At 41.7% G+C, this 72,089-nt stretch overlaps 2 protein-coding genes across 2 annotated transcripts in view; both read left to right on the forward strand.

Moving 5' to 3' along the window:
• The first annotated feature begins 8,779 nt into the window (after positions 1–8,779).
• On the forward strand, positions 8,780–56,713 carry map2k5 (mitogen-activated protein kinase kinase 5). The gene is made up of 22 exons (XM_034529391.1): positions 8,780–9,213; positions 9,303–9,351; positions 10,171–10,238; positions 14,524–14,593; positions 15,367–15,407; positions 16,936–17,003; positions 17,125–17,173; positions 18,867–18,931; positions 26,079–26,118; positions 26,275–26,343; positions 26,499–26,580; positions 27,502–27,563; positions 29,161–29,209; positions 29,302–29,375; positions 30,525–30,575; positions 30,696–30,767; positions 32,015–32,044; positions 35,991–36,017; positions 36,372–36,404; positions 42,535–42,596; positions 43,665–43,710; positions 54,733–56,713. The coding sequence occupies exons 1-22, from the start codon at positions 9,082–9,084 to the stop codon at positions 54,832–54,834; spliced, it is 1,341 nt and encodes a 446-aa protein (XP_034385282.1). The 5' UTR covers positions 8,780–9,081; the 3' UTR covers positions 54,835–56,713.
• An 8,836-nt stretch (positions 56,714–65,549) lies between these two features.
• The window catches only part of skor1a (SKI family transcriptional corepressor 1a), an 8,044-nt gene continuing 1,504 nt past the window's right edge, over positions 65,550–72,089 (forward strand). Inside the window, exons 1-7 of the mRNA XM_034529384.1 lie at positions 65,550–67,307; positions 67,858–67,948; positions 68,064–68,135; positions 68,298–68,360; positions 69,493–69,567; positions 69,719–69,793; positions 70,393–70,458. Coding sequence (XP_034385275.1) covers positions 65,550–67,307; positions 67,858–67,948; positions 68,064–68,135; positions 68,298–68,360; positions 69,493–69,567; positions 69,719–69,793; positions 70,393–70,458 — 2,200 coding nt within the window. The remainder of the gene's footprint in view (positions 67,308–67,857; positions 67,949–68,063; positions 68,136–68,297; positions 68,361–69,492; positions 69,568–69,718; positions 69,794–70,392; positions 70,459–72,089) is intronic.

Consider the following 72,089-nt stretch of genomic DNA (forward strand, 5'->3'; position numbering starts at 1 on the left):
ACACACATACACACCAACACACAAACAAACACACACACGCACACACACACGGGTCCAGTGCTCTGTGGGGAGCAGTTAGGATGCAGGGCAGGGCTGCATGTAGGAGGGGAGAGAAGTGGTCGTAAGATGTCAAATAAACTGTCATCTCTTATTGTGCCAATGAAGTAATTCCCTTTTAAAGGCTTGACCTTTCACCCCGGAGGAGCTCGGCCAATTGCACAGAGCAGTGGAGGAGACGTGGGGCGATAACAACTGAAGGGGGGGGGAGACTGCTGCTGGTGGACTCGACCTGGACCGGTTAAACCACGTCACCATGTAAAGGATGTGTCCGAAATCAATCATAAATAACCCCATACTTTCAGAACCAAGTGTTTAGCTCGGTGCCAGTATTCAAGCGATATTACAATTTCTGATTATTCAAATCAAACATTTGTCTGAGTGTTAAATAATATATTATCCACTCTGTTTAATTCTCTAGATGAAGGTCCTACTAAACCCCATCTCCCTTTTTTCATTTCTTTAACTGCGCTTCAGTCACAGCATTAGCAGTTCCTTATTCCACCACTAGGGGGTAGTGTTATATGGACAGACTTGAGGACAACTCCATGAGACGCTCTGACTTCCTGCCTCAGCTTTGATCAAATACGTTTTTGGCAAATACATTCACAACTTCCGGGATGGTTTTACCGCACTACGCTTCAACCACGATGTAATGACACTTAATCGTGAGAAAAATTGATGGTTGTTTGTTTGACATGTACACACACACACTCACTCACTCACACACACACGCACACACACGCACACACACACACAGAGTGTTTGACAGGCTGAGCTCTCCCTGCACCTGCTGTGGTTCTGAGGTGGTCAACTTATGACCTGTAATTACTTTGCTACCTTGCTCACACATCTCACCGGAGCAGGTTGGTTTCGGACACTTCAATTACCTCACTTCAATACCTCTGTTGCTCTCACATGGCCGGCAAAATCATAATGATAGCCCAGGGAATGGACTGATACAAATTGTAGTACATGTGCCACAGGAATAGTCGCCAATAGAAGAACAAGATAGATTAAACCTAATGTTTGACATGATTTGCATGTATCAAAACAGGCATTATTTGTCTGGGAAATAAAACCTTAAACTCTCGCGCATCCTCATAGACTTGTACATCGTGTACCTTTTCAATGTCTAAAACAAGCTAAGCTTGAGAAAACAGCACAGCGAGGCCAACGATAATGCCCAGCACATATTCTTTGAAAAAAAAAAGGGTCTGCATCAATTTGCATTCAAACTTGTTGTAAAATAGAGGCGAGCAAAATATCCATCTATTGGGGCATATTTGAAGGTCGTGTCCAGGTCGCATATGTTTGCCCTTGCATAGCTCTGTCACATTGTGGTGTAACGGAGCCCCAGCTGCAGGATTGCAGTTTTTAATGAAAAAGTGGGGGCCTTGTTATATCCCACAATGAAGCCATGTGGAGACCCACACACACACACACACACACGCACACACACACACACACTGAGTCGTGGCTGATAAAGCACCCATGTGTTTCTCTGTGAAAAGCAAATGTGTGACGTTTAGTTGATAATCTGTGTTAGATATTCAATGTCTCACAACTTCCATCAAATATTTTAGGAAACATTTCCAGTTATTAAGTGCCCAGGCAAATGCAACTTAATATTATTCATATTTTTGGAGATAGTGTAAAACAGGCAGCCAGACATTTTCACAGTTCTTTTGGGGTTTATTGTGGACTTCAAGGCCAGGCTTGTTCCAAAAAAATGTCTAATTTTCTTTCCCAAGTAATGATGGGAAGAAAATGATGTCTCTTTTTTTCTCTTCTCATTTGTAACGATAGTTTTGTATCAGTCAGCCTTCAGCAAAGTGATTATTACCTTCATACTATTTGTTAACTGATTTGGGGATTTAATTAGGTATGTTTAATACAATAAACGTAAAAAAAAGATCCTTTTAAAAAAGAAAAACCCCTCAGAATAAACAATTTTTTATTTTAGTTGGACATTTATAGAAGTTTGTCCACGGCAAACAGAATCAGCTAGAAAATGCCTCTAAGTGGCACTTAAAAAACTTCTTGTTGTAAAAATTGCACCTGCTCTTGTTGCCTTTTTTATTGTTTGTCATTAAAGTGACACATTGATCCCAATAATTTACAACAACTTATTGATAAATGGGATGAGGGAACTGATTATTTAGGAGCTGGTTGACATGACATGTGGTGAGATAGAAACGCTCACCTCCACGCCCCCACTCTTCACAGATACAAGTGTAACCGTTGTGTACTCTCTTGTTTTTTTGTTTTTTTTAATAATTGATTATACGCTTGAATCTGTACTCTTGTCTCCAACCAGCAGTTTGTTACCCTGCTGGACTCACACACCTGGACCTCATCACAACAGAGAGATTGCATATGCGTCTCAGAGCCAGCTGCAGTGGCGTGAGCATTTATAAATTGTTCTATTGGTACTTTTACTTTGCTTAACGATCTGAAAACTTCCTTTCATTAGAATTATTAAACCAATCAGTAATTTCAAGCTTTCTTGGTATTCTAGAATATAAAAGTGCCAGTGCAGTTTTTTATGTTTCATTTTGTATCATATTGTTTATTATTTAATTGGCTTTTAGTGTTCCAGTTTCCTAATAACACTTTTAGGACAATTTACTCGACAAACGGTATTTTAAATCGTGTCGCACATAACATGTTTTTAATCTGCCGTTTACATGTGTGTAAGGGCTTTTTAATAAATATGACATCCTGTAAGAATCTGTGTTTGGTCCGCCCAGAGACGTGCATCACTTCATGCTGACAGGATTGCTTAAATACACTCCTTCGGTGGGAATTGGAACCATAAAAACGGATAAAGATTTAGGTGTGTTGGCAGTCAGGAGAATCTCATCTGACAGGTAGGACCAACACACACCGACCCCACCACAACTTTCCTCTGACTTCCCGCAGTATCAGGTAAGTTGGCGGCCATACATTTGACCAAAGGGGTGCTAATGGCCTACTTCATTAACCACAACCTCAATAATTTGCCATCCACTCCTTATACTGAACACAATCGCATAATCATGTTCAATTTCATAGATCCTAAAATGAAGTATGGGGAGGTCAGAGGTCAGGTTTGTTACCACGGTTTCCTTGTAGCTGCTAGAAAGCGTCTATTTGATGGACTGCAGAATGATGGATGGATGCTTTGGGGGGGGGGGGGTAACTGGAATTCAAACAACTTTCAAAGGATGTACAGTTTATAGGGGGTTAAGAAATCAAATAATGAACCCTCTTTGTGTGTCGTAATCCAAGTTTTTCTGTTCTTTGTTCACGTTTCTGATCCAGCCGTCTTTACCTTTTAGTGCACGTGTGTGTAGCCCACCGGCTAGCTCATCTCCACTGCTCTGCACGGCGCTTACACGCCATTACTGCTGGTTACGCCGCCCCGACTGATGGCATTTTCCTGGGAGCGCAGTGGCCAGTCTCCGGTTCCCCCTCAGGTTAAAACTGCGAGCTCTATTAGCGTTGTTTGTGGTGTTCGTGCTGTTAGCCCCGTTAGCTCAGAGCCAGCGGCTCAGTCGTCGCCATGTTGAGAACCATGTGGAGGCAATCCCTCAATTATACATATGCTCTAATTTATAATGTAGCACTTTCTATGAAAACACTTCAATAATATACAATTCATTTTATATTTAAATCCCATTTTGAAGATAAATGATAACAAAGTTTATCCACTGTGCTTTTGTGGGTGCAATGTCTAATGTCTGCAAATTTAGTTCTAATGAAGTGCAGCGTAAAAATTCCCTATTTAAAACACGGGTTCATAGATATAGGTATATGATATAGGCACAGAAAGAAATATATTTTGTATCAAATGTTTAAATTAATTTCCTCCTTTCATTATATCATTTCTTTTCTTATTACTTTCACTGTTCCGTTCATTGTGACGGGCTTTATGTGACATGTGAGCACTGACCATGATGAGTTCTTTCACACACCAAAGGTCAGAGGCATCACTTACAGAAAGAGGAGGACCCCCCCCCCCAAACACTCACTAAGTCATTTACCTCATTCCCTATCAATTATTGAAATGCAGTTGTCAGTTGAAAAGCCAGCCAGACTTTCCGTTGATCTGTTTGATGAATATTTCAGCTGACAAACAGGCTACCTGACACTCTGCACCAAAGCAATGTGTGGTTGGCCACAGTCATGCACGTCTGGATGCACATGTATATACAGTTACGGTGTTGTTGTTGTTACTATTCTCTTCCAAATGTTTATTTATTATTTATTTACATGGATTTCCCCATTGAGTACTATACAATGTATAATATAGTGTAACACTTCTCTAGATTTTGAATGCAGGGCTTTTATATTTACTGTGTTTTCACACAGCTGTATATACAAAACTTATTTAGGTATGTATTCATGAACATTAGAATGTAAAACAAAAGAAAACAAGAAGGTTTGTTTAGTTCAACGCTCTATACGTCCCACATCCAGCAATGGGTCCGTCAGCCCCGAAGGATCAAATGTCTGCACGAGGCAAAAAAAAAAAACATAAGTTTAAATCCAATATTTCCACAGACTTACCATACATGACAGTAAAGAAGAATAGCAGAGTAGAACTACACAGTCTGTGGTATTGGATTTAAAAGTTGGCTTCGCCCCGGGCAAACATTTTACCATCCCATGGATAAAGCAGACATCTGTGAGATCGGGAAGAAAAAAAAAACACCTTAGGAAGAAGACGCCACCCACTGCTGGAAAAAGTCAAATTGGCAACATTGGCCAAATTGGCAAAATTTGCAAAAACAAAGTGAAACAATTTATGTCTCTAAGCTTTTTTAAATTTATTTTACTGTATCATGTGAAAAGCAACACCATCTATTCACATCTTGCATTCAATAAAGTCACTTGACCACGGTATGAAAGAGGAGCCCACAGAGCTCTGGTGAACCGGTGATGTGTTATTTATGTCGCGCTCAGTTCAAAAGCAGCCTCTATGGAGAAGACACACCCCATAAATTTTCCAATGGCCCCTATGAGCAGGTCAGGAAGGCACCAATATTTCCTCTTTATTGGAAACAACAGAAACAACACGCAGCCATAAAAGGGAGCTCAGAGGTGAACCTGAAACACGGGGAAAGGCAGTGAAAGCTGCTCCGAGAGCTGAGAGGCGTAGCCACACACTCCGTTCCTTCCTGCTTTGTCCATATATTGGTGCATTTCCTAAGTCTCACACCGGTGACTCGCAAACTCCCCCATGCTTCCTCACAGGTCAATTTGGAGATGAACTTTAAAAGGGAGGTGTAACAAATGGTCGCGGCCTCTCAGGCAATTCATATCGGCTGAAGTGCCATAACCCTCTACATATCCTGACCTCAATTTAGAGTCTGCGTGTCGAAGGCCCATCTGAGGGAGATGGTATCGATCTGAGCAGGGACTCTGGCAGCGTCAATAAACAACAGGCTTCAGGCTTCAAGGCTGAGGAGACACATCTCTATTTCAGCCGGAGGGTTCGCATCTGGATACCCGAGTTGGGACGTGGCCCTGGACAGATGGTGGGACGCCATTTTTCTCGCAGGTCCAGCCTCCTTTGTGAGAGCAAACCTAGTGATAACTTCCGTACTGTTGGTTATATCAAGGTAAATAAGGCCTTAAAACCACCACACACACATTATTACTTTGAATAATCACCATTAATGTTGAAGGACATGGTAAATAGAAAGCTACCAAGTAACAGTCGATATCTGTGAGAAGGATCGATGCTTAACCAGCAGCAGACAAATAGTATTTCAAGACCTTCTATATCAGCATTACAGTGCAGGAGGACAGTTCTGACTTTGGCTCATTAATCAATAAACACAACAAGCCAACCAATACATTTGACATAGACTAATGAAACAATAATCATCATTAGATGAGGAGGAAGAGGAGGAGGAGGAGGAAGAAGCCAACACAGGCTGCATTTGCACACTTTGTTGCACACACAAAAACAGCCAAATCGGAAATTAAAACCATGGTGAATAAGTAATGGGCAATGTAGCTGGACAATTTAGTTGCTGTCTTCTTTACTTGCTTTTCCCTTTTTGCTGAGAAAGTTAAATATGTGTGCCTCATACATTCAGAGTCAAACTGAGCTCACTTTGCGCTAAGCAGCTTGTCAATAGCGAGAAAAGAGGCACCGGGTAAGAGAGGAGGTCTGATAAAATGGCTTTTAATTACCAGACAGTGAATGCCGGCCTTCCTTTTCCACTTTCTCCTCACAGCTAAGTCAGGAGTTTGATTTCTGATAATGTGGATTGCTGACTGGGCTTCGTCCTAGTTGCCCCTAAAGCAGAAGGACCTAATGTCAAGTCCGATGAGAGTGTGTTTGACAAAGTGCCACATAGATCCTCTGCTTTTTCATCAGAGTGCAGTGCTGGTGGAGGCACTAATCAGAACGCTTGATAGCCCGGCTTTGTTTGGCCTTTTACTCTCCTGTAACAATTAAGGCACGGTAATAATTTCACGGCATTACATGGAAATCAATGAGTCTTTAACCCTGGCGGTCGGTACAGGTGTAAGACATTAGATAAGTGCAGGTCGATGCAATGGCCTTGTAACCTTTGTGTGTGTGCACGTGTGTTTGTTTGACAGTTGATAATAGACCGACCAGTAGATAGATATTATATAGATAGATAGATAGACAGATAGACAGATAGATAGCTGGATAGATAGTTAGTGGTGGAATGTACATTTACTCAAGTACTGCACTTACGTACAGTTTTGAGGTATTGTTCTTTACTTGACTATTTCCATTTAATGCTACTTTTGTACAACTACAACTACAAATATTGTAGTTTTTAATCTACTACATTAATCAATAATAGTTCCTTTTAGGGTTAAGAAAAGGTAATCCATTTCTATAATTCTATAAGCTCTAAAATGAATGATTCTGCACCTCTCACTTTTGATACTTTTAGAATATTTTGCTGATAATATTCCTGAACTGCACTTTTACTTCAGTAAAATTTTAAACGGTGGCTTTTACTTGTAATCGAGTATTTTTTCGTCAGTAACAACCGAAAAGGAGGTTCAGCCGTTCCAGCAGTGGAGACTTTTGTGTTACAGCGGCCAGTGAAACCCAACCTACTGCAATGGCTGCCACAGCACATCTCATTGATAATGTCCAGGCAGACCTGAGCCACGGGGACACGGAACAAGCTTTAACAAGTTCTCATCACTACAGAGAAACTGTTGGGTATCAGCTCTGTGAGCACAGCACTGTAAATTAACAGGAAAAGAGACTTCGTTGTGCACAAGGATCAATGTCTTGTTCTTGGAACTGCAATCAGAGCTTTAGGATGAGCGGGCAGGGAGACTGATGGGGATCCTCAATCATAAGGCCGTAATCAACAACGGTTTTAAGTGCCCCTTTGTTTTACATTCAATTATACACTAATGACTCATGCGTAGTGGAAACATTTAAATACTAATGCTGTGTTAATGTAGAGTGAAAGGGGAAGAAACCTCTTTGAATACGTGAGGGCACACTCTGTACACCTCCTGTTTAAAATGAGTTCAGCTGAGCTGTGTATGTCAATATGGTCGAGGAGCCTTGTCGATTTCACTTCTGTGAGAGCGAGGACCATTTATTCAATCTTCAAATATCTGAACTTTTACAATACTGATCTACGGTCAATTACGGAAAGAATATTCACCCATTATATACCGACCCATTACGCCCCCTGAACGATATTGAACCCTTGGAATTGCACTCGATCAGATTGGATCTCACATCAAAGCAGTCCAAGGTGACAATCATCATTTCAATTCAGTATAAAAGACTGAATTGCACATGCTCATAATACAGTGGCTGCCTTTGTCTACTTTTCTTTGCAAAGTTTTTTAGTCTCAGTCTTCTTATAGTCCAAATCACATTAATAACTAGGGTGACTTCTTAGTTTAGTCAGAAGTCAATAATGACAACAGAAAAAAATCCCATTATTATTATCCAATACCTTTTTTCAATACATTTACAAACTTTGAAATGTACTCATATTTTAAGCATATTTGTTATTGGGCAAAAAAGGTAATGCATAAAAAAATACATGGTATCTTAGAACTGCAGTTGCTAATCAGGCCCTCACGCATATGATTGTAAATGTCGTCTTTTGTTGCGCAAGCAGACGTACACACTGTCATTTAGATAAAAGAGTGCTTTGACATTTTATGCAAGCTGCTGGATTTTAATGCAGACTAGTTCTGCTGGTCAAGTAGGAACAACATTTGTTGTTGATAGTGTTGTTGTTGTTGTTTTGAGTGGTCAGTAATAAAATATGTGTAGTACTAAAGGATATTCTATTTCAGTAAAAGTAACAAAACCCTAATGTAAAAATACTTTTCTGGTAAAAGTTTTTGCAAAAGTAGATGTGCTTATTAACATCAAAATATACTTAAATTGCCAAAGGTAAAAGTGCTCATTATGCAAAATGGCTTATTTCCGAATATGTTATATCTGCCAAAGTAATAAATGACGTCAAAAGAATATAGTGGAGTAACAAGTGTGTGGAGTACAAGTATAAAGTAGCACAACATGGAAATACTTCTTCAAAACTGTATTTAACTGAAGTACTTGAGTTAATGTACTTAGTTACTTTCCACTACTGGAGATACCTTTTTTTACACCAGGCCTGTTACTCGACTATAGAAGTAGCAGCGTTTTGAGTGGCTACGCGGGTGGAAGTCCTTTATTTTGAAATTCCCTGAGCGGATGTTGATTCGGAAACGCTGTTGGAGAGCGGTGGAGTTTTCCTCAAAACTAGCTTAATGGCTAAATATCTCTGACAACACAGCGTACAACTTTGGCCTCAGGTTCTGATCAAATAATATATGTACAGTTAGAGGTAAACCTCGCATCCGGTTATGACGTTAAATCTGCGCATCACTTGAGGAAAGTGTCGCCGAACTGAGCAGGATGCGAGCGCGTGTGTCGTCAGCGTAACACACTGCAGGAAATTAGCTTGTTAGCTTAAACAGCTAGTCAAGTGTTAGTATGCGGCTCGAGTTTCCCTCTTTATGCTCGTACTCGATGTAAATAACCTCTGCGCAATGGACACCGGGGCAATAGTGATCCGGATAAAGACGCCGGCAGGGGACATGGACTCGGCCGTTGACTGTCCATCGCTTCTGAACTTCAATGACTTGCTGGTGAGTCTCCCAAACATGCCAGGCAGCTGAGTTTTGTTATTGTTCCTGTTTTATAATATTCACTCTGCGGACATTTTTTTTTTTTCCAGGTCGCAATCAGAGATGTCATGCCTGAAGCCACGGTCACAGCCTTTGAATGTAAGTGCTCATACTTGTATTACTTTTACTTCTGAAACAGGGACTCAACCACCACAATCTCAATGTGTACAGTCATGTGACCCCTGTTGTGTTTCTAGTTGGTAACAATATGTTGACCAACAAAACATTCATCCTATAATTTACTAACTTGCATACTGTTACTGACAACTCCCCCTGTTGCTGTGTGGCCCATTCATTATCACTCCCTTAATTCTGCAATTATTGTATCCTTTTGCATTCATGACACTCGAAAGGTTGCAAACATTTTGCTTCTTTTTCTTTCTTTATTTGGTCCTCAAAGTGCACAGTTTCAAAATGAGTGACTTAAAATGACTTAGGTTTACAGTTTTTATATGGAATGAGTTACATTATAATATAATATTATATATTGTATTTGCTTTAGCACATGTACAGATGGCTTAACAAGTGACCCGACAAGCCAAAGAAATAGAAAAAGAGAAAAGCAATAACAATAACAATTTGAGATGAATGTACGACAGACAAAGAAATGATAATGATGTAATTAAATTAAATTTCAGAATAACACTTAAAATAAATACCGGTTCATACATATATTATATATATTGAAAGCATGTAAGCCAGGGAAAGACCATTAAGTGCTTTAAAACAAGTACAAATAATTAAAATAAATACATAAACTGACAAACAACCAACGTTAGGACTTTGAATCAATCCAGATTTATATAAAAAATAAGTTTTTAGTTTTTGTTATCTTTGATATTGAAAGCTGTTTTTTCTTGTATTTTTTTGGTCTGAATTTTTGCAATCCAAATTTTATGATGCTTTTCTGTTTTTCAGATGAAGACGAGGTGGGGGACAGAATCACTGTAAGAAGTGATGAAGAACTCAAAGCCATGTTGTCATATGTAAGTATATACAATAATTAGTCTTTTTTTTCTTCATGCAAATTGCGTAATAGATTTCTTTGCCTGTATTTTTATGTTTTCAAGGTTATTTCTTCTGATGACAACCGTACACATTAAGCTGTTCATGTCTACAATGTGACGTCCACGGTTTGTCTGAACATCTGAAATCTCTGTCGACGTTTTTTTCCGTACAGCTTGTTCAGTCCAGAGTGTTTTATGTTGTACAGGTTGTAAACCACAATGAGGAAAATGTGTGATTTTGGGGTAAACAAATAAAATATACTTGACTGATTGTTACCAGGACATTGTTTCAGATGTCTTGTAAGTTTTGAGTGCTCTGTGCAGCATGACGAAAGAGCCACTTACCTCCTTTTTCATTGGACAGACATCTCAAATTGTCATCTTAAGTGTTTCCTGTTTACCCCTCTAACTGGCATGAACATGGCTTACGGCATATATATAAAAAACTTCGATGTTACCTATGTTTTTGGTGCAGTAGCAAATTTCCAAAGTACAGTATGCCGTCCATGGTCACTAAAAACATGGTGAATGTTTCAGCGTTGTCAGATTTATCTATCAGATGGTGTATTTAAGGAAAGCGCTTGCTGTAATGTGAAGAAAGAGGCACAATTGATCTGGAAAACAAAAACATCTAAAAAGACAGAGGTGCTGATGACTTGATAGGATTGACAAATTGTGACTTCTTGGTTCCACTTCTACACTGACTTTATATTTCTCTGCAACTAAGCAACTTAAAAAGACTCGGATAGCCTCAACCAGTGAGGTCTTTAACCTCCAGTTATTTTTCAGCAACACAGATGCACACATGTCCACTCCCCCATTCAGCTCCTCCACCTAGTGTTGTACATTTTCATATTCCACCATACTTACTGTTCACGCCACGGACAGTAAGAGTAATGGCGTGTAATGGGTTTCTCTACGAGGTACACTGAAAGCTAAATGAACTGTCAATTTTTATTATTTATTATTCAGTACTTAAAGTTTTGCCTCATTAAAGAGCGAGGCCCCCTGGGCTGCAGAATTGTTCAAAATCTACTTTCATCTGTGGATGTCTTTTACCCCCCATCAGCTCACAATGATGCTGCTGGAGCCACGGGCACAATTTACACTCCTTGTTTTTTGTCCATTTCTATCGTGCATTCACTTGTGGTTGCTTTTTAATCATTAAGTAGCGTAGGGTAGCGGGGTGATTAAGCAAAAAGAGACAGCTGTGCGTTGTAAAACAGAGATGGGGGGGGGGGGGGAGTATTGACCTCATCTTTATTATTCACAAATCCGGTGGACATGTTTTTTGAGCTTCTTGCAATTTTGGACTGATGTGCTCAGTTTGTCCTGTTCAATGGGAGGAGCTTACAATATTTTCACATCATTGACATACAATTAAGATTTTCGGAGTTCCCTATGTTGTTATATTACCGCCAATGTTCTGTAACCTGACCCGCGAGATGGTTTGTCACACAGAACCATCGGAGAACCGGCATGAGAAACCTTCCGGGATTGGTCCGGCTTTTTACAAAACTTTGGGATAAACCATCTGCCAATCAAGCTCTCGCCAAAGTGAGCCGAGAGTAGTGCAAAAACAATCTTTTCCATGGAGAAAAGCCCTCAGTGCCGCTCTTTGCTCTCCTTTGAATAAAGAACTGCTCTCCGGTTCTGGTGAAACTCATGACGTTGGAGCATCCGCTGTAACGTCTTCAGGAGCCGCCATCGTCGTTTTGGACAGTTTCCTCTCTGTGACCTCTCGCCAATATCGTTATTGTGACAAAATTAGATTTGTGATTTATAAGTAATTTTGTTGTAATGCAGTATGTTACATGGGTAAAGGGCATTAATAGAACAGTGAGAACAGTGTGGGAAGTTTTACAACTACATCACTTTACTGTAATGCAGCCTTTAAAACCGTGAAAAGACTAAACTTGTGCCATATTACGTTTCTACAATATCCAAAATCTAGTCCAGCCTTATATTGCTATATCAATAGTATATAATGATATACTGCCCAGTCCTAACTAAAATAACTTCAAGCTACAACTGGTAGTCAGTTCAGTTCTTTTATCAAATATTTCCTATAAAAAAACAAACACAGGCTACAATAGACATGCAGTGTTATTTCATTTTTCTTATTGTCCCAACACTAGTTTGTTCTTCATTCAGATGATGTGTCTTAACAGCATATTCATTTAAGACCCTGACCTGAAGCGCACACTGCACTGCCTCGTCTACAGATTTCAAAAGCCACAATTAATTTTTTGCCAAACAAATCCCGGTCTGTAATGGCTTTCTACTCCTTGTGGGAGAGGCAAGTGCACAAAAAGCTGCTGATCACCTGAAAAATATTGGTCTCTCTCAAATATAATTTACACTATCGGAGTACTTTAAATGTCTTGAGCAAGGGTTATGCATTTCAGCAGTCATTTGCATTTGTACTCGGAGGAGTTTTTCCCTGTGTTGTGGTTGTTTGCTGTGGTTGCCATTTGGCCTCCGTAGAGACCACAGCGGAATTATTATTTTTTTTGCCTCGGTGTTGTTAATTCCAGGTGAGCAGACAGCCATTATGTGAAATTAATAGGAATTAAGGGAAACCAGCATGTTAGGTGAAAGGTGGGATAATTCATTAGAGTCTCTCACGGTTGCCTCTTGTGTGCATGTGTTTTCTGTGTGTGAATGTTTTGGGTAATTAAATGATAAATACATAGCCACACTTTTTAAATATACTGTATCTACATGTGTTTTTTCTTATTTCAAGATCTCTGCTTTAACATTGCCCTGCAGAAAAAAAATCCTGCTCCTGGTTGCTGAGCAAAATTAATGCTCAAATTCATCACTTAATTAACATGAGTGTGCAGAGGGCATTTATTGTGAAAAGTATCCCCCATCACTGACAACATTGATTGCTACATCGGTGCTCCTGTGAGACCCACTCGTCTTCCAGGCATCTCTAATCATTGTTCGACACCTTGAAAGACAGACGCCCCTGTTCAAAGTTAAAGACTGGCCTGTGTCAGGTACTAAAAGAAGCATGTGACCTCATCCCTTCCTTGCTCAGCTCCCCCCCCTGGAGGTAGCGGCTCTAATTCCACCATTCTTACTCCCGTTTCCCCTTCGTCTGCTAATGATGATGAGGCCCACTCTCTGCTCTCGCTCTCCCACTTGTCCCTTAAGGCTGAGCGATGGTATTTGGGATCGGACACTGTTTAGTTATTGGCCAACAATGGAGAATGTCTTTTAATAACACACCTACTACAGATTAGGTGGTAATTGCAGCCTTAATCAATAAGCTAGCTGAGCGGAAAATTAAAGGTACGTGGAGCCCGATCCCACCCCACCCCACACCCCCACATCCTCAACACACACAACATGGTTTTTGGTATTAGGCCCATTGTTCAGATGTGGGCTAGTGAAAACGCTGGAGGGCGAAAGCAGAGGGCTAGGAGCGAGGAGGGATCTGACAGTGATAAATAGGCCTTTTAATAACAGCTGCGCCACTTGGGTAGCCATTCTGATCCATTCCCATCCAAGCCGGTCCCACCGTCCTCCCTCCCTCCCCCACAATGAGAGAGCACATTTACATATCGTGGTGATGACTTGGTAATTCATAGCGGACTGTAAATGAAACACAATGACCACATGTACATGTGGACCACATGGAGACGTCTTCTAAAGTGTCTAACTATGTATTCGATGACGTCTTGCTGTTCATTTTTGTTGGTTTGAAGCCTCAAAAAGAAGGGGACAAACAAAACACACACACTCACAGTTTAACAGATGGTTTGGTTAACTGAAACATCAATTATTGCATTGCCTTGGCAAGCGTGCGTGTGTGTGTGTGTGTGTGTCCGTGTGTGTGTGTGTGTGTGTGTGTGTGTGTGTCCATGTGTGTGTGTCCGTGTGTGTGTGTCCTGTAGGATATGAGTGTTTGGTGAGCTGTTGACCTGGAGGAGAAACGGGTTAATGCTACACTGCTTCAGTACAGGCCCACAGGGCATTGGTCGTCATCGGCAACAGATTTCCGCACAGCATGTTCCCATTCTGGGAATACTGTGGATTAATTCTGACGTCATTTAAATAAACATTTTGAGAGCGTAAACATGTGATATTTTAAAATGTGTCTGTGCGGTGCATTATTAAATATTTTTTTTTTTTCAGTCATTCTTTAATAATGAAAACAAGTATATTTAAGTTCCAGTATGTGTAATAATCACTTCCAACCACTATCGTTCTCAATTTTTCAATCCCTATTTCCGACTTTCTTTTCCCCCTTCAGTACTTCAACACGATGAATGAACAACGCATCAATGGGCTGCTGCCGGACCCTCTGCAGATCTTTCCACGAGGTATGAAGTGACGTGTTACAGTTCATCATGGATTTGGTAATGCTTCAAGGCTCAATAGGTCTTTTGTAATTAATCGGTTGACAATTAATCACAAGCCAAATTTAAATATATGAAGATATTCACACTTTCTTAGTTGGAAAACTATTAAACCAAAATCTATGTGAATCCCTGGTGTGTTCAAACGCAAGTAAACGGGAGCATTCGGTTGCTTGCAGTAACAATGCAGCCTCTGGAACGCATTAAAATGCAGTGGCTCATTCTGTTATTGTGTTGACAGTCATTTGTAAATCTACATTTTATTTTTGCTCCAAGGACATTGGAACTGCAAGCGTGTGTTCAGGCCGAGCCTTGCTTCACCTTGTCTAGTTTTGACTACGAGTGCTTTTTTTTTTTTTTTTCAATGCATACGATTTCTATATCTTCATGTAGTTTTCCCACCACTCAAAGTCGAGTGTAATCCCTAACTGGCCCCACGGGCAACGTTTATTGTCTCCCTCTCCTTTTACCCTGTATCTCTTTACAATCTTTCTCTTTTCTCTTACTGCGTGAATCTGTTTCCTCCCTTTCCTTTCCTACCTACCACCAGCTGTCTCAAGAGCCCAACTTCTCAATCACTCTCTTGTCTAATTTCAGAGTAACCCTCATTTCATTTCATCTTTTACTTTTTTTTTTTCTTTCTTTCTTTTTTTTTTTACAAAGAACTGATTCCCTTTTCAGCACATTTGTAAATGGCCCAGTGATGTGTTCTACAATCTAGTCAATTACTGTTTCAGCCGGCAAGACTCCAGGGATCCGGAACATACATGGCCTGAAGGTACCTATCTCAATAATTGTTTCAGCTGCCTTACACGGAGAACAAGGGGAGGGGAGGGAGGGAAGTTGAGGCAAATGGATTGGTAACGCTGTGTTCCACTTATTGAAATGTCAATTGAAGTCACGGCTCTCCTTTTCTTTCACTCCTTCTCTTGCTTTCCCATGTTTATGTATGGGGGACGGCGGGCTCGTCTCTCCCCTTTCTCTCATCTTGAGTTAGTCATTTAAAAAGCAAGGTGCTGTGCTAAATCCTTGATTCCCCCCCTCCCCCCCCCCTCTCTATAGCGTTATGATCCTCGAATTCCATATGATAAGGAGAACATCAGCTTTGGTTAAAGCAAAAACACTAAGTCACTAAAAATATGTTATTGTTCAACCATGAAATTGTCATTACTAAGCCCCCCCTCTGCCATTTACAAATGGCCTTCCACAGAACTTCCCATTTTATGTCAGGCATATGTTTGCTATTGAAACTCATTGCTAATTACCATGGGTTAAATGACTTGACACCTCCTCCATCTCTCCAGATGATCCATATTATTATATCCATCTCCATTTCAATGATCAAAATCACCCCTCCTCTCCAAACTCTGAAAGTGCTTTTATTTAATGTATCCTCTGAGGATTTTTGGTAACAACTACTGAACTGTGTCAGTTTTCTTTTTTTTAAGGTCAAGGGTTCTGTTTTGATAAGATGACGTTTTCCAAAAAACCTGAAGTCCTTTTGTAATCTTTCCCCTCTTTTGTCCTCCTGTTTTAATATAATAATAATTGGCTGAGGGGAGTCTTGTGCGCTGTTTAAATTAGGTCTTCCTGGGCACTAATTAAAGAGAGAATCCCTGTGCTTTACTGGACCCAACGCATCGGCCTTTTGACCTCAATTAAAAGAGTTAATTTTAGTATACCCTTTACAGGATCTTGTCTCTCCTGGGTGGAGCACAGAGGTCTTTTTGTTGTAAACATTTATGCAGATGAATAAATGTAAAGAACAATGTTCCAAGTAAGGCATCGTCTTTCTTTTACTCCGGGGAAGCCAAATGGTTGCAACGCATCCCACATTAACGCGACGTCCCCGGTTGATTGCAGCCTCGGGACCTTTGTTGCATGTCTCAGCCCTCTCTGTCTCGCTCTCTCCCCTCGGGCCTCGACACCGTTATCCCTCCGAGAAAAGGCTCAAATGCCAAAAAAAAACAAAAAACTTTATTGTCCAAATCTGACTCACTTCCTTCCCCCAGATATTGTTGCTCTTTCATGCAAATATATGTTTGCCTCTCCTCCCCTTTCCCCTTCTGCTGTCGGTCCTCCCTTCACCTCCTTCTTCCCTTTACCTCCTTTTCTTCTTTGCCTGCCTCCCTTCTCTCTGACGAAAGCCAATTAACCTCCAGGCTGAACTGGGGAGCTTGTGTTTTGTTATTGTTCATTAGGGGGTCTGGCCATATGCCTGTCAGTCTTTTGGCCTTGACCATTCTGTGTGTGTGTGTGTGTGTGTGTGTCTGTGTCATTTCACATTTTTGTGTCCCCACCTCCAGGTTAATACAAGACCTAACCCAGCCAATGATTGCACTCATGCCATCCCAGACTCCATGGCCAACAACAGGTGAGCTGGCTGGGGCTTGAGGAGCACGTTACCTGGGGTAAACTTCACCCGGTTGGTTGATGGATGAGTAGAAAGATGTCTGTGATACTCGCGTCAACTGTGTCGTGTTCCTTCCTTCCAGCTTAAAGAAATCTTCTGCGGAGCTGAAGAGGATCCTGACAAATGGGCAGGTGAGCTTGAGTTTAAGTAGAATTTGACCGCAGTTAACTCACTGCTCCTGCTCTCGCACTGGTTTCCACTGACTAGAAACACATTGCCTCTAGTGGTTGGCTCCTCTATTGTGTTCTTTGATACCAAATGAGGGTGTGTTATACGGAGTGTGTATTTCTGTTATTGTCTCGTCACTGCAGGAGGTCTGTGTGTTTCTAGGATCAAGCCTCGCTACAGTCATGTTTCTCTTCAATAAAGCTCTCTCTCTCATACACACACACACACACACACACACACACACACACACACACACACACACACACACACACACACACACACACACACACACACACTCTCACACACACACACACTCTCACACACACACACACGGTGGCTAGTGTGTCAGGCAGATAATTAAGCCACGTCCTCTCAGGTTTCTGCTGTAACACAGTGAACTAATAGAGCTGTTTGCTCCCCTCTCCTCCATCTCCCCTCCGCGTTCTCTTCACCTCCCTCCCCTCCCCACGTTATCAAATCAATTGAGGTGGACTGGGAGTGTGTTGTGTGTGTGTATGTTGTCATGCCTTCCTCTGTCTGTACAAAATATGTTTTGACAGCCCCACATTGACATCATATCAATGTCAATCATTGAGCGCCACACACAGACACACACACAAATGGTTCATGCACATGTTGAATGAAGCGCTTCAATGCAGTATAGATTAGGGAAAGAATCAATTAAGATAATTTTTTACCTTTTTTTTGTTTGCAAAGATAAACAGTGATTTTCCTAGAATATTATATGTATGTGTGAATTAGGGTACATTATTAGTACACAATTGTTTTTGTAATAGCACATTTCCTTATATCGATAGGATATATAAACTATTGATGTAATGATAAAGCTTTTACATTTTAAAATATGTTTACGTGAATGTAAAACAGTTTTCTTTGGCAGAGGTGGGATGTACTTAGCATATGCATTTAAAATATGGCACAAAATATATTTAGATTTTATTTAGCTTCACTTCGCATTTTAGGCTTCATTTCCCAATCATGGTATTAACAGAAGCGGATTATAGTTTATTAGTATCGTAGCTTAATAGTCACTGTTGAAATTAAAACTTCCAGGACCAGGATGAACACTACATAATGTTTTGTGAGAATATGAAATTAATTAGTTTATAAAATATTCCACACAATGAGAATAAAAAGAGTTATTTAGTTGTTTGTTTTTTTACATTTTGCAACACCTTTTTAACTGGTGAACTTTCCTCCGTGTTAATTCTTTACAATAATCCACACATCAGACAGGAAATTACCCCAATCTAATCCATACTGAGTATTAATTTTATTTAACTAAATCATAACGACAAGATTATTTTATTGGTTGAGAGGAGGAAACTTTTGCTCAGACCAACCATGTGACCTTTAAACTACATCAGCAACTCACCCAAACACAATGCCATTTTGCAAATTGGGAAGCAAATATTGTATTGATCTCCTCTTCTCCTCCTTCTTACCCTCTGCTTTCTCTCCTTATGTTGCTGAACTTGGAGTGACCTGAACGCATATCTAGTTTCTATCTCTTTCTCACTCTCTCTCTCCTCACCCTCTCTGCCTCATCTGCGTAGTTCCACGTGTTATCCACTGGTCGCGTGTCTTTTCATGTTATAACATCTAATTACCATCATTGTATATCTGTATCTACAGATAAATGCTCAAGATATCCACTATCAAGAGCAGCTTGGCCATGGAAACGGAGGCACGGTTTACAAGTAAGTCTTTTCTGGTTCCAAGGCCAGCGCACAACAGCAGCTGGTTGACACTGAAGAGATACTTTTCAAAGCCGGTGAGATGGTCTGAATGATTTATTCCGCGGTGTCGAAGCCTCTACACCACAGTGCAGAATATGAAGGAAGAATGTCGCCATTTTTTAGACTGATGAGTGTGATGTGATTCTTGTCTTTTCATATTTTTTCTGCTTTTTTCTCTCTTTTTTTTTTTTTTTACGACGAGCGCATCACCCCGCAATATGCTTCTGTGAAGGGTTTCCTCATTGTTCACCACCCTTCCTCCGTTCCTTCATCTGTCCATTTATCTCTCGGTGTGCGGTGCGACATCTATCAGGGCGGTTTGTGTCTTTACCTTCATTTATTTATTCTGGTTTGAAGGTTGCAAACGTATATGATATTGATTTGGGGCTGTAAAGTATGACAGCAATTGACCTAATCTGTCTATAGTTCCGCACATTACCTGCCACACGATAGGAGAGCTCCATCCTCTCTGGCTAGACAAATGTATTACGGCCCTGCTGGCGTTATGACAAGGTTGGCATTTGTGTTGCTCGCTCTATCCTCCTTTTCCCCACCTTGTGTTTTCTCCTTCTCATCAATCCTCCGCTATTGAGCTGTTTTATTGAGATTGAAGTATTGATCACTGCTCAGACTGACCTTGACTTGACAGAGTGGTCTGCTTCCCACAGTCCCCAGCAAACCCAGTAAATGTCTTATCCAGCAAATCTTCAAAACTGTCCTTTTTATTTTCACCTCCTCTCTTTCCAACTACCTTTTACTGTTTTATGACTTTGAGATGGTTTCATTAAGAGCCAATCTTTAATAGTTGTAGGAGAATAGGATTGCTTATCAGTTTGGCACCAAAAATGGTTACACTGCAGTGGGGAAGGCCAATATTGCAAGCCCAACAACTTATCAGTCAATTTACTCCAGCAAAAAAAATCCATATGCTTTTGGTGCTGAAATTGATATGGTTGGAAGGAGAATATAAAAGAAAATACAGATTTTTTGTGCTATTTTGATGTTGTAGAATGTCCCATGCTCATTTGAGTTAACGGTTCTCTTTACGATATTCAGCACATTAATATAGCAGCAACTACTATTTGCTATGTAGAGATATAGTGGAGTAATGTCTACCTGAGCAGAGAATGAACTCTCTCTCTCTGTGTGTGTGTGTGTGTGTGTGTGTGTGTGTGTGTGTGTGTGTGTGTGTGTGTGTGTGTGTGTGTGTGTGTGTGTGTGTGTGTGTGTGTGTGTGTGTGTGTGTGTGTGTGTGTGTGTGTGTGTGTGTGTGTGTGTGTGTGTGTGTGTGTGTGTGTGTGTGTGTGTAATCTGAGCTTCTCTGTGCTTTTATTTATGTTGCCGGGCCAGCCGCAAGTGCCTGTGCGGTTACAGCTGATGATGCTTTTCCGGCCGATAGTGCTATCGCGGAAACGTAGCCCCATAGCATTATGTCCAGTTTTGGAGCTACTGTATTTGCTCCTTCATCCCTCCAGAAAATGTCTCAGTTGAGGGGGGTGGAGGCCTTTCCTTTTATGTATCAACAAATGCTTGTTTTTGAAACTTCAAGGGTACCCGTTAGTCATTGTCCAAGCCTGTCATAAGTCCACAGCCGACCACTGGGCTTTTGCTTCCCAAACTACCCCAACTGCATCTTTACTGGTCTGCTGAGTCGGCTGTAGCTTAGCCAGCACTACTTGTGTTCTGGGCCTCTTCTTCCTCTGCATAAGTTGTAAAAACAGTTCACTCACATACCCGATCTCCATCATGACACTGGAGAGGCTGGCTCGAGGATGAAAGCTAAAGCCGTCCAGCAGCATCAACTGCCATTAGATCCAATTCAAGTACAGAACAGTTGACAACTCAGCTGCTCCATCAACACAAGTGTTGTGTGTGTTTAATTGCTAAAACAGCAACATGGCAGCATAGCACCCGACCCCGATAATTCTCCCTGCGGGTGGTGGGTCCACAGGGTGACTGCTGCTCCATGATGTTTTTTCGGGCTGAGCCCGACCGGGCCCCATGGGCGAAAGCCCGGCCACCAGACGCTCGCCGACGAGCTCCCCTCCTGGGTCTGGCTCCGGGAGGGTGCCCCGGTTTCCCTTGTCCGGGCAAGGTAGCTTCAGTCCGTGGGCTGCTTATCATCAGGGTTTGTTGAACCGCTCTTAGTCTGGGCTCTCCCCCGAGACCTGTTTGCCTTGGGAGACCCTACCAGGGGCTGATGCCCCGGACAACATAGCTCCCAGGATCACTGAGCCACTCAAACTCCTCCACCACGTTAAGGTGGCGATTCATAGGAGGAGTTGATGTATCCAGTTGAATGAAACAAGGAGATGTGCTTCCAGGAAAGTTTGCAGGTAGAGTGAGTTCATGGCCTTATGGCCAGACCTATATTCACATTTACGATCCAATAGCATTGCAAGGAAAGACAATAGGACCCATTGACTATGTAAATGTGGTCTTTCCCCAAAAAAACGTTTTTGCAAATGTGTTTTTTGGAGAAATAAAAGTGACGTTGTAATATTACAACCAGGGGTCTTACAGGGTTAATGCACCACTCTGCACAACTCTACAAGTTTGTGTGGACTTTAAAAATCCCAATCAATATATCAAAACATACCTAAAAGTCCTCTTCTCTCAAATAGTTAGAATTGCTTATTTTAGGAAAGAAACACTGATCAAGTGCATCAACATATTTATCCAGTCTGTCCTCACAAAAGCTTTTTCCCCTGGACAGTATGCTGATATTATCCAATCAGGTGCACAAAGAGGAGACGTGTTAAGGTTTGCAAGATCACCATAATCTGTTGCCCATCTCACCCTCTGTTGACCCCAAACTGGCAGTAGTTCGTTAGAAGAAAACAAATATTTCTTACCTGAAACTGCTCACATCACGGTCTGCTGATTATCTGGATTAACCTGGTCCTGATTTTCTGGAAAGAGAATTTACCAAATGTATTCTTCTGGCACTTTGAGCACCGCAATCCGAATGCCTCCTAGTTCCATAATGTAAGAGAGACGGCAGACATCTCAACGACCGATGCATCCAAAACTAGGCAACTCGATCCAAAACAAGCTAGATTAAAAAAATGCTGTCTGCATATTCATCAAGGGCAGGTTTCCTGCTTCCTTCAAAACCCATTCCCTTTCCTCTTCAGCCTCTACCATTTGATTCAGCTTATATTAGGCCTATCATGTGTGAAAGCACTACCAAAGGCTCCCCACCTTTTAACCTCTTAGCCCATTTATGACCCAGAGCCATTTAGACTCAATTGGATGTTACCAACACCACAGCTCTCCATAACCACGCGCTGACCTAGCCATCTATCAATGTCGGCCTTTGTTTTTTATTACGCACTCTCTCAGAGGTCCATCTTGTCCAGCAATCTAACTGACTCTATGGCTTATAAATACAATAACAAGGACACACAGGCCATTTTCATGACTCATGGATAACTCAGTGCAATTAAAACAGGCGCATTTGCCTGACTGCGACTGTGGTGACATCTACTTAGACACCCACGGCTGTTCCTTCAGTCTCTCGGCCCATTTTCTACATTGATTCTGGTTTTGTTTTTTTCACCTCATTGATTAGACTGTATATTGAAGGACCAAAGCTCTTTTGTTAATTGGTTGTAACCTAGTATCTTGTATCCACATATGTTCAGATTGGGTCTCCAGCTAGCTGAATGGAATTACTGTTTAAATAATTTGTATATCTCTTGTTTATGGGTAGACTTTTGGCTCTTTGATCATTTCTCCAGACAATTATCAAACGGTTAGGAAGCTTGTCTGAAGCTTGGTTGAAAAAAAGTAATACATTCACTGACAAAGTCTTTTAAATCCAAGATTTAATGTTTTACAGCCTCAAGCTATGTAAATCATTTTCGAAATGATCGAGAATTTGACACATTGATGTTCCAATTATTTTAAATTGTATTAACTGTGAAACCTACAATGAAGACATAAAAAACACAAAGTATACACAGAACAAACTGCTTTTACACCTGTTGGTGTTGCAAGATGTCCAAGTTTAGCTTACAGTCCTTGCCTGTCGATAGCGACATTGACAAGTCTTCATCTGCAGGTCTTAACTGTCGCGGCTGTTACTTTTCTTTCCTGGAGGCGGCACAACGTGACATTTGTAGAACTGGTCAGACAATGAAGGAATACTATCGGACACCCTCAAAGTACAGAAATCCACACCGTGTCATGTGGCAGTGATGTCAGAGTCCATTCGTTTAGAATGAAGGAATGTCGTCTTTCCCTGAATTAGCATAGGATACAAACAAAACAAGTCTTTCAACTTTGTCATTTGAGCTTCTCTGGCTCGCTGTGTTTAGCAAGCGTTTGTGTGTAAATTCATGTCTGCTTGTGCGTGTCTGTGTTTAGGTTTCTATGTGTCAGTTAGGACACCCATTACCGGTGTATAAGATGAGAGAGAGAGAAAGGCGGCCCGTCATCCAGTGTAAAAGTACCACGTTAGCCCTGATCCAGGAGGCCAGTGTCTCTAACCCACAGCCCCAACTTCAGAGACAAAGAGAGGGGCCTATGAATACTGCATGATGGAGCTTTTATTACAGAGCGAGCTGGAGTGTAAATAAGATCCACGCAATGGGGCACGTTTACTGGGGTCAGATCAAGGGAAGTGGCGGGGGGTGGCTATGTAACCTTGTCCCCACGTCTCCCGCTGTCACACGCCTGTCACCGTAACTCATACGGGGATGCTCGGCCCTGAGGTGGTCAAGGGCGGTCCGAGAATAAAGCTTTAACAAAGCAGTAGTCACACCACATCTCCAGACCTAAAACATGCCCGTAAAGTATATCAGTTTAAACTTTGGGATTTCTTAACTCCTGTATATCTAACTTAGGCATACATTTAATCATCACTGTATAACAATGAAAGCTGCTTTGTGAACATGCAGTACTGTTGGGCCAGTTGTGCTTGAAGGGATAGTTCAGGTCTTTTTGAAGTGGGGTTGTATGGTGTACCCTAGCAAGTGTATTACCTTCAGAAAATGGCGGTCGGCATGCTCCCAGTTTGGAGAAGCAGTTAGGAGTGCCAGCATGGAGGCTAGCAGTGTACTGCTGTAGACGGGGGCAGCAACACAACTTCCATCTAGAAAAGGGCCCACCCATCAGTTTAACTTTACACTATATTAAGAATATTTTCACTTTTTTACTTGGACGTCAGACAGCCCTTTCGGATGAGGAACCGAAGCCATTTTATCCCTCTGTGCTCTCTTCAAATCCAACGGACTCTGTTGACAAAATCAGTCATTTTACCTCTCAGTTGCTGGACGAGCGCTGCATTAATCAGTTAGTTTGTTTGTGGCATTGTGCGACTTTGGTGAATCCAAACTAACCTAACCTTTTTAAAAGCTTTGAACGCTGCTTTAAAGAGAGAATAGTAGACGGCTTTCAGTTCCCAGTTGGAAGGGCTGTCTGACTACAAGTAGGTAATACACTGAAGATGGAGAAGTTGCTCATACAACTATCCCTTTAAAGTTATATTATGTGGATATTTCCCTCCAATCTTATGTAAAGCATAAGACACCGCTGTGTGAAGAAAGTACCTTTTTATATGGATAGATTTAATGTGTGTTTACCTTGCTCTGACTTAGCAAAAATAATTCGATGACATCAGAAAAGCAACTAGCAACAGAGCATTAGTTTGGACCTTCATTCACACACAAACACTCAGGTGACACTTGTGCACGTGCCCACGAACACGTGTTAAAGAAGTAGTTGGATGCGGTGTTTATAACATGTCTACCCCTGCGATCTTGCCTCCAATTAACATCTTCATCTTAATTAAGAGGCAGCACTCATGCTTAACTGATATTGATTGGAGCTTAAAGGAAGACGGAGACATCAAAATGGAAACGAGGCCGTCAGCATTACGTGTAAAGAGCTCTTTCGCGCACAAAAAGATTACACATAAGACCAGAAACGCTCACTAACACTCTTGGGCAAAAATAAACAACACTGTCCACTGAAGTCAGATGAAGGCCTTTGGTTAGTTCAAATACCATAAGCTTCATTAGTATCTTTTGCTATTCCATTTAAAAAAAAATCCTTTTATGTGTTCACTTTTGATCATAGCTGCCTGACTCTTTCAACCATCTCTGAAAAGTCTGTGGTTTTATTTTTGACTCCAGCAGCAATGAGACTGTTATGAAAGATGTGTCGACTGCAGCTCACACGCACCGCTACAGCCGGAGACCAGTGTTTGTTCTAACCCTGGGTAATTACCTGACATGGCACTAATAGGTGGCAATAATTAAAGGCCCGGGACAGTTTTTAGGTGTCTGGTCGAAGAGCAATGTGATCCTCCGATCCAAAACGCATTAATCACACCTCGCGCCATGCAGCATTCTCTCTAGAAGAACCACTGACAGATGAGTCGCCAGGTATCGCATTTACTAAGCTCGCTCGTAAGCTAACCGGCCTGTGCGACATGCGCGGCCCCCTCCTCGTCCCCATCACCTGACAGCTGCTGGGACAGTATTCGTCCTGGAGGATTGTGTGTTGAGAGGTACTGAGGTGTTGTCACCTGTGCCGTAAACGTACCTTCAAGGGCTGTAACTAAAGCCGATGTTTGGCATTAAGGAGTTTGATAATTAAATCATTACGGGGCCGGTCTGTGGCTGCTGCTTCACTTGCAACTCTAAACTCTGTCTGGGACATCGAGCGATAGGACCGACTGGATCTGGTTCCGGGTGGTGACCTCTGACCTTTAACAGGCATGACGGAGGCATTTTGTCATGTTCATTTAGACTCTTCTGTTGCTCAGAAACTAGGAGACCTTTTGAGTTTTTATGTACTTTCATTAACCATCACTTGAACTTTATCACCATGTTTAGGACATTATTAGTACATTAACAATTGGTGATCACTCATCAATATTAATTTATGTACCACTTCGGAAACACCTTTTTCTGGGCGGGGGTTTTTGCTGAAGGAAAGTGAAATGAGACCTTCCCTTAATGTAGAGAATATGTATATGATCAGAGCTCCTGACTTGGAAGAAAGGAAGAAAAAAACTACACTAGAAACTAGGTTACTATTTGAATTAACTTGCTTTCTACAGTTTTATTTCATATGGTCTTCTGCTTTGTCCCCGCAGAGCGTACCATCTTCTGGGCAAGCGGGTTTTAGCCGTCAAGGTGAGACCTCCTTCTATGTTGATGACAGTACTTCCTCCTTAATAAGTGACCCTTGAGCTAATCCACCCCATCAGAAGCTCAACATAACTTGTTAATATTATGTTTATTAAAGGCTATAACTATTTCTTTGCCAATGTTCCCCTATTTTGATTACAGGTCATTCCCCTGGATATCACGGTGGAATTACAGAAGCAGATCATGTCAGAATTAGAAATTCTCTACAAGGTCAGTTCTTCTTCAGATCTACATGAGTCGAGCACGAGTCTTAACCAAGCGCCATTCATTGCCTCCGGTCTTAAAATGTTAACCAGGGATAGTGTTGCGGATAAATATGTCGGCATGCTCTGTGATGACCACATTCTCTCTTCTCTTGATTGCAGTGCGATTCCCCTTACATCATCACTTTCTTCAGTGCCTTTTTCGTCGAGAACAGGATATCCATTTGCACCGAATTCATGGACGGTGAGTTCTTCTTGTCGGTTTAAGTCCAGCGGATCGTGTGTTTTTATCTTTGCTAGCCACAGCTGTGCAGGAGAGACGTCGGGGAGCTGTCCCCTGCCTCTCAACCGTGTATCCATTTACACTTCTGCAGATCAAGAGAGCGTCTTATCGCGGTGAGCTGCTTAGCATGGCCGCGTGCTAAAAGCTACAAGGGCGTGATAAATCTGGACTTGAGTGCATTTGTAGGTGCATTTTTACGTGTGTTTCTAGATTGGTGTGAGATGGGGGACTGTCTGTGTTTGTAAGGTGTGTGTGTGTGTGTTTGTCCAAGTGTGTGTTAATGCAGTTATTCCCCTGTTTCACACGTTTGCCAGCTTGTGAGCAAACTCGGTCTAACCTCTCAGCACTCTTTATTTCATGGAACTTTTCTTTGATCAGTCATTTCCAGTTTTAATTGATTATTGCAAACATGAAATTACAGTGCTTTACAGATATGATTTCATAAGAAAACATCAATATATTTATCATCTTGTTACTTGATTTATAAATATGACAAATAAATGCTGAGCAAATACAACGAATGTGTCACAGGAATTATATCTTATATTTGTGCAAGTGTAGATTTTAAATTCCACGTACATTTAGAAACGTCTTCTGCATTAAAACCGTCTTAAATATTATGTGCAGCTATTCTGAGAATAAAACTTTGAAAAAGATGGTTTGTGTAAATATCCAGTGTTCTTGGCAACTGGGAAATGCTGGTTGACCTCATTTAGATCCGGACCAGATAAAATTGCAAGGAACTATTTGTTTTCAATTGTCTGGATGAGTTTTGCAATCAGCATGGCCAATATAAATGGGATTTTATGAAAAAAGCCATTTTGATATTGGTAAATAAATTGTACAAAATGTGTAGGAGTTGAATACTTTTGTCTGTTGCAGGAGGTTCTCTGGACGTTTACAAAAGAGTTCCAGAGCACGTGCTGGGGAGGATTGCAGTGGCAGTAAGTCTTCGTGAAACGTCATCAAAATCTCTCTATTGGTAGTTTGAAAGGAGTTTTTATTTAAGTGCACTGGGGGTGTTATTGTCCCCATGTGTGTCCCAGACCTGTTATTCGTTTTGTCGAATACAGAACCGGTCTGAGGAGTAATTTACTCATTTTAAGTGAAACCACAGGTGTGAATTTTTCAATTGGCTTCTATTTGGCGTTGTTATCCTCCCCTCTTTCCCTTTCTCCACCTCGTTCTACTCTGTCAAAAACTAGCAGTTTGATAAGAAATGGCCTTGATGTTGATAAATGCACGTCTCTTTTTTCCACTCTCATTACCCTTCTCCTCTCTCCACCTCCTCTTTTCTGCCCCCCCCCCCCCCCTCCACCCCGTCTCCCCCTTAACTTCTTCCGTAATCAAACAATGACAGCTATTTAGTCAGTGTTAATTCTAATTCACAGCTTTCCCTCCTTTCCACTGTCACAGTTGTTAATTATCACAGAAGGAAAAGCACCCAAGAGGGTGTGAGCGAAGCTGCAGTTGTTGCACTCACACCACCAGCAGCAGGACTTCAGAGAGCGTTTGTGTCTTCTTAATTTACCAACGGAGGTTGTCGTGCATCAGAGACGGATGACGGGGGAGGGCGAGAGGCTGGAATCTAGAAGCTCTCGCATCCCATAAATGGAAAAGACGGCTTTACAGCAGCAAGGAGGAACAAAGATTGACTGGCACATTGAGAGCTTTCATGCGGCAACTCGGCTCTCTTTTCCACCACAGTTTGAGACGGTCTGCACAGTGCAGCCGACATACTTGAACTGTAGTCGATTTACGGATCCCTATTGCTGTTGTTGCGAATGAACAATAGCTGAAATCCTCTACTTTGGTCCGATTCTCCTGGGTTGAGTGAGTAGGTGTATTAGGTAGAGGTAATATTGGTAGAGTTAATTATTATCTTCAAACTGGGGCAGCACATTCAGCTAGAACCCACGATCACAGTCAGACAGATGCTATTCTCAGGTCTCTCTAGACCTGCTCCTACAGATCAATTACATAAAACAATGGACAGAAAGTTAGACCAATGTTGGAATTTTTTTTGATTGTCCTGAATACAACTACAGCTCTCACTCAGACTTCAGAAGTCCTCGAGAAACACAGTTTTCGGCCCAATTCCAGATTCAAACAGCACATCAGAATAGAAAATTACTACGATGCCCCAAAAAATTAAAAAAGAGGGTAACTCTGCCACAGCCAGGACACAATCCACACTGTTGCTCCTTAGTGTGGGGTTTAAAAAATTGGCCAGTGTCTCCTCTCCGGCTAATCGGTGTCAACACACCCTCCGGTCCTTGTTTGTGAAACAGAGAGCTCCGCTGCTGATTACCAATCTAAAGGCCACATCAATACAACATTAGAGACATGCGTGAACCATGACAGCGCGGGGTGAATTCAGGGTGAATCTTGTTCAAGCCCTTTTGCCTCTTCGGTGACGAGTGACCGATAGTTTGTATAGTTCAACTGGAGGTAACCACTCCACTTTAGCCGAGATACACACATATGCTCCTGGTTATACGTTGAATGATCATCTATGTTTTCTTTCATTTGTGTCTCCAGGTAGTCGAAGGCCTGACATATCTGTGGAGCCTGAAGATACTTCACAGAGGTGAGTAAGGTAGTGTTGTATGAAAAGAACCGACTTGATAAAAGCTGTAGAGTGCTGATGTTGCAGTTCCATCAAGCAGTTTGTCTCTGCAGATGTCAAGCCTTCCAATATGCTGGTGAACACCCGAGGACAAGTCAAGCTCTGTGACTTTGGTGTCAGCACACAGGTACACTGATTTGTCTGTGTGAGCATGAGAGAGAGAGAGAGTGAGAGAAAAAGTGAGTGGGGGGGTTGGAAGGAGGTGTGCGTGTGCGTGTGCGTGTGTGTGTGTGTGTGTGTGTTTTCCTGTGTGTGTCTGTGTGTGTGTGCATGCGCGCATATGGTCAACGTTTCAATCACTGCATTAATTTTCAACTCAAAACACCGGCGCTGTCCCAGGGGTCTTCCTCTCGCATTAACTTCCCCCCCACCTCCATTGTTCTGCATCCTCCAAAAAAATCACTTGTTATAATTATGACCCGCACACACAACGGAAAAGCCTCATTGATATGTATTCAGTAGATGTGGGGAAAGCGTGGGTGGCAGACAATAGCCCTGTGTGTGTGTGTGTGTGTGTGTGTGTGTGTGTGTGTGTGTGTGTGTGTGTGTGTGTGTGTGTGTGTGTGTGTGTGTGTGTGTGTGTGTGTGTGTGTGTGTGTGTGTGTGTGTGTGTGTGTGTGTGTGTGTGTTTGCAATGTAGTCATCAGGGACAGACCTTCAACGTTCCCTAAAACATCAACCCTGAGGACTCTGTCTCCCTTTCAACACAAACACACACACCATCTTTTCTGTTGCAAATTGTTATTCATTTTTAACCTCTACTTTCTTGGAAGCTCCAAGGTGAATGTTACACCCTGCATGTATAACACGAATAGCATTGACTTGTCCTCTGTCTTTTCTAACTCTATTTTTCTGTTTATCTCTCTTTCACACATACACACTCCCCCTCCCCCTCTCACATTGTAGGGCATGCTAAAAAGAAGAGAGAGAGAAAAAAAACACAGCCATGTGGGAACAGACACTCATTATCACAGTCCTGTCATTGATGGCATGTGCCATTGTGTATATACACACACACACACACACACTAATGTCTCCTTGTCTTACTCCTGTTCCCTTGTGCGAGGGTTTAGAGAAGCCTAAAATATCAACCTGACATGTCAATAGATTTAGATAATGTAAGTTAAGTCCATCTTCCATCTTTTTTTATTCCCTAATACAGTGATGACTTTAAAAAAAAGTTATTTATAAGGGTTCAGGTAGCTTATTGTCTGAATTTACATTGACGTGCAGCAGAAATATTTACTTATTCAATGTTAATTCAATTCTGTTGCAGTTGGTGAACTCTATTGCCAAAACGTATGTGGGAACTAACGCGTACATGGCGGTGAGTAGTGACCCTTTAAAGTTCAGTCGGACGTGAAGATATTTGGACAGCACAGGAATCAGAGCCTCTAACTTCCTTCCGTTTTTGATATCTTTTTTTTTTCTTCTTTTTGCTCCACAGCCAGAAAGGATATCCGGAGAGCAGTACGGTATCCACGCAGACGTCTGGAGTGTGGGAATCTCTTTCATGGAGGTGTGGCGACGTATTCAGGGCTTCACACTACGTAGCTCGCTGGCATTGAACGTGTGGGACATTTATGAAGGGAACACTAAATTCTAGCAATTTACTTTTTTTTTTCGTAATATGTATTTAGGCTGACTGATTCTCATTGAGTAAAGCAAGATGCATACGTGTGCGTCAGTATCTCTGCTTGACTGACAACCTGCGCTTTCAAATAGCGTTTTGATTTCAGCATAACGTTCCCTGCGCTCTCGTCCTCCCACTGCTCACTATTGATTCTCCATCTGTTTCTGTCCACAGCTCCTCCCGCTGAAGCATTACAAATGATGTGGGCTTCTGCCTCGCCTTTTGTTTGTCAATAATGTTTAATATCATTACAATTATAACGGTAATAGATGAGTTCAGGGGGAAGGAGCCTGTGTCAAAATTATTGACGTGATCTCTGTGTGATAAAGATGGAGTTGTATCGCAGTGGCCCCCCCCCCCCCCTCTTCATTTCTAGCTGTGGATGTGTGCATTAAGCTAAATGAAATGGCTTCCAGTCCCACTCGATTTGGATTGACCTTTAGCCCATGAGTTGGTCTATTTATGTTCAAGGAGAGACTGTGAGCGTTTTGATGTTTTCATAACGTAATGTTGCCAATAAGCTGCCCCTTGACCAAGATGAAAAATGCCCGCCCCAAGTGAATTGCCATTGAAGAGCTGTCCCCCAACCCCCCCCAAGCTAAAATAACACACATTACATACAAGCGTCCCACAATCCCGTGCTGCTTCTCTTTATCCCCCTATTCTGTTCTCCGCAGGTGGTAATCGTGGGGGGGTTATTAACTAATAGCTGATGTTGTTTGATGAGGACGGGTTATCAGCAGGCGGGCACTAAGCTTACCTCAAAGACAGAAAGTCTCAAGTTCTGCATGCATCGGTGGTTTCAGCAGAATTTGCTTTCTTTGTCTTGAATTATATGTCAGTAAGATATCGGCAATGGAAAGGTATAAGTTAATTGAATGGGTGCACATAATCACACCCATTCAGTGTCTATCAGGGGGTTGGGGGGGGGGGGGGGGGGGGGATAAAGTATGTAACATAAAAGTGAAAATGTAAGCATTATGGAGGGTCTGTCTGGTTGCATCGCATTAGTTTGCAGATGTTTGCACCGAGGGTCGAGTAATGAGTCAACCTTTTCCCAGATGTTTTTATTATATCAAATGTGTCAAGAGGAATATCCTGCAGCACTTATCATTTATTTCTTCTTTCCACAGTTGGCGCTAGGCATGTTCCCCTATCCACAGGTGAGTTATTTAGTCATTTATTTGTATACGTGGTGAAATATTTGATCAATCTCTCCATACAGATATCAGAACTCTGAATGCTATACCTTTTGAAACATTCTTCTAAGTAAATTATCTATCTAATGAGCTCTAGTTACAGCAACATTTCCAAAAAAACGATCTGACAATTAATTACGTGAGGCACTAATTATCTTTAAAATCCCCGAATGAGGTCTGTTGACCTCCAAAATATCATCTTCTTTCATCTGTATTACTTTCTACAACTTTGAATGTAAGAATCTACTGTTTCCGTTGTTTGTTTTTTTCCTCCCCTCATTACACTAAGTTAAAATCCTGCTCAAATGTAATTGCCGACCTCCGGATGGGACTTCCCAATCCCATCAAGTCTTAATTAGCCCTTTTAAGATGGGTTTATCTCACTAATCCCGAGCGTGGCAATCTAAATATGGTTACCTCAGGTTACCTCCTGGCCACCTGCCTTCCCAAAGTGTGATGGAACAGATTGTACCTCGTGAAGAGTTTTGTTCTTTAAACTACAGGGTGATGTTGTGAAAAGGTGTTTTTTTTATGACAGTTGTGATCGTCTCAATGAACGGATATGAATCCAGAAACTGTTCACGACGGGGACAGATTTTGGTATCGGAAGAGTTCTGGTTTCCGTTTGTAGTCTTTTTATAGTCCCGAGTAATATTGACCAATCACGTTTGAACAGGGGTTTGTTGATGATCAATCTGTGTGTCTAGTGTGTGTGTGACTACAGCCGTGGGCATGTCTCTTCCTTCCTTCATTTAATGCTTCCATTATCATGTTAATTGTCCGGGTATTTTTTTTGCAAATGGTATTTTTAATCTAACCTCATCGATTTTTTTTAATTATTTTTTTTAAACGGGTTAGACAAAATATTCGAAACACCTCCTCGGTTCATAGTTTAGGCTTTCCTCCTCTCAGTGTTAATTTTCCCCTAACTCCATATGGTGCTGCAGACAGTTCACCTGCAGGCTGTAGCAGAGCGGTGTGGCGAGAGCGCTCGGATCCAGCTCGTCGGGCGCAGCCAGCCGAAGTCCTCGGGCCCGAGCTGTCATTTTTGCAGACGCTGGCACAGCTGTCTGTGAGGGGAGAAAAAAAAAACCCTGCTACACTTCACGGAGAACATTTCAGTACATAGATGAGAGAGATTGGAAGAGAATCGGCAGGCGTCGCTGCATTTTCACTGTAGACTTGTGGAATGAGTTGTTAAAGTCGAATTTGGCTTTGCGGCGTTCGTGATTTGCGCTTTTGAAAAGCCAATTTTAAAATAATTTGGTATCTTTTGTTCACCCTTTCCATTCCGAGGAAAGTGTGTGTGCGCGCTTGCTAGTTGCCTCCGTTTGTGGTTAGTTGATGCATCGTCCCTCATTCGCTCTGGTGTGTATGCACACACACTCACACACACACGCACGCAGCGGAATCATCACCTCATGTTTGTCATGATTAGAGATGGTCTCTTTAAATCCACTTCACCACATGTCAGGATTCATTTGCGTCCTTTGTCAGGAGTTAATGGAGTTTTTTGCACGGCTCGCTCCGAAAGTCTTTGAAGACACCAGACCTGATGTGATGTGTATACAGCCGCCAGCACTATCGCTTCTGATTGATTTGTTTGCTCTACGGTTGTTTTTTGTTTCTCCGTATTTTGTCACATTTTCACAAATTTGAATGAATTTTTGGATGAAATATCATGTCAGTTGTGTGCGCGTGTGTGTGTGTGTGTGTGTGTGTGTGTATTAACACATCACTGCATCCATCAAACAACACTGACGCTTTCCCTTTGTTACTTTCTTTCTTCCCCTCAAATGAAAGGGTGTCGTACTATGTGCTGGATGTGTGTTGTAAACAATGTTTGCTGTAATTTCTCAGCATATGCCGAAGCCAAACTGGTTTATTCTTTCCATGGGAACTTCTTTAAGTAATTATTAGTATATTAGGCATCCCTTGTGGGCTTTAGATTAGTTTACAAATGATCTGAACCAAATATTGACCCTTCCCACATCTCTCACTATTGTCCCCAACACATGTTTTAATAATACACAACAACTGCATAACCTTGTATTTGGCTTCCCTATAGAGCTGATTATTAATATATTATTTTTAAGATGTATTATTTTGACATTGATCAATCTAAGAGCTGCATTTATCTACGACTAACAGAGTGACTTAGACTTGTTGTTGACCTAATATTAAAGATTCCCCCCATTTATTACAGTGATATCTCTAGGTTGCATGTGTGCTCTTGCCCATAACCAAAACATGCATGTTAACCTTTGTTGAAATTGATGGTTTTGATCACAAATGGAGCCTTTTCGTATAAGTTTTCAGATTCTTTACCAAATTCTCAAAGGGGGAACCTGTCATGTGATCTTTTAGAAGTGTTTATTGTACAGCTCTTGAAAGGAACAAATCACTTGATATCCCCAAATTGTCACTTCTTATTATCACGCCGGGCCCACTGCGTTACTTTAAAAAAAAAAAAAAAACACACACAATACAGGAAAATCTGGATATGGCTCACACATCTTCACAAAGCCACTGGTATCTGGGCTCTCCGGCTTCACACCTTCTGCAACAAGCAACAACAGCTTTGCTTCTCAAACGTACATCCGTGTGTTATTCTTAAAACCAGGTATCAGAAGAACATGTGAAGAAATTAATTAAGTATAAATGTCATATTAAGCAACGGTTGCCCTCGGGACGAACATGCAGATAATAATATGTCTCCCAGATAATCAGCTCACATTGATGAGACTGTTAGGAGGGAAAGATAAGGAGGCATTTTTTTTAAAGCTCTCCCCTTTTTTGATATGTGGTCAAGCTACCTCGTACAAGAAGAATAAGTGCTCAATTATGCTTGAATAAGTTAGTCTCCCACTATCCAATTTCAACCCCTGGAGCAGCACGCAATTTTGTCCTAGTAATTATTTCTGAACAAATTCGTTTTCCATACTGGCCTTTAATGTGTCTGAATCAGGCAAAACTGGATATAGAGGCAGTTTAGGAGTCTCTTGGTATTTGCAGAGTGTGAAAACCTGTATTTAATTGAGTGAATCAATAAGTGCTCTAATGCACTGTCAAAAGATCCGGAGAAATGAGCAATTTATTTACCAAACATTCTCAGACATTTAGCTTGAGTTTTCAGGGCTTCTATAATTCAGTTTATATGGTGGAGGTATAAATGTAGTTTTTTTTTTTTTTTTAGAAATGAAAACTGATTGTTTTAATGAATTCAATCCCTGGGGGGGTTTCACGGAAAGAAACTAGATGCTTATTGTAGTTTCGCTGCAGTGTCACTTACATTTTAAGACTCTCACGTCAACAGTGTCGAGATCTTCCAAATGAAAAGTTCATATTCTTTTCCTTTTCATGCGTTTGGATTTTTCAGTGGCCACAGAAAGTGCATTTCGTCAACTACGTACAAGATGTATATTTCTATATCTTGTTTCCCTGTGATCTCCAAGCCCAACACTAGTTATTTGGGGTTATTTTTGCCACTTTTTTTTTTCCCCCGTGGCAACCGTCTCGTCCTCATTATGCAGGTAACTTACCGTGTCATGGCCAGTTTATTGTCAGTGCTGCACCTGAGAAATGGACACATTGAGCATGCTCATTACAAAGCTTGCTGTTTGCAACGGTTATCCCAGCAACATCTCGATAACCTGGAGGGTATGAATAAAGTGCTACTCTGAAAATTAGCATTAGTGGATCTTTTACCCCCATTCTCCACAAATGAGAAGAAGGCCATTAACATTTGTGTGTTTTCATTATGTAAATGGTGTTAACGCATACTCACAAATTGCCAACAGGAAAGCAATAATTTTCTCCTAGTGATCATAATGTGTCCAAGTGCAACGTCTTGATTATGACACGCTAATTACATATTGCCTCGTCCCCTCTTCTCTGTCTTGTCCTACAGATTCAGAAAAATCAAGGATCTTTAATGGTAAGTTGCATTGCTTTAGAATAGGAATAAAGAAAATAGAGGTTTTCCCACACTATAGTCTGTTACTCTTGGTTGACTCTCTCATTTGGAAGAAAACTCCCCAGTAAAATTGCATTTTTGCAATGAAATATTAGATTGTGGGTAAACTGCTGGTATTACATTATGTGCCATTATGGAATAATAAAAAAAACATACAGGAGCTGAAGGAATGCTTCGCATGAGCTCGCTGCATTTGATTAATCTAAGTAGATCCTTTTTTTTCCTTTTATCACACTATTGATTTTCCCTATTGCCAAAAAACGTCCATGTAGGCTGACATGTTTTTTTCATCTCCCTGTGTCTCTCCTCTTCCAGCCTCTCCAGTTACTGCAATGCATCGTTGATGAGGTGAGTCGCCGTCTTATGTGCTTTTGCATCTAAAGTCAGTCCTAATGGCCCGGAAAGCTTATATTTTGTTTCCTAATGAAGCAAACCACTCAGGCGGCTTTGCTCCCCATTCACTCAACCCTTCACCCTATGCAACCGCCTCAGGCAATACACATATGCACACGCACATTACTGTAGAGGTTGGACCTGTCATGAGTGACACACACACACACATATACAGCGACAACGCTCTGAATGCAGTGTACTACAGAGACAATACCAACGCATTTGTTTAACCAGGACTGTTCACTAAAGGGAATATGTAAAAAATAAATAAGATGAACCGACAAAACCGCAACGATAACCAAAAAGTTTGACACGCATAATTTGTAATATGTCATTTTAACTAAAATATCTATCACTCACGCTTTCTTTTTGTCTTTCAATCTCTTCCACTTTCCACCGATTTTACATTACGCCTCTAATTGATTTTAACACTGAAATAACCCTGTCAAAACAAAATAGACAGAAGTATATGATGAAATTAGTTTTAAGTGATGCCGTCTTTATGACCCTCTTTATTATGTGTTTACCTAGATTACAGCTGATCCCCTCTCCTTTTCCTAAAACACACATAAACACACACATATTTTGATTTCCTGATGCATGGACAAGCTATTTTAGTATGTCAGTGTACTTAAATGTGTAAACACACTGCTTATTTTTTCCTCCAAAGCAGCAATCGCAACCCCCTCCCCCCTTTAAATTCTTTGCTGACGTGCACTAATAGAAGAAATGCCACAATAGCTCTGCAGCCTAAACCAGTCATCCCCCCCCCCTCACCAGCTATATCGCACATTCAACATACAATGTCACTTGCCCTTAACTGCCTATAGCTTTGGCCGTAATTAATAATTAAATGCTTTTGGTTGTAATGGATTGACCTCGGCTGAACTGTTCATTAGTCAGCTAGACAGAGGCATCACTCAAAAGTATTTTTTCTGTGCCTTGTCCTGTTCCTCCCCTTGAGGCGAGAGAACATTTAAGCGCTGCCTTACTGTCCCAGCTAATGCTTTGGAGGAGGAGACAAGAGCATAAGCACTCTTTAGAAAGAGGAAGTCACTCGGATAGACCTTAAAGGTTGAGGACGAGTTCAGAATCTCGTTAAAGGAAGACAACTCGGGCAGAAACCGTGTTTTTGTGTTTTTTTTGGTACTGTTTTACTTCCATAACATAACATAACTTTTAGACGAGTGAAAAGAAATCCTCCAAAATGCACTTAAGTGTTTCTTTTGATTCAGTTTAGCTATTCGTGGCTGTAGATTCTCCTAAATTGACCAAAGGTTTGCATTGGATAAAGCATGATTTGATTCTTTCAAAATCAAATCTCAAGAAAGGTCTTAATGTAAGTCATCAACCTTTTCACCTGTGGTGTCTTGCAAAATGGATGGAATTATACAATACATATATTTAAAGACAGTTCCAGTTTAATTCCTATTTATATTCAGAAGTCTTTCATAGTGGGGTTTGTTTATATATAATCCATAGCTTGATTTATAGAAAATGTAGTTTCTAAAAACATGGGACATTTTTATTTTTTGTTATGGTCATTTGGCAGTATTGTCTGATATATGGAGTGATACATAGAGATATCCAAAATGCCTTGTATAACAACCTTTGGCTATAATGGGACAACACAATGAAACAAGAAAGTTGAACCTGGCTTCAGCCAATGTTCAGATTTCTGTTCTAGAAATGCATGCAAGTTACCACATATTTGATAATATAGTATCTAATTTGCATATTTTGACAAACATTTTCATGAGCCTTTTCGCCTGGGGTGCCCTTTTAAAGGAAGAAACAATCTTTTTATTACAGCTCATGCTGAAGATTTTATGTTCGATTCTAATTCTTCTCTATCTCAGCTCCGCATTCGACACTGTTGATTGTTTTATCCTATTGGATTGCCTTTAATAGGAGGTTGCCATGCGCTGGTTAAAATATAACCATATATAACTTATATTTATGAGACACAACTTATCCTATAGTGGTGGACGATGACTCTTCTTCTGTGGCCCGTCCAAACTGTGGTGGTCCCCAGGGCTCCATCCTTGGTCCCCTGTTGTTCTGTGGTGCCACTGGGACATAATCATGCGTAATTTATCAATGCGGTAACATTGTTAAAAACAATCCAGCTATATGAAAAAATAAAATCTTCCAAAGTCCATCCCAGTCTACGAATGCCCAACCTTCTGTCACAAACCCAGGTGTTATACTTGACGGTGACCTTTAATTTTAACAGTAAATCACGCTTTTACAATCATGTTTTTATCAACAGTGTAGCATCTAAAAAAATCACCTGGTCTCAAGGTCATTCGTAACCTTGAGACCAGGTGATTTCCCCCCCCCCCCCCCCCCCTTGGTTAAATTATTGTTATTTATTGTATTCAGGTTTAAGCCAGAGAACTCTCTTACACCTTCGGCTAATACCAAAAAAATACAGTTTAATATCTTTATAGGAGAACTTGTATTGTGAACTTGATACCATGGCGTAAAGCTAAAGTATTTTTAATTGAGTTACACACACCTGACTTTAACATCATGGCCGATGTGATGAATTATATCTGACTCATTGACATTTAGTAAGTATTGCCCATTAGTACATACTGTGGATGAGATCCAAATACCTTTTTCTTTTGCTGTGATGCGTTGATATTGTGTGTGACTTATCCACTGGTGATTTGAAAGTTGCTTTAATGGCTGAATGAGTAATAGGCTTCTGTGAGTGGATCATTAATATTATTGTAGCTAGAGGTGTATGTGTGTGGTGGGGGGGGGAGGGCATGTAACAGTCTGCCTCTCTTTTTTCCTTTCTTTTTCTATCACACACAAACACACAGTGAGGTGCGGCTGAGAGTCTCAAGAAGCTAAAAATACAGATAAATATGGAGATTGAAATTTTAATTTCAAGTGTAAAGGTGGTTACACAGAGGAACAACGATTCTGAAATGTGTTTTGTGGCAAGTGAGTGACCTTGAACATCTTGACCTCCAGTAGAAAATAAAATGTAACCAAGAGAAAAAGTGGTGCGAGTCACAGCTAACCAGATAGATGGACATTTCCAAGGCACTTTACCCAAGTTACTAATGCACATGTTTTTCCTTACTTGGCAGTATCTAGCCATATTAAAAATTCAAAAGCAATATCTCTTTTTAGTGGCCTAGTTTCTGTGACACCACTCACCAGTATGTGTGTCTACAATTCAACTAAGACAGTGGTTCCTCATGATGGGCTCGGCAATGTGGCCAAAATCTTCTATCACGATATCGGTCATTTCATATCTCATGATGCATATATCACTCCATACGTCTGCAATCGGGACCGCCCAAAGCGCCGCCCAACTAAACCTCGTGGTCATTCAATTTCAATGAATTTATCTTTTGAAATGTTTGTTGCTATTAGTGTATGACAGAGAAAAGATGCCCTGAACAAGAAGTTCTCTGTAGTCGTTCTCAACATCTGTCCGCTGTCCACCCTCATTAATGTGCCATTAATGTGTGCTGAATATCAAGTAGCTCCACTAATAAAAGAACTCCCACTTTATTTTCAAGCCTGTAATTACTGGTTTAATTTTGCCTAATAATTGCTTCATGGCAATGACATGTATATTTACTTGTACCCTTCGTACCCTCGTAGTGTGTGTTCTGTCTCCATAGTGGAGCGCACTGAAAACCGGAGGAATAATTCACACAGACCAGCCACTTTCATCAGCCTGCTTGTCTTTTGTGCCATCGCCTGCTGCCACATCAAAGCTTAAGCGTTGTTCCTCTCTGCTGGAGACATGAATACATTCATAAATGTGTGTGTTTGTGCCTGCGAAAAAAAGGTGCATGCAAAATATGTGGGGAAAGTGCAGAGAGTTTTTGTATCGGCTGCAGAGCTTACACAACACATTAGTTTGTGTAGGCGACACTTTACGCAAACTGTGGGTCCAGTTGATCCAATCGTGTGTGTGTGTGTGGGGGGGGGGCATGTGTGTGTGTACACCATAGTACAGTGGCTGCAAATTGTTTGGTACTCTCCCTCTAAACGGAGTGTACACTCAGGCTTGTGCATTGCTCAAGGGCATTTGTTTGTGCACGCCCGTGTGTGTGTGTGTGTGTGTGTGTATGCGCTATGATATATTGCTCATCCAAGCGGCGGCAGCACTGTGAAGTGCAGTGAGATTAGAAGGGAACCCATTCCTTTGTTAATTTAAATGGGTTCATGCATCATGCTTTGCGGGAGCCTGCCGATCAGAGCATTAAGGAATAGCGAACACTGCCCAGAGGTGTTTTTAATGGCACAGCAGGGCTTCGGATGTAAAGAGGTGTAATTCCCTGCATTTGAATAAACGCCTGGCTGTGGACCCAGGCTTTATGATTTTTGTGCATATCTTGAGTACTTTGTGTATCATTGGATGTCACTGCTGCATATTGTAAATCTTGTTGGACTTGACACCTCTTTCCTGGTCAACTTATTTTTGATATTGTCTGATATTACTGTATGGTAATCATCTGTCTTGTGCACATGCTGTGTGTCAGGGTGCAGTATGTTACATTTCAACAATCAGTGGCTCAAAAGGAAGATTTTTAGAAGAAGAAAAGGACACAATCCTGTGCTTTTCGCACACAATTTCATTCGTTGCGCTCTTCTGAAGTTCAATGGCATTGAGACAAAGGAAGGAGAATACAGGTGTTAATTTGATACCGCTTTTTGCTATGCAGTGGTCCCGAGTTTTCTCTCCCAAGGATATTAAGGATCAAATAAGTAAATATTAACAACCGGCAAAAAAGAAAGAAGCACATTGAGAATAGGCAAATTGATGGAGTAATGAGGTGAGGGGCAGTAATAGAGGGGCAGCCTGGCCCAGCTGTTCTACATGACACGGTTCATGGACCCTCCATTGACAACATGTCACACGCCTGACTCACACACACACACACACACACACACACACACACAGCGTAGTAAAGTAGATCCAAACAACCGCCCTTCTCCTACTGTACCAAACCTTGTTATTGCGTCACGTTTTCTCCCCTTCATACTCTCACTTTAGCCAAACTCTTAAAACATACCGTTTAAAATCAGTATATTATTCACTTAAGTATTGTATTAACAGACGAACTGACTAAAAACACTCAAATGTTTCTGCAAAAAAATATTTCTATATCTATTTGATTTACTTTTAGTTTGGACTAGAAATTCAAACCATGACAGCTTTAATATCCAGCAGTGTCTTTTTACATTTTGATATTTCACCTTTTGAATCGCCGGCTCTGTTGATTGGTTGACCCGACATGACAACCGTTGTCAACCAGCGGGTGTTGTACATTAACTTGACTGCCAATCACCTCTCAATGCTTCGTGAATACGGAGGATAACCAGTGGAGAGTGTTTGTAGCCTTGAGGTCAAACACAAGAAAGGTACTTCACTCTGAACTTCACTGAATCCAGGCTCTTCAACGTCATATATATATATATATACTCTTTGAACATTATGTTGCGTTGATAATTATTTTATTAGGGTTGATCTTATTAAACTCTTGCACCTTTTGGGAGATTGTCTTTTTTTTAATTTTTTAAATGCACTAAAAATAGTTGGAGAATCTTGGTGTAGTTTTTTGGCAGAACCAGTTTGCAACTCTTAAAATAATGTCACGCCCATGTTGTTCAACTGATTTCTATGTTTCTCTTTAGTGGAAAAAATATGGTCTATTTTTAAATATTTTATCTAACTAATCCGGTTGAATTCTGATCATTTTTTGACATGTCTTAGATCCTCTTAACAGTTACACAGGAGAAAAACAACAAAGGTTTTAACCCCAAAGTTTTATGATGATTTAGATTTTTAAACCAATTCAGCTTTTAATGGAGGTTTAAACTGATGATTTTGATCAAAGTTAATTATTATTTTAGTGTTTAAGTCAATTGTACAGGTAGGATTACGTTTAAATTGGGTTTAATATTTTCCAACTAAATTAATCTAAACTATGGCTGACCTCAATCTTAGTTCATATCCCCTTTAATCTATTCAGTCAGTGCGGTGAGTTGTCGTCCTCCGAGTATAAAATGACATTTGTTATCTAAATAGTTGTGTTCTTCTCCACAGGATCCTCCCGTGCTTCCCGTCAGCGAGTTCAGTGAGAAGTTTGTTCACTTCATCACTCAGTGGTGAGTCAGTAACTGTTTAATATCCTTTTGTTTCTGGAAGGACCGACACCCGAAATTATTTCGTTTAACGCCCTCGGATTTTAAATGGCACGGTGTTTGTTTGCACTGGCTGTTGAATGCATCGTGCATTTGTTTGTGATTGTAGTTCATAATGGCGTAATATGTGCGGCACAGTCGGCCACCTGAGCCCCACAGAGCCCGACTGAACAATTACAAAGACCACAAGCTGCATTTGACATAGACGAACAAAATTATGTTCGACGAATCAAAGGGCGCAACGGTAACACAATGGGATTTAAGTGCATTTGCCTGTGTGTTAATGCACTGCGGTTATAATGGTTTTAACTATGATACCCGGTGCTGCGGATTCTGAATAAAAAGCCAAGGAATGATTGGTTTATCTCATGCAACAGGACAAAGACAGTGTTTACCCTGCGTTTGCCTCTGATTCATTAGCCTCTTGTAACCTTTACAGTTGCACAAACATCGACATACACACCCAAACCACATGCAAGCTGTGTGCGCGTGTGTGTGTTTGTGTGCAACACTCCACTAGCTTGGCTGTACCATCTGTTGTTTATCCCCCATGCCTGCTTTATTTACTCAAACAGGGCACCTCTCTCTCTCAGGACAGACTGAGGTACCTGCCCTGCCTTGGTGCAGGTCGGCATTATCCTCTCACGGGCTATTCTTAGAGGGCCCAATCTTTGTGATACACAAACCAGTTACATGATGAACTGCACACAGGTCCCTGCACTAATTCACCACTATACATACTTATAGAAACACACACACACACACACACACACACATCCACTGAATTAATGTGGCAACTGCTTCAATTAATATTAATTGAAATTTGTAGAAATATTAATTTAAAAAGAAAATGTTTTAACTACATGCGCTGTGTCGTTAGGCTTTGGTATTTATTGTATCTTTTTTTTAGTTTATTGTGTGCCATGAAAAGGCTCCTTTTTGAATAGTCATTTATGAATGAAAATAATGCTGTTGGAGAAACGCAGTCTGAATAGTGGCTTGATGAACGCTGCTCGTGTCTCTCTTTTTCAGTATGCGGCGGCAACCCAAAGAAAGGCCTGCCCCTAATAACCTCATGGTGAGTTAAAACAAGACTTTCATTAAATAGTTCCAAGGATCACAAAATGTACGCGTAGAGACGGTGATTATATTCATGTATTCCAATAACAATTTTAATGAATCCTAATTCTATTATGTGTGCAGCTTTTGGAATATACAATTGTATTATTTATTTTTTTGTTGCAATGATTGAGGTGTTTTGGGGGTCAAGGACCCTCAATGTTGTGATTGCTATGTGGAAACGGCAGCAATGAACATTTGCCCACCAATGAAAGATGTCAGCGGGAGGCAATGAGGAACCTTGAGGTGGGACGGAGACCCACAATAAGTAGTTAAATTCACTGCATTGGTTTCATTCAGAATGAATCAGGCCATCTGTTGTTCAAAACTCAAATCATTTTAGTTTCCCAAAATTAAGTTTTATACCATCATCAAACTTATTTGCAATATTGTTAAGTGTGTGTCTGCCTGTCTTTGTGCATGTAACGGTAAGAAAAGTGTGCCCACGTTGACTGTTTTAACATCCAACTGTGCAGAACATAAATAATTCTCAAATTCTGAAAAAGTTTGCCGTTACCAAAATGACCTTTATGACTCATCTGCAAAATTAGAGCCATGAAGAGGCAAGTGCTGTTTTCTTTTATTCCCTTTTCATGCATATTTTCAATGCTGTAGCCTGCACCACCTCCAGGTTACATTAAATAGCCTCCGTCAGTGTGTAGCTTACGCAGTGTGTCCTCACTGAAATGACAACATTTCTAATCGGAATAGGAAATAACTATATATATAAATATATAGTTCAGGAATCCATCAATCCGTTTCCTGAGAGTTTTTACGGTAGCAGCAGTATTATTTTATATAATTTAACCCTAGCAGATTACAACAAAAATGCCCGTAAATTAAGTAACATTTAAATATTCTTAATAGTGAATGAAGATGAATCAGCTTTTTCTTGATTTTTTTTAATACATGGGCGTGAGAATGAAGAATGAATAAAAAGAGGACTAAGTGATCATTACAGCTTCATTGAATAACATAATTCCACCAATAACAAATCAAACAAAAGGTATTCATAATTTGCTGTATATGGCGATTTCCAGCAAAACAACTTAGACCCAAATAAAATCCTCTGAGCAACAGATGAAGCATGCTCGGGGACAATTATTGCTGCTCTGAATATTAAATCTTCACATCAGGACAGTGTGAACGATGCCACAGTGTAGATAGGGGTGCCAAAAAGATATAGAAAGGTATAAATCAGTCTGTTGTACCATCTCTCACTGGCTTTAATACAGTACATACTGCACATGTATGTGTGTGTGTGCTTTTAAGTCGCTGTAAAGTCACTTCATGTTGATTTTCACTTGGCTGAGACTTCCTGTAGCTGTAAGTTATCAAATTGATCCATATTCAAATTTGTATACATTCTTAGTTTTATAAATACGGAAGAAGACTTCCCGTAGCTCTTCCTGTCAATGAGTGGTACACTAAGCCACGCCCCCCTCTCCCAACGCTGCAGGGCTGTTTTGTGGTTTGCACAAACCGCCTTTTAAGAGTTGCGACACGCTGCGGTTTCTGTGTTAGGACCAAGGACAGCGACGGCTAGGTCCACAGAGAGAGGAGGTGCGGAGGGTTGCGTTGTGGGGATGGAGGGCTGGAGGGTGTAAATGCAGAGCTGCTAACAGATTGTATGTTCGCAGTCTCGCACCAGAAAGGAGGAGTAAAGGGAAACGTTGTCTAGACGCTCACTGGGAATTCTGGCCTGCAGACAGAAGTGGCTCTCTCAAACGGAGAGACCATGCACTGTTACTTTCGGGGGGCAGTTCGAGTTGCGATTGTTGTTGTTGTGCTGCTTTTTATAAACAAACAACTTCCATTGTGTTGTGATGTGCGACACCTCTTGACTCGAATCGTTAATACTTGCGTGTCTTCGTCTCTCCATATTTTGGAGAAGATGTTGAGCTTTTAGTTCCATTGAGAACTCAGATCCACTGCACGGATCTTTTTCAAGTGCTTTTGTTTTCCAAAGAGAGGCGGAAGTGTCTCGCGGTTCCTTATGTCCTTCATGACTTGGTTTCACAACCGAAGCTTCAACCCAACACAAATGAATGCAAGCACACGGCTCTTGCCGAATATCGGATCCCAATATTTATCAAGACGGGACCCTGGACCGACCGCACGCCGCTTCTCCTCCCTTTCATCACTCCTGTCAATGTTTCCCTTTTCTCACTTTCCTCCTCCTCTGCCCCACTTCCTTCAAATTCACCGTGGTCCCTGTGCTCTTTTTTTTAAATGTCCACAGTTCTCTCTCTTCTCTCTCTCTCTCTCTCCTGTACTCCCACTTTCTCTCCATCCCTCTCGTCTTTCCTTTACCTATATTTTCGTCCTCCTGTAGGCCTTTCATTTCCTTCCTCTGAACTGAGATATAAGGTCATTGATGCCTGCCTTTGTGGCACCGGGCTGCTGATTGTCTTTCTCTCTCTCTCTCTCTCTCTCTCTCCTCCTCCTCTTATTCCTCCCCACCTCTCACTCCACCTCCCCACTCCCCCAGCCTCCTGAGTACATTAAAACTCTTTACCTATTCTATCTGTATGTTAATGCAGCTAGCCACAGCTCCCCTTCCCATCTCTCCCTCTGCTTTACAGAAAGTGCTCTCTATTTTTTTTATCGCTGCAACTCATTCCTCCTTGAAGGTAATGCAGGAAAATAACACAACAGCGTAGACACCGAGCAAACAATGTTGTTTTATGAGTATACAAACTCACCTAGTGGCTCTAGTTTGCTCATCAGGTTTCAGCATGTGGTTTCTCTAATCACTGGTATAGCTTTTATTGACGTCATTATTTTCACTTGGATTTTATCCTATTAGACGTTCTTTAAAGGGCCTCTGTTTGATTGCATGCGAGCTCTTGATGGGTTCTGTCCCTGAAGCTTGACACAGTGTGCGACAACCACTTGCACTGGATGCTATGTGCGTGCTATTAATATTTCATCCTAATCAGTTCAACTTTATCACGTCACCTGACTAGTGTGCAGTGAAAGGAAAAGCTTATTGCTGGAGGTCGATGCTCCAGTATGTTCCCATCGTGAATAAAAGGGAGACGGAGAGTACGGACAATACAAAGTTAAAGGAAACAGAATGAGCATGAACGAGTTGTGTGTCCCTCATTTTTTGGCTATATGGTGCACGACAGCAGGAGGTCAATGCAACATGACGTGTGTTGCACTTTGCTACCATGAAGGATCGTTTTCTCTGACATAAATGTTGTAATTTACTTGAAACCCGATGGAAACTCAGGCCCAGCTGCATGTCTGGTGGTCTGAACCTGTTTTGTGAGGCGAAGAGGAATATTATAAGAAACCTGTCTGAATATATCAAATTGAGCTGAATTTTAACTTTTTTTTATTGTTGTTTAAAAAACAGCGATATTACAATGTTGGACTCGAGTGTAGTTTTAAGTAAAGTTGTGTATTAAAGGGGGCCCCGTGGAGTTTTCTTGTGAACGCACAAAAGTGGGTCAGTGGTTAGCAGGTCCGTCTTTCAACCGGAGGATCAGCGGTTCGATCCCCGGCTCCGCTAGCCCTAGTCGATGTGTCCTTGAGCAAGACACTTAACCCCAAATTGCTCCCATGTGGATGTGTGTACGGTATATAAATGAAAGTCGCTTTGGATAAAAGCGTCAGCTAAATGAAATGTAATGTTCAAGATTCAATACTTAACTGTAATTTCAACACAGTTGATAGATATTTGATGAGCTCACACCAAAAAAAGCAGTGACAGTAAATACAGTAATAATAGCCAATAATTAAAACAAGAATTCAAGTACTAATACAACTTGTGTTGAAGAACTTTCCCACTGAGTTGATCTGAGCCCGGCAGATCTACACCATGACACCATAATAATAAATATCTAACTGTCTGTATCAAGCTCATCAATACCTCAGTAAGAGGTCTTTCTTCTTTTTCTTCCAAAGAAGCTCACGATGAGCCATCAGGCAGGAAAGCGAGGGTGTGTTTTTCTCCCCTTTTATACTAATGCATCTTTCATTGTGGACACCTTATCCTGTCATCATAAGCTCATGACGTCGGTCGCTTGAGGAGACTTTCCGTTGGCCCGCTCCCAGGATGTTCGGCTGCAGGTATTTGGTGATGACCCGTCCGGTCTGAGGTTTCTTGCTTTTGGTTCTAAACAGGCTGTCTTTCTCTCTCCCCCCCCCCCCCTCACCTTCTCCTTCAAGGTGAGGCCTGGTCTGTGTGCAAGCGCCTCTTGACTTATTTAATTAGATTTAGGGCAAGAAAGACATAAAATATCGGGTTTGGTGTCATATTATTTTGCGTATCTGAGCTTGTTTTTGCACGTTTTAAATTGTGTGTATGAGAGAAACAGAAAACCCAAAGTGATGATCCCACATCCCGTATGTTCTTTGATTGTGATTTGATGGACATTTCATCGCTCCCCCCCCCTCCTCCTCTCATCATCCCTCGTTCCCCAGCCAGCAGCCTTCACACAGCCTTTTAGCACCCTTGTCAATGCAGCCCTCCTATTCTGCTTTTCTATTCATAGGCGCACACACACACACACACACACACACACACACACATACACATACACACACACGCATTTCGTAGCCCCCTTTCAACCCCGGAGACACCAGATGAGCCCCACGGTTTTTCACAAAGGAAATCCCTTCTGTGTCTGACTGTCCCTAAATCTAGTTTCGACTCACAAACGGACACACACACAAACGCACGCGCACGCACACACACACACACACATAGATGGAAGCTGAGTAGCGTCAAGTTTTATCCACTTAGAGCGGCACTAACAAAAACACGTTTTGTTACTAACAAACACGCCCTGACTAGTTAATATTAATCCATTCTACCGCTGTCATAAACCGCCCCGTCATTTAATAATTCCATTTATTTTCGTTTGTGTTCATCGTGTCGCAAAACACGGATGTAATAAACTGTCATTCAAGATGTTGTTTTATAGAAGCAGAGAAATGGTGACAAGCGTCTATGAGATGAGGCAGCACACACACACACACACACACACACACACGGTCCTTTTTTTAATTTATGCGGCAGATGCTCTCAGAGTATTTATTTGGGATCAAGAACTTCGAGCCACTCATTAAGCCTTCTTTTAACTGTAATGGAGCTCGTCGTTGTTGTCCTGGTTCACGTCTTTTCCTAATATGGTTCTCTTAAAGAACATTTGTGAAGATAATGCGTTAAAAAAAACATTATATTCACTGTTTGTACAAATGCAGACTATATTATATATTTACTCATCTATATGTGGGTTTTATTTTTTGGGTAACGCTCTATGTGGGCGACGTCTCGAGATGCTTGAGTTCTGGTTAGCGCGTCTCAAACTTTTAACGTCTGAGGAATAGGTGTTTACATCGCCGCGACGTGCGAAAAGGATTTTCACATGCATGCTTATGTTTCATCTCTTGTCTCCTTTCAGACTTGTGCCAAATCACTCTCCTCCTCCCTAAACTCTCCTGTCAGCACCTTCCCTGCCAAATGTTTTCACATTTCACCCATGGGTCTTCTCCGCTGACATGAACCCCATTCACACTCACAGGGACTGCAGTGTGGGACCGCCGGGTCACGTCATTTTAAATGAGAGCTGCATTCAAAATTACACTTCTTGGACAATAAAAATAAATAAATATATTTAGGCACTGGAAATATTCCTTTTTATGTCAATCCAACATCCTTCAGTAAAATAAAAATGGACTGTAGTGAAAATTGTAGGTGAAACAACTTTGTCTAATTGTTTTAGTTAAATGGTCGGTTAATCATTGAAATAATAATTAGACCCTAATTAATTGGTATCTTATAAGGTTCATTGACACCAAGAGTGTCAGTAGGTTTAAGGCAGTATTTCATTTCCAGTGTACAACGACTGATTCTAAGTTGCATTCATGGTCACTGCTAACTGCCTCACGTCTCCTCTAAAACACACATTTCCACAGTGTGACATCTTCCCGTGTTCACACTTCTCTTCGTGAGCAGTAGGATGTGTGTGTTCAGCACGGCGGTCTGAATCCCGGCCGCTGCAGCGGTGGACGTTTTGCTCTTTTTGTCCACTTGGTTGGGGACCAAACTAGGCCGTGAGAACGATTCTGCTTTTACTCCGCTCGGCTCTCTCGTTTCTTTTTTTTTTGGTGTTCTACTTCTTTCCATTCCGGTGGCTCCCGTTTAGTGTTGTGGCTCGTTGACAGGTGTTGATCTGGAGGAAGTGCTGCCTCACTGTGCAAACAGTTTTTGAAAGCAGCAGATAGATTTGAAAGTAGCGTTAGTTGCTTGGACCATTAAGTTTAGAGCATTGTAACTCTCCTGAAAAAAAGGTCCCTCCATTTCCTCTGCACTCTGATTGACCAAAGTACACACACTCACACACACACACACACACACTGTTCACACCAACCAATGCCAGCCAGTTTCCAGAGGGAGCGAGTGATTAGCATGCAAATCTGTAAAGACCTAGTTATTCTCTCTACCTCTTCACCCTTCTCCCTGTCACACACACACACACACACACACACACACACACACACACACACACCGAGAAACACGGTTCTTCCAACACTATTCTAATGAGGTGATGACCAGCCTCTTGTTATAATTGCCTCAAACTCCTTTTAATTTCTTTTGAGCGTATTAATCATACATAGAGTTATTTAAAATCGCATAAATTAATCTTTAGATTAAACAGTCCCTTCAAAGGCTTCAAACAATTAAAGAGTGAGGTAGAATTTCCCCTGGGTTTAGGCCATTTCTATTTGAGCAGAGCAGTTGCAGGTGATTATCCCATTTTGATGGCCACGCGGTGATTAATGTAACTTTGAAATGAGTCCCCCTCCACCCCCCTCACCTCTGTCCACGCAAAAACACCTTCAATGACCCGACTAAGGAGTAGTTATCCACTCCGTATTTATAACTTCTTCCTTACACGGCCCATACTTAATTTAAGTTGCAGGTATTTTAATTATTAGGTGTGTGTGAAAAAAGAACACCACTGGTTGGTTGGACAGCTCATAAACATGCTACCTGAGACAAAAGAATAACACAATAAGTAGACATTGTTTGATAATAAAAGGTGTCATGAGACTGGTTCCTGTTTCTTCCAGATGTGTTTTCAGAATACACATGTTGGATGCTGGTGTTGCCACCTGCTCTGTAAAGATCAGGTTATCTTAAATGTGTTAAATGTCCATTCACATCAGAAATGTTTGATATTTGCAGCAGACGAGCCGACTGCACCACTCTGGACAACCACAGCAGCGTATGGTACATAAAGTCTGAGTGTGCCCGCTACCTCATTAATGCGGGGAGCTTTTATCTGTTGCTATTTTTAATTTAAGTTGTAACTAAATAAGGACAATTAAGTTTAACTCTGCAAAAACAACGGCTTCGCAAAAGTCCATTTAATAGCTGTTTTCCGGGGCTCTCGATTGTATCACGTGAAGGAAGGCAGTTGGAATTGTAGATTTCCGTATTTCTGAACACTGTATGAACATTTTTCAACTTTTACGTCCGTGTCGGCTGAAAAAATTGAGATCGGTTCTTGACTTTGGAAACAGCAGCTAACGAAAAAACAAACTCAACACAAGGTCCATTTAGTGACTTTCCATCCCAAAATACACCACGTCATAAGTGTACTCTTCTTTTATGTCTCTAGTTCTCTCTTTCTCTGTTCCATTGATTTAAAAAAAACTCAATGTACATGCCTTCAATCCGGTAGCAATGCTTATTTGTGTGTTTGTGGAAGGATACGTTAAGGGAGTGTGTGTGTGTGTGTGTGTGTGTGTGTGTGTGTGTGTGTGTGTGTGTGTGTGTGTGTGTGTGTGTGTGTGTGTGTGTGTGTGTGTGTGTGTGTGTGTGTGTGTGTGTGTGTGTGTGTGTGTGTGTGTGTGTGTGTGTGTGTGTGTGTGTGTGTGTGTGTGTGTGTGTGTTGGTTGTGGTGAGCCACGCACCTTCATCCAGGTCAGATTCCAGCAGTCGTCTCCGGCCTCTCGGGGTTAATTTCTGGAGCGGAGGTGAAGAGCTGGATTTTCAGAAACATCACTCAGGACTTCCTTCTTTACTCCTGTAGTACGTCCTCTCTGCAGAGGCAAGGAGGAATGATTGATGAGATGGGCATTCAGCACATAGGGGCGTCCACTCCACCCGTCTCATACTGACACACGCTCTCTCACACACACACACACACACACACCCCCACACACACACACGCTGATATGAGAGTAATTAACCTCAGACTGTGTTAACCCCAGCTGCCCATTAGAAGGACAACAGGATTGATGGGGCTCCCCCCCAGTCCTTCACGATCTCTACAGTTTCTACAGGATTAGAGCGCGCTGGAATGTGTTGACGCCTTCCTTTTTAAAACATATAAAACTACCCTCAGACCGAACATGTGGGGATTGAGTTATCAGTCAAGAGTGACAGTAGTGAAACAAAGTAGATTGTCGACGACTCACAAATGCATTCACCCTTCATGTGACTTTATTTTGATGTTCCGTGCATATTCTTCACTTTATAACATATTTCCCAGAGTAACCGCAAATAGACGAGAAGGATCCCGGGAGGAAGAAAGTGGACCGTCACTGCCAGCGTGTCCCACTTTGTCGCTAATCGTACATTGTCTGCACTAGTTTGCGTGTTGCCGGGGGGGACGTTTTAACGTTGACGACAACACCGTCGCCTTTTCGAAATCACTTGCAGCCCCAAATATCAGACCACGTTGACGAGCAGCTGGTGGACAAAGTGGAGTTTGTCGTCCCTCAAAAGACAGATATTCTCCTCAGGAGTTGGTGGCCAAAAACATCTGTTGTATGCTGTTTTAAAACAGATATTTGATTATTGGTCACCCACAACCGATTTGAGAATCGGGCCAAAATCCTGCCTAATTGGGTCAGTTGTTGTGCATTTCGAGGTCACAACGTCTAAAGAGGTCGGATCAGATGTAATTCTTGCAGTTTGAGCAGTTCCTCGGTTCAATGGCTTATGACGAATGACGCATATAGATATTAGTGCAGTTGTAGTTTACATGTTGTGGTCAAAACCGTCGTCTTGAAACTGAACTCTGAGCTGCAGAACCAACCGATCACATTGTCTGCACCTCCTCATTGATCCGTTCGGTGCAGTGTCGAGTTAAACCCCACGTACACGATTAATAAATAACATGCACAGTGTGTGGCCAGCTTGAGTTGGAGCTGAACAGTGACCGTCTCTTGTTGTTAAGGACGGATATCGTGGAAATCAGTGTTGACAAGTTCATTTAAACGGGCCCGGGCCGCGGCGTTGTTTATCTAATTGGACATCGAGACACCGCAAATAAAAATCACGGTCGGCCCCCGGTTGAAGTGTCTCATTAACAACCTCCTCGCCTCTCACCTCTGACCCCTGTGTGACCTCTGTGACCCTCTGGCGCCGGGTCTGGACGGGCCCCCCCCCCCCCTCACCCCACCCCCAGATGAGGCCGGTGATTGGGACCGTTGTCACTGAGAGATCACATGTGACATCTCTGTTTCGCGGTAACAAGTGACAAGTAACAATCGGCAGAGGCTAAGTCATTGGCACTGTTGACGGATGTGATTGTAATTAAGACCGCTTGAGAGGGTTAATATGGTCAAAAGAATTTCATTTTGAAATAGTCGACAAAGTTGTGTTACTTCCTCTTTTTAAAAAAAAATGTATTACAAAGCTCATTTTACCCCCGTTATGACTCGTGTAGATTATCAAAGATATTTATTTAAAATGCCCTGATAAGCCGTCACTTAAACGTTGCGCATTTAAAACCAAATCTGTCGGACATGAATATTTAAAGGGGTTTAATGATGTACCCGTTTAGTTTATTTGTGTTTTATCATTATTTCTTTATTCGTGGTTTAGAATAATTATACAAGTAGAACTAAACCAAACACTTCACATAAAGGGGTAATAATGTTTGTGGCTCCAATCTGTTTGATAATAAAACAGTATATTGAGGAATAGGTATAAACTTTCTTTGATGGCTGTTTTATGAGAAAGCTCATTACTTGTGTTTTTACGGCCACGTCAGTCCATTTTTTTTTTTTCTGAAGGTCATACATAAGGAGTAAGATTAGGGATTAGCATCAGATATTTCTTATTGCATTTGTGTATTTTTCCAGCACAATGTGAGACTTGCGTGAAGGTGATTATGGTTAGATTTAGTCTTTTACGTAAAAAGGTGTTATTTGGTTGGTCAACGCATTTAAAGGGATAGTTCAGATGTTGTCGGTGGTACTTTGGGATAGTTTGAACGCTCCCCAGTTGTGAGCAGCAGACGGGAGCACGAGAACAAAGCTTATTGTTTCCACCTACAAGAAAGGAACGCTATATTTAGAAGAGTTTCACCATCAGTCAGTGGCGACGGGGAACTGACACCGTCGTGTTTGCTCTCTTCAGACTCCACTGAAACAATAATAATAATTTATACTAACAGGAGTTGCTGAATTTGAAGATAGATTTAACGGCTACAGCTCCTCTTCAGAAAGGGTTGTCCGGCGGCAAGATATTCAAAATGTAGCTCACACTTAAATAGATATTGACTTTCTTTTTCCGGTGACTAAATAATCCATTTTACCGGCTGCCGTTGTGACATTCGTGACCGGGGACGAGCTTGACCGCCTTCCGCTGTCGAGACTATTAATAAATACCTCGTTCACTTCAAAACATCCTTAGTTAAAAAAAAAAAAAAGGGACGGAAATATTTTTGGGGAAATTTTAGTCTAAAAAATTGCAGTGAGCGTCAACGATAATAGTCGACCACATTTCATGCGGTTTCAGTTTGAAAATGTGTCACACCAGAGTTTACTCATTAAGTAACTTTTAATTCAGGTCTTTATTGTCAGTTTAGCAAATCCAAAGTTTTGCAGGGGGATAAAAACCCCTATAAATACGCACATGTCCTTCTAAAGATGTCACATTCTTCTATTACGAAACACATTTTTTAACCAAACGATTTAACGCCTCTGTCCTCTTTTAATTCTTCAGGACCATTCCTTCATCATCCAGTTTAACGATGGCAACGCGGAGGTGGTGTCGATGTGGGTGTGTCGCTGTCTGGAGGAGAGACGAGCTCCGCAGGCTCAGTGATGGACCAGGACATTTTCATCTTATCTCACACTGATCACAGGCGCCAGGGTCCAGTACGTCCATATGCACACATGCGCCGGGACATCAAGGAGCTCACATCCTTTTGAACTTAATCTCCGCATCCAAAACTGCGCTTTCTTTTTTTAACGTGGGTCTCCATCTGCAGCCCCGTCCTCACGTTTTTTGGGGTTTTTTTAGGGAATATATAGAAACGCAGAGAAGCACGTCACGGTCTGGGGAGCGGAGATGAATGGTCCTGATCCAAAAGGGAGCGGTGAAGCAACCTAAAAGCACACGACTGCAATACGCCGGCAGAGAGCTGCTCTGTTTTTGGGGATGATCTTTCAAATAACCGTCTCGTGCTTTAACCGTTGACAGCCCTCTTGTGAATGTTGAGGTTCATGCCTGTGAGGAGCTGCCAGTGTGTGTGTGTGCCTGTTTCTTCCAGTGAAGTAAACCTATGTTGAATCGGCATCGCTCCCCCCCACCAATAATTGCTGTTTTTTGTTTATTTCCTGGGCGACAACATGTGTATCCAGTTGTTCCTCAATGTTGTGGAGTCGGGTTGTAAGTGGATCCGAAGCTCGAGACAAGCGGTAGCGAACGCTTTGAAGCAGCCCTCAAAGAATAAGAGACATTATGGACGAGAAGTGAAACTTAACAGAAGCTATATCTCTAATAAAGCAACGCTTTTTATATATAAGTTATTATTTTTATTCACTTTAATCCTTATAAGCACGATGTCTCACATGCTGCAGAAAACACGCTATTTTATTTGATGGCCAAATGAGATCAGCTGATAAAGGCGGAGCACTTAACACCAAAGACCACCGACAACCCAAATGGTGAGTTGTATGTTGACACACATAATGGGTTAAATTACTAAAATATTACGACACGGTCTTGGTGTGCAGCTGCTGAACTGTGTAGAGCTCAAGTGCAATTAAAAGCCATTTCTTCTTCCACAAAGGCCCAGTAAACGCAGCGTACAGTACAGTTGGTCTGTTGTGTTTAAAAAAATATATTTTTTTAAATAATTTTTATGAGGAACATTTACTTTCCTTTAGTATGTGTTGGTAAATCCCAAGCTGCGTCCCAGCTGCATCCTACATACTTATTCATGTGTGTGTGCATACCAAGTATGCATATTAAATTAACTAGAAAGTGGAGGGTTTTTTCAGACTTCGGTTCCCAAGAGTGAAAATGTACTCATTTACAAACACCTGAAATTGAGGCACAGTCTTTTTACTTGGATGTAAATACATATACTTTGACCTTAACTTGTTGGCGCTGTGCAAGATGCCGTTTGTTTTCATAAAGAAATGAATGTCACTAAAAGATGTCCCAGTAGCATTATACCTTTTTATATACATACTGTATATTGTTAATTATATTTGTCTAACTGTCACATTCTACCGTGGTAATAACACATCTGTGAGACATCCACCTCATTAAGTTGGCCTTAAATGTAACTGAAGCTATAAATACTTGGCAGTCTGGTAAAACAAATGTAAATGCAAATGTTAAATGTATTCTTGGAACTCAAATGAAACCAAAAAGTTTATTTTTTTCTTCTTCTTAGCAGATGTGCTGTTTCCAATGGTCTCTAATGGTTTGGAAATGTACTCATTGCCGGTGTTTTTAAATATGAATCTGCAGTATCAGTGGAAATATTTATTATTTTTTTATCTTTCAGCTTGACTCGTTATTTTTCCTGTTGTTGACGAAACCACGAAACATTAAGTCAGTGATGGGACTCAGCAGAAATATTATTGCTGTGATATTACTGGCTTATTGTAGCCTTTTCTGTAATTATCTGTGTTGGCACATATTCCAACCGTAATGCACAAATAGAATAAAAAGTATTTAAACATAATCATTTGGGTGAGTTTGACATTTATTTCTGTTTACTCCAGCCTGTTTTTCATGTTGATTATTTTAGTTTTGAAGGTGACACAAAACAATTAAGTTAAGTTAAGTCACCCATTTATTTTTGTATTTATGTTTACGTGTCCACCTTGATGACCTTCAGGCTTCTTCTCTTTTCCATCCCAGATGTTTCAAATAGATTCCTCTGAAATGTAAGTTCCTTTGTGCTAATTGGGTGACTCTTATTATCTAATTATCTCTTAATTTATCCGATTGTTTATGAAAATTAGAATCTTTTGCTCTGTAAAAGAGGTCGTCCCTTTTTCAAATCGTTTGAAATCTGACTGTAAATGAGAAACGATAAACTGACCTTTAAGTTAGACTCGCTTGACAGTTTATTACGCACAAGCGCAAGCCAATGCGGTCTAATACAACAGCAACGCAACACACGTTTAGTTTTTGTTGTAACTGTTTTAGAGAGCGAGTGATCAAACTTTATGGTCATATTGTCAAGTTGTAATTTTATATTTTATTCTACAAATATAAATGTTGCATTCTCACACTATCCTTTTTTTTAATATGTAAAATATTTACAAATAATCATCTTTATTCAGTGTATTTAAAGACATTAAATTTGTTTGATTTCTGAGTGCTGGAACACAATTGTTCGCGATGACAAAAACAAACTTCAGCCTTGAAAACAAAAGTCATAACTATAAAGTCAAACAGTTATATGACCTTCATGACAGCAGAGTTTATCGCAGCACTGTTGTGTTAGACTATTGGTTTTTGGCTCGCTGTACCTAATAAAGTGGCACCTGAGTGTAAAGTACATGCGGCCAGCTTGATGGTGTTTTTCATTAAAATCACAACAAAGTCTTGAGACTCCAACTCTTCACACGACTTCCACGGTGAAGTGACGGCCGCTTCATTAATAGTTTGACATTTTCATGTCTTGACCCAAACCTACGAGCACCTCGCTGTCCGAAGTTCAATTAGGATTTGCATTTCATAATTACTCGTTGTCAACCTTTTAATTAACATCCGCCTTTTTTTGTCGGTTATTAATGTGTGCCGCTTCTACTTTTATGTGTTTTTTTTAAAACAGGCGCTACTGGTGAATACTTTTTTTATCAAAGTTGTGATCCCGACAAAGATAAAAATAATTTAACTAAATAATTTTCCTGCTGAAATAAACAAATCTTATTTTGAAGCATGACCTCCCTGGGCTTCCGTAGTGCCTTTTGTGGCCTCCGCAGCTTAATTGTGTTACTTACTGTTCGTCGTTCCTTGTTCTTCCATCGGAGACCTTGTACGGTGTCATTTATACCCGTTTCTGTCTGAATGCAGCTACACAGGTATTGACAAGCAGCCGGATTTATTAATGATGCGGCTGTGTGCAACCCGCAGGACCCTGACACACCAGGAAGCAGCACGTAGCCCATCAGTGCCGTGTCGTATTTATGTATTATCTACCTCTTTTTTTTAATTTTTTTAAATGCCCTCAGAAAGCAGAAGGACAACTGGTGTTTCAAAGCACGTCTATACATAATAAATTATTTTGCTGGAATTAATTGCCCGCTTTATTTGATCTTTAAATGAAAGCCGGGTTAAGAATACAATGATGTTGTGATTGAGGTTACCTGCACTGATCCTCCTGCTGTGTTGGATACTTCACCTGCACTTTGACCCCTTTCACTCTGCAGTGTAAGCCCTGATTCTTATTCTGAGGGACACCAAAGCCAGTAATAAGCACTGCGAGCCAGAATGCTGCTTGTCCTTGTATTTCTGTGGTTCCTTTTTTTTTTTCTTTTTTTTTTACCATGACTAGAATCTCCGGTGGGAAAGAGAACTGCCTCTATACTGTGTGAACTTACTGCCACCAACGTCCTAGAAAAGTGTTTCTTGTTTGAGAAAGTTTGTTAAAGGTTGGCGAGTGCAGGGTCGACTCCATAGTGCATCGTACAGCATCCGTCCGAACCTCCGTGCTGAGACTCCGGCAGGGCAGGAAATCATTTTGCTTTTGTCACATTTACTGTTGTAACCTTTAAAAAAAGAAGAAAAAGAAAAAGAAAAAGAAAAAAAAACTTGGACACATGCTGCCGGATCAATAAGAGCGTTGTCCTAAAGTATCGACCTAAAGGCCGATGAGCGGCTCTTTAGAATTTCTATGGCATTGTAAAGCTCCATATGATGGCCTATTGAAGAGGAAACATCTTCTAATCAGAGAGAAGAAGTCTCATTTTCCACGGCTTTTTGCACTTTTTATGAGCAAAACCACAGCTCCTATTGGCCGTATGCAGCAGTGGCGCACTTTGTGAAGAGATACACTCAGTTTTTTAGCAACGGAAAACTCTGAAATAGCTTTATTGCTTCACGGAGGACGGAATACTATTGATCCAAATGGGAACAAAAACACTTCTGGTAATCTAATCAAACGCTAACGTTAGCATGCTATCATGCCGGCAGTGAGTTAACATTCAGATGTCTCGCGGGTATGTTTACTTTAACTTAAATTCTTTTCCAGGTATTTAGTCAGAAACCAAAGGACAAACTGAAATGTTGACCTGGTTGATTGAATTAAAATTCTTTAAGCAGGACATGAGTGTCTGAACCAAATTTTGTGGCGACTCATCCAATAGTTGTTTGGACGTTTCACTCGAAGCCTCGAACGTGAACCTCCTTGCGGCGCTGGAGGTAAAGTTAGTGGACGACAGAATGAAGTAATCGGGGGGAGGGGGGGGGGGAAACATCATCCAGGGACCGTGATGGTCTCCATAAAGGTTTTGTGCCAATCCATCCGACAGCTGAGAGGTTTCAGACACGCGGCTACGAGCCTCGTTCTTCTGAAACGAGCTAACGTCTGTTTTAATCTACGTGTTGTGGCACTTTTTCCGACAGCAGATCATTTTCTAATCGCGGAGTGGACTTCATCACTTCTGTGAGAGTGCACGGCCACGTGGAGCGGGTCACAACACAGTGAGTGTCCCGCCTGGTACATGAGGAAGGTCAAGAACCACTTGATGCTTGTTTGGTCCAACAGTTTGGTCCCGATTGAAATCTCAACGGCCGCGACGTTGTGTTCAGACATTCACGGTCCTCCTCGGCGGATCGCAAAAAGGCCGGCGGCCACTTTCTTCGGGCTCAGCAAGGAAACGGTGTCCCAAAGGGGCGTGTCTCCATGAGGTTTGGCGTGACCCTCAAATGTTTTTTTCGACAAGCATCAGAAGCCGGATCGCGAGTCTTCCCAATGTGTGGGATATTGGACACGGCCGTCACAAAGAGCTAAACCGTGTACCAAACAGACGGTGCTAACTCAGACGAAGCTTCACATTAACGTCCGCTAAACTTTGAACGCGGAAACAAGGGCGGTCGACTTTGACGCGCATCTCTTCCACTGGAGTATAGCGACGTCTTCTTCCTCCAGCGTGAACTGGAGGAAGAAGAACATTGACCTGTCTCCACATGGACATGCGAGAACTGTTTTAAGGTATACTTTACTATAATATTCAGCTTTTTTTTTCTTCTTTTTTTTTAACCACACAAAAGGAATAAAAGTGTTTTTTTCTTCTAATGATTAAAAGAGTCAAGTTGAGGGACTCACTATGTTTGTAAACCAGTTAGACCACTATTCACACATTAGATTCTGCAGCTGGAGGTTTGCCTCAGTTTTTGATTCATTAAAATTGAAAAATCCTTGCTCAATTTATGGCATTGAGAAAGATTCTCGCCTCCGATATGACGTCATACAGCTAACGCGATCACGTGGCCGTTAACCACGCCGATCACATTGATTGAACTGACCCGCGCATTGATGATGATGATGATGATGATGACGATCATCGGTCCGTGCGTGTGACGGCATCCCGCGCGCCACAAACGATTTCTCCTGTCGCGTGTAAACAGAGGCGTCAGACGATCCACGCCTGTGCTTCATAAGTGGTCACGTGTCTTGGAATGAACACGTGGCTGCTCCGTGATCTCATCTGGCGGCGATATCGACCGCGCTTTGTTTGGAGATGCGTCTTCATTTCTGCCGGTCCGGGACCTTCACATTCCCAAATTCCCACCGAGCTGCCTGTCTCTGCTTTGTATCGGCCGATGACCTTTTTTTTTTCTTTTTTTTTTTTCTTCTTCTTCTTCTCCTCCTCGGCAGTCCGACTTGATTAGCACATCAAGCGGGACAATGAGTGGCCGGCCTGTACACAGCCATTACCCAGATCCCTTTATCAATGTCCTGTAATTAAAATGTCACCCTTTAATTTTCGAGCCATCGCTTTCCTCTCGGCGGAATCCCTCCTCCAATGAAAAAAGTGTAATCGAAATGCTCTTTTCACTGGAAACAAAAAAGGGATCCGGAGAAAGCGTTTAGCAGCGAGGGGATCAATAGGCCCTTTAGTCCAGGAGGGGGATTGATTGGTCTCTAAAATGGGATTTATAGGGGTCATGGTTTTATAGGGTGCTGATACAACTGTTAATTATAAAACATTTGGCCTCAATTGCATGCTGTTATTAAACCTGTCCTGATTGAGGTTGCTCTTGATTTATGTTTTTACATCATTTGATGAATTTATTTATTTATTTATTTTTTTTAAATCCAAGTGTTTGGGAAATAAACGTTGTAACAAGATGAAAACACGTGCTGAGGAGAAGAAAAAAAAATATGTGGTCACGCTTCAGCTGATATCACGCGCTGGCGTTTGGATCATACATCAGTGATGGTGGCATTAAAACACACAGTCCTGGTTGTTGTTTTACACTTAAAGGTGTTTTTTATTTTTTATTTTATTAGACCCTGTTTTTAACACGGATACAGTTTCCTTTAATATATATATATATTTTTGAACAAAAGCCCATAAACACGTTGTTTCCCATTGTTTACAGGCTACATGTTTGCATGGGACAATAACACAGGAAGTGATGTGACAGTCGTGTAAGTAAGAGGTTTGAACTTGATCTCAAGCTGATGTTCAATAAATCAATAAATCAACATAAGGGAACGCAGTTATGATGCACCACATAAACCAACTGACTGAATGAAGATACTGCAATGAGTGTGCGAAATGTGAAGCAAGAAAATGATCATTGTATATCACATTTCAGACTCAAAGTACTTTGCATGCAGAGGGAAAGATATGCACGAGCACATAACATTAAACACTGAAAGGGGGGGAAAGTAAATTAGTTAAAAATTATAGTTTAAAAATCTGAAACGTTTAATTGTGGAGAGTAAGGAGAACTTCTCTCCTCTGATGTTTAAATGTGTTGTCATCTTTTTCATTTAATAAGCACACAGTCTTCACTCTTCCTGACAAAAAAAAAAATGAGTAAAGCTAAACTTTTTCAATAAGAATTCAAACGCTTATTAAAGGCTATTTCCAAAAACAATATGATATACACAAATAAAAAATAAAAACAGTGGCATCCAGTGTCGTGTTAAATAATCCATCATGTCTGGGTTCACCTGGTGAGTTGGGACTCTTAATGACTTCAACCTGAAGGGCATTAATGTTTCAGGTTAAAGGTTTGTTTAAACAATTGAGCGCATATCAATGAGGCCCGGGTCATTTGTATGCAACAGTAATAATAAAGAGCTCGCCTAAAATTACCGCTGAAATGTCTAATTAAAAACTCCTCGCTGCTGATCTCAGCCACGTCAGCTCACGTTTCCCCCGGAATAAGCAGCGACAATGGCTGCATTCAAGTCGGGCGGTCTAAATAATTAAAAAGAGGGGAATAATTACAGTATAAAATTGTAATTATTGGCGGGGGGCTGCAGGGGAAGCCTCTCGATGGTGAAAGAGGATGCGCGGAGGATCGGGTTCAGCATCAATATTGCAGGGAGGTAAAACTGGCGAGCTCAGAATGCACAGGCTGACGATGCTCATGCGAACTTCATACACACACACACACACACACACACACACACACACACACACACACACTGTCTTTACATTGTGTCACTCCATTCATGATAAACCGTCCAAAAAAGTCCTTATTGGACATTTGTTTGGTTTCTCTTTCTGCCTTCTTTGACACTCATGTGTGTTTATGCATGTACAGTAACTTACGTGCCATTTGAAGCTTCACCCTATGATTCTACAGATCATGTAATCTCTGCATCTACTCTCTGGAAACAATATACTTTCAGTCAATAAGATGACTTATTGCTTTAAACTAAGTGCTGAGAATGCACATTGATTCCTATAAATAACAAATAAAATAATATATATATATATATGTTTCTCATAAAGGTCAATAAATAAATGACATGGCACCAAACCAAACCAACACTTGGAGATATTGATATTTGGAGTTAATAATGAACTGATAATATCCCAAAATAGGAGCTTTTTGTTTTCGCACCATAAGCACACACACCGAAACTCAGCGTGAAAACGGGAAGGGGCGGGTCCTGTTGTTCAAAAGGCGTGGCTCTGACTGCTTTGGGCTTTCTTCATTCCACTTATTACTTCACGTGTCCCTTCTCATATCCTGTCTGTCTGTCTGTCTGTCTGCCTGTCTGCCTGTCTGTCTGTCTGTCTGCCTGTCTGCCTGTCCACCTGCTGCAGGTATCGGAGACTTCATCCTCTGAGAGGGACAGACGTGGCATCATTGGTTTAGCCATCAGCCAATCAATCCGGGAAATTAATAATAAATGATGGTCTTCACGCGTGCAACCAATCGGCTTAGCTGACATCGTTTACATTACTATCTATCTATCTATCTATCTATATATGATAGATAGATAGATAGATATATGGATTGATTATTTAAAATACTTTCTGTGCGTGTGTGTGTGTGTGTGTGTGTGTGTGTGTGTGTGTGTGTGCGCGTGTGTGTGTGTGTGTGAAACAGAGAGAGACAGACAATCTGGCCTGATGCATCCTCATCATCATCATCATCCTCATCCCAGATTCACTCGCAAACGTAAAACACCTTAAAATGCCTCATGATTTGACGCCCCGATTTAAAAATAAATAAATATATAGTTTATTATATTTTATTGTCCTTCATTGCTCCCCCCTCTGACTTCTCTTTTGTCGCTCGGGCCTCAGATTGATTTCCGCGGCCGGTGGTGGAAGCCTAACAGATGGTCGTGTAACTTGATAAATGAAGCCGGGCCTTTTGTCGTTCTTCTTGCCCTCTAAAATGCCGCGCGGTGGAAATAATACAGCAGGTGAAATGATTACAGCTGAACTTAAAACACACCGTGCATCATCAGGGGGCAGACCAACAGGGGGTCCTGCGGGGGTCACACACACACACACACACACACACACACATATCTCTGTTTCTCTATCTGGATGCCTTTTCGCAGATATTTCCAAGACTATATGTTGTTCTTTTCTTAGGTGGAGGCCAGCAGATGTGGGTCTTGGGGCCAAAATGCTTCTTAATTTCGGGGTCAGCATGGGGCGTCATCCCTTTTCCCTGTTTCTGTTCATATTTGTGCGTTAGAGCTGCAAATTTGTGAATTATCAAAACTGGTGTGCAGCAGCTCAGCACGTCTTAGAGAGAGGGAGGAGGGGGAGCGAGAGGGGGGAGGGAGAGAGAGAGAGAGAGAGAGAGAGAGAGGTGCCATGTGCTTCCTGTCTACACGCCATTCACCTCCCCGGGATCCAACGGGATGGAGGTGCTGCCTGCTGCACTAAATGAAGTGAAATAAAGACTCCGGCTCAGAGTTCCCTGTCAGACCGCCTTGTCTGTCGCATCGTCCCTCTCTGGACTCCTCGGGCCTGCGTTTACATCCATTTATTCACACTAGTTCTTTTTCTTCTTCTTCTTTTCATCCCAAACCTTTTTGGAGTGTCGCCTTTTTTAGGAGAGAAAGGTATGTGTGTTTTTTTTTGTAATATATATATATATATATATATATATATATATATATATATATATATATTCATCATAATTTAGACAGAATTCATGATCATTTTGCAGTCGCTCTTTACAATTTCTAAATTGTATAATTACTCGTCCAATGCTGGTTGATCGATCACTGGTTAATAGTTTTATTCATGTCAATAATAATAACCAAAGCAGCGGCGGGCTGTTTACATTTTTGTTGTATCGGCCTCCGCGATGTAAAAAGTAAGTATGCAGGTAAACGTGAGATAGGCCGCTTCCCACCTGGTTCCGTGCAGCCGGCTGAGACGAGTTTTAATTATATATAAGGCTTTCATAAACAATGCGAAGAAGCGCTCGTGGATCTGTGTAATTACCAGTAAAGCAGCTTAGTTGCTCTTTTCCTCTCTGCTAAGCGTATTGGCGCAGCTCAGGCTGCATTTTCCTTCTGTCCTTATCCGCGTTTAAGGATCTTATGAGACCCTTAAGCAGTTGCCTCGTAAGTGACTGAGCCGATTGGAAGATAAGAGGAGCAGCAGATCCGCGGATAACCTGAGAGGCAATGATTACCAAGACGTCTGATTGGTTTCACTTTTCAATTTGACCTCCTGCTAAAGCCGGATGTTGGTTCTTAATTTTTATTTCATTGTAATTTTTAATGTTATTATTATTTTTATTGTTAATAAAAAAGTATTAGTTTTGATATATGTACTATATATATATGTCCCACACATATACATATTAACAGGTCTAAAACCGCTACAGCTAATGAACGAATATTTATTAATAATAATTTGTAAGTTTAAAAAAAACCTTTCCTCATATTTGACATATGTATTAATTTTCTTCTTTATCATGATTTTTTCTTTTAAGTAGCATTTCTTTGTTTTTGTCACGAGCTAAATAATTGAAGATGATGCAGTGAATGTGTGCTGTTGCACCCTGTCAAACATCCCCCCATCTCACTCCAGTGTGTCTCTTTGATTGACAGGCTTCCAGGGATGGAGTCGATGCCCGGCCCGCTTCGAGACGCTGGACGAGACGCCAGCTCTTCCCCCAGTTCAAAGCAGGACGCAGCGAGCTTCTCGGGCCCGAGCCCCCTCAAACCCAACCAAGTGAGTGAGACCGCCCTGTACGGGGTGCCCATCGTATGTCTGGTCATAGACGGCAAGGAGAGACTCTGCCTGGCGCAGATTTCTAACACGCTGCTGAAAAACTACAGCTACAACGAGATACACAACCGCAGGGTGGCTTTGGGCATCACCTGTGTGCAGTGCACCCCCGTGCAGCTGGAGCTCCTGCGGCGCGCAGGGGCCATGCCCATCTCCTCCAGGCGCTGCGGCATGATCACCAAACGGGAGGCCGAGAGGCTCTGCAAGTCCTTCCTGGGAGCGCACAGCCCCCCGAAGCTACCAGAGAATTTCGCCTTTGACGTGACTCACGATTGCGCCTGGGGCTCCAGGGGCAGCTTCATCCCCGCCCGATACAACAGCTCCAGAGCAAAGTGCATCAAGTGCAGCTTTTGCAACATGTATTTTTCCCCCAACAAATTCATTTTCCACTCTCACCGCACCTCAGAGTCCAAGTACCTGCAGCCGGACGCGGCCAACTTCAACTCGTGGAGACGCCACCTGAAACTGACGGACAAAAAACAATCCGACGACATTCACCACGCGTGGGAGGATGTAAAGGCCATGTTTAACGGGGGGAGTAGAAAGAGGACTCTGCCCATGAGCGGCTCGGGGATGTCCTCGTCGATGAAATCGCAGGCCTCGTCCAGCCTGGCCCAAAGCAGTTCCCATCAGGAAATCCCTCACAAAACTTTACGGTGCGACGAGGACCGGAGAAATAATAACCTGAGTTTGGCGAGCGGCGCACGGACCTACCCAGTCATCCCAGTGCCCAGCAAGAGCTTTGGCCTGCTTCAGAAAATCCCCCCACCTCTGTTCCCCCATCACCCCTACGGCTTCCCCAGCTATGGGCTGTGTCCGAAAAAGAGCGACAGCGTGCCGGATGCGAACAAACCCAACGTGTCGGGTGTGTTCTGGCCCGGCGCAAAGGACGGCCTCTACCCGGCGTTCCCTATGTTCTGGCCTACAGCTGGTGGCCTACCCATGCCGCCCTTCTCGGGGTCTCCACCCAAACCACTTCCAGAGATGCCAGGCGTCCGGCAGGGAGACCTCGACTTATCGGACCAGAGCGACCGCGGCGCAAACACACCCAAAGACGGCAACCACCACCCGCACCATCAGCAGGACGGCGCAGAGCGCTGCTCCAGCTCCCAGTCCTCCTCCGCCAGAAACGACGAGGACAAGTCCGGGGACGAGACCCCCCAGAGGAAAATCAGCTACATTTCGGCCTTCAGACCCGTGGTGAAAGACGCGGAGACCATCGCCAAACTCTACGGCAACCGGGACGGCTACGGCGTGCGCTCTGGCTACCTGTCCCCGGATTTTATCAGCGAGAGCTCCAGTTACAGATCGATATCACCGGACAGAGACAGCGTGGTGGACGACGACGACGACGACCCGGACGTAGATGTGGAGTCCAATCGGGGACAAGACGAGGAGGATCTGATCCAGATCTCGCCCGGAGGGGGCCACCTGGACTCCCCTGTGCCGGACCGGGTCTCCTCGGGTGCTGAGGAGAGCCAGGAGCCGCCTGATGCCTCCAGCCCCGCGGCATCACCGGAGGACTCGGTGCACACCGGGTCATCAGATGAGGACAGACGGATGCGTAATGGCTCTCCTCTTCATGAGGTAAGATTAGATTAAATGAAACTTTAATGATCCCCGTGGGGGGTGGGGGGGGGGGGGGGGGGGGGTTTGAAAGGGGATCGATAAAAATGTAATCGGGATCAATTTGTCTGGATGATAAATATTAATAAGAGTAAAGGTTAATAGGACAAACTCGTCTGCTATAAAGTGCCATGTGGCAAGGCAGGACCGATGTTATCCTCTAAATTCAGTCAAAGAGCAAACATATCAACAGCGACATTAATTTATACTAATGCATGTCTGTTTTCAATCAGGGTAATCAAAATATTAAACCCTAATTTATCCCCGTTTATTTATTCTCTTTCAAGCAAATTGTGTGTTTCAGTTCAATTACAAGACGTCATTCTGCCTCTAAATGAGTGTTTCTGAATTCAAAACCTTCCGCAGCTTCACATCCAACATGCAGAGCTGCTGGTTTATTTGAAGAAGAAGAAGAAAAAAAAAAACGGACCTCGATTCTGTGAAGAAGTGCACCAAATGACACATAATTGGCCCGCGTCATTAAACACGATTGTCTGCTTTCCTTTTACAGGTGTACTCTCATGAAAAGGACGGCCACGTGCTCCTCGACGAGCCTTCGTCGCGTGGTTCCAAACACTCGAGCAGCCCCCGCAGATCCAACGGTAATTATTGAGCCAATTTGTGGTTTTTGTCATTAATGCAAATTTGGGCGTTTTTTGTGTGTGTGTGTGTCTCTTTATACATTTCAAATGTGTGTGTGGCTTGCTTATCTTTTAGGTGTTCATCACGTGTCTGAAATACAGAACCAACGCAACGCAACAACCTACCAGGAGCAAAAGGACAGACAAGGTTATTTTGGATGATTTTGTAATTTTTTTAAAATTTAATATATATTTTTTTCGGGTATATTTGAGTTGCTTTGCTGTATTTGCTCAGAAGCCTATTTGCACTATATTTGTACTAGATGACTTGTTTGTAGGTTCACTAACGTGTTGTGTTGTTTTGGTGCAGCCGATGGAGCTTTACGCATCGACATCAGCGTGCATGAAAGAGACCTGGAGACCGTGGCTAAAGGTGAGAGGCTGTTTTCGGGATCAAAAGGAAATAAAAGAGAGAGAGAGAGAGCAGGTGATATTAATTATCATCAGCAATTATTCGGGTTTTTTTGTGATGTGCCAGACAACAGATATATATATATATATATATATATATATATATATATATATATATATAAAGCAGCTAGACTGCTGACGTGGTCACTACATTTCATATGTATTTGTTATTTTTAAATTCAAGAAAGAAAAAAAAAAGCTTCATTCAGTATCGTTTTTTATTTGATTACAAAAGAAAAATGTTCAAATTAATTCCTTTTTGAGTTTGAATTTACGAATTTATAAACCGAAATTAAACTCGACACTTCTTCTAGAGTTGTTTAATTATCAAAAATGAAGGGGAAAAAAAACCCCATAATGTGTATTTTGTTAATATTAAACATGGAAATTCCACCTCATTTTAAATGCAGCTAAAGGCCCCACGGCCCCGCACAAAAATGACGTGCCAAAATCACAAAATGTTGAATTTACATTTTCTGCGGGCCTAAAGTGTTTCCATAGTTGTTAACCACTTAATCACGAGATGTGGGAGTTTTGACTTATTATTGTAAGAGGAAATCGTTTAGAGGCTATTAATATTTTAACGAACAGAGCCATAACCCCGAGGCACGCCAGCTAATTATTTTACAACGCTTGGAAAAACCCCGGGACTCCATTATCATCGTCTCAACCTCCAGGCAATGCATGGCAATTACTGTGGCAGCAGCGAGAGCAAAGCGGGCGGAATGGGTGTTATCAAGGATGTAAACGCACCTGAAGTCGCTCCACTGGGCTGACATCAATCTTTATGTGCAGAAATTTAAAAAAAAATAAAATGCATCAGAGTAAGTGGAATCGAATTGATGCGAGGTAGATGAGGACAGGGTGTTTTTTTAAATTATTTTTTGTTTGTTGTTATTTTGTGGGTTTTGGTGCATGATTTCTCATTGCACCACGTGCTTGTTCTTCAGACGTCCTGTAGGTGTCAGAGGGGGCTTTGTTCCATGTGTTTCAAGGGGTGAATAATCACATTTCCTTGCAGCGGATGAAAAAACATGTCAGATGATGAAATTGACACATTCTTTGGCTTTTTTGCGGGGGGGCGGGCTCTGCAGAGGAATTGCAGAAGCAGCTCGTGGAGCAAGTGGAGTTGAGGAAAAAGTTGGAGAGAGAATTTCAGCATCTAAAAGGTAGGACAAAAGTGAGTCAGAGTCAAGGAGATATGTGTGTGTGTGTGTGTGTGTGCTGCCTGTACATGTTATGGGATGTTATGTGTCTTTTAAATTGATCCCCCACAATGTCAGAGAGTTTCCATCTGACGTGGCCTTCGGTACTCTTCAGATAATTTTCAGGATCAAATGAAGCGTGAGCTGTCCTACAGAGAGGAAATGGTCCAGCAGCTACAGATTGTTCGAGGTTGGTCTCCCTCCCTCTCTCTCTCTCTCTCTCTCTCTCTCTCTTTCTGTACTTTGTGACTCCTTAGATTATGACTGTAACGCAGACGTAGATCAATGCTCTTTAAGTTTATGGAGGAAAAAAAATGCATATATATTAAAGTATCACAGGCCATATCAAATAATCTGAAGCCTCTGAACTAAAAAAAGAAAGGAAAAGTGACACTTGCATATTGACATATTGGCGATTTGTGTCCAGCCTTTTTCCTGTAAACTCCATATTTCTTTTGTCCCACAGTTGAGTAAATGATCAGATATCAGAAGGTGAAACTGAAACCACATTGTTTTATTTGCAAAGGTTATTTTCTTCTAAATCATGCTCTGGAAAATTGAATGGACAGACCATTATGGAGTGCAGTATCGGTTACATGCAGTAGACAGCAACTAATGCCGCCGTTAAAGGATCGGTTTAATGTTACAGTAGTTTAAATACAGGGTTCAAGTACACAGAGGGGTCACTCTAAATACCACAGGGGCAAGCAGCATACATTACACTCTTCAGATGCAACGCAGCGTCTCACAGCTTCCTTTTTTTGGACCATTTTTTGTATTTTCAGATAGACACTTTGTGCAGCGAGTTGGACCGAGAGAGAAAGGCTCGTTATGCAATACAGCAGAAGCTAAAAGGTCATTTGATCCGGTCCAAAAGAGGAACATGAATTCATGTCATTTTGTGCCTACAAACATAAATATGCAAGTGCAACTTTTTTTTTTACTAAACATCTCCTGTGTGATCGATATATTTTTGCAGTAAGACCGCATTACAGGAAAGGATCACGTGTTTTCAAGGTTGTCTTAAAACAACACTGCGCGTGTGTGTGCGTGCGTTGAAAGTACACGGTGACTCTCTTTAGTTGTTCCCTTCTGAAAGCAACTCAATATAAGTGGTGGGGGAATCCACAATCCGTCTTCTGTGTAAAATATTATTCAGAAAACCAGCTCATTTCAGGCTTCAGTAACCGGATTTAGTGAAATCAAGTGTCTGTCATTTTATACAAAAACACTAGAGAAACAACACCAGAGTTTAGCAAGTAAACACGCTCTATAAGTGTGTTTCTGTGCATAAAAGAACACAGAAACTAGAAATATTACTAAAACGTGTTTTACTCTTTGCTGAGGTGGAAAGTTGACAAGAAAGATGTGACGAGGTCCAAAGGAGAATCATGACGAGTATGAAGCATGTGACGTAAAAGTCCTAAATACACTAAAAATGCCGGCAGGCAGTAATATCAGATGTGTGTGTGGAGACTTTAACCTTCCTCTTTACAAAAAGGTTCTATTCATGCACCACAGAACGCATCTGAACAGAGTGGAATGTGTACTACGTGTACTACACGTGTACAATATGACTGATTTATGAGTATATTGAGTAATATTATACTTGTTTTAGTCGGACTCACAGGCATCGAGATGAAGTGACTGAGCGAACTGTTTAAAAATGCGAGGGGTGCAATTTTATTCATAAAGTCAAATGAATTGATTTAAACGTGCAGACGCCTCAGAAGAGGATTTATAACAACGCACACAAGGCTTCTGTTCTCAGAATCAAAGAATGTATTTATTAATTAGAGCGCTCGCATCAGAATGGAGCAGAACGCTAAATATCTTTGGAAATTATGAACAATTCTCTGTCAAATTCAGCAGACGGAGGCTTGAGAAACAGATGTTCGAAGCTCGCAGCTATACCTCTCTCTCTCTCTGTCTCCCTCTCCTGCTGTCTCTCTGTCTCCCTCTCCCTGTGTCTCTGTGTCTCTTTGTCTCTCGCTGTCTCTTTGTCTCTCGCTGTCTCTTTGTCTCCCTGTCTCTCTGTCTCTGTGTCTCTTTGTCTCTCTTTGGCTCCCTCCGTCTCTCCGTCTCTCTGTCTCTGTGTCTCCCTGTCTCTCCGTCTCTCTGTCTCTGTGTCTCTGTGTCTCCCTGTCTCTGTGTCTCCCTGTCTCTCTGTCTCCCTGTCTCTCTGTCTCTGTGTCTCTTTGTCTCTCTTTGGCTCCCTCTGTCTCTCCGTCTCTCTGTCTCTGTGTCTCCCTGTCTCTCCGTCTCTCTGTCTCTGTGTCTCCCTGTCTCTGTGTCTCCCTGTCTCTCTGTCGCTGTGTCTCTTTGTCTCTCTTTGGCTCCCTCCGTCTCTCCGTCTCTCTGTCTCTCTGTCTCTCCGTCTCTCCGTCTCTGTGTCTCCCTGTCTCTCCGTCTCTCTGTCTCTGTGTCTCTGTGTCTCCCTGTCTCTCCGTCTCTCTGTCTCTGTGTCTCCCTGTCTCTCCGTCTCT

This window comes from Cyclopterus lumpus, chromosome 3, assembly GCF_009769545.1.
Source record: "Cyclopterus lumpus isolate fCycLum1 chromosome 3, fCycLum1.pri, whole genome shotgun sequence".
Taxonomy (NCBI): domain Eukaryota; kingdom Metazoa; phylum Chordata; class Actinopteri; order Perciformes; family Cyclopteridae; genus Cyclopterus; species Cyclopterus lumpus.

Coding starts and splice junctions, on each gene's coding strand:
- map2k5 (XM_034529391.1), top strand. CDS start 9,082: ATGCTCGTACTCGATGTAAATAACCTCTGCGCAATGGACACCGGGGCA. Junction 29,210..29,301: donor CCTGAAGATACTTCACAGAG/GTGAGTAAGGTA, acceptor TTGTCTCTGCAG/ATGTCAAGCCTTCCAATATG. Junction 43,711..54,732: donor CTGCCCCTAATAACCTCATG/GTGAGTTAAAAC, acceptor TTAATTCTTCAG/GACCATTCCTTCATCATCCA.